Genomic DNA, 72,089 nt, shown 5'->3' with positions numbered 1-72,089 from the left:
TAAACAATCATATTAATTTTATAATGTTAACCTGATATATTATACGCGCGATATAATGTACGCGTGTGTATGTAACATTAGCGCGGCAGTTTCCGTTTTCATTATAACGGATGTTTCATATACCTTCATTTCGACCGAGGGAATATTCTAAAGCGGATATCGTTCTGATAGTCGTTCCCCTCCGGTTAGTTACGCCATTGACTGCTCCCTTTTTGCAGCCGGTCATGAGAAAAAAAATTCGAAATAAATTCCTAAAGACCATTTCTTTGCCCGAGAGTGGAAATAATGGTATGCCGTGGCGTCGTCGTAAATAAGTCACGGTCGAGGTCGTTGTTTAATGTATGAAGCGGCTCCTTGTCGTCGTGTACCCCAGAATGCCTTTTAAGAGCGAGTCCGCGCGTGCCCCAATAAATATTCTACTCCGAAAAGCCGATTTTCTTTTTCTCATTACCAGCCTGGGTATGTCCCACGATGTGCAGCGGGAGAACGGTTGCCCCGGTATAGTTTATCACAGCAACGGATATGTGGAGACCACCGTTATGCATCCCGGCGACATGTACATCACGAAAAAATGGTCCGAGTGCTCTCGGCACTACCTGCGCTCGTACATCGAGTAAGCTTAATGCTTGTTGCTTTTTCGCTGGCGGCTTTATTAAAGTTCATCGACAACAAAGCTGCTTTCCTCATCTCCTCCGCGTGTATTATGTAGGAATGAAAAAGTATAAAATGTCACATCTATGACTATAAATTTCAAATTAAATTAACAGAGCCTCAGTTATTGTCTTCCTAAAGTAGAGCTTGGTAACACGATGATGATATGAAAAGATGAAAAAACGTAAATTGAGAAAATTATACATACATATATTTCATAGAAATTATTCTTTAATCTTCAGACTTAATTACCAAGTCTACTTTTAAAACATTAAAATGTTTTAAAAAGGGAATTAATAAATGGAATTTTGATTCTTTAAGGAAATAAAGACTGAAATCGCTTTAGCAGATGAGGAATTGTCAACTTGACATTGATGTATAACGTACGAATTCAAATGATAAGCATTTAGAATAGTCATTGATTTCAGGCAAGGTTTGGCATTCTGCTTAGAAGATGAGCCGCAAGATCATCATTTTCCCGCCGCGGAAATGTTGCCAGGTGTAATGTATAATGGTGACGATCAATGCCGTTTACAATATCGATCAGACGCTCGACAATGTGATATGGGAATCGTAAGTCAAGTAGACGAAGAACGTAACCTCGTTAAAAAGTAACATCACGTCTCACTGTTGAGGATAAAAATGTTAAGCGTAATTAAATCGTTAATGAATTCGATAACGCTTATGTTATCGTATCAATGATTTGCGGATGCACGTCGCCCGTAAAGAGGCACCATCTGCTGTTCGCATCTACAAGTCTTTGCCTTTGCGGCCTACCTTATCCGTTTAGGAAAATATGCGCGCCGATTGCACACGGCGTTAGATAAGAGACCGGAGGAATCGCGATATCGCGCCGAGATATCGCGATCGGCACGCATTTAATTAAAGCGAAACGATCTCGTTCTCGTTTTCAGACTTGCGAAACCCTCAGGTGCGCTATTCCGGGTAGAGGTTGCGTGTCTAGCAGGAAACCACCTGCGGAGGGCACCTTGTGCGGTGAGAAAAGGGTAAAAATTATCACTTACGAATAAAAAGAGGATATAAAGTAAGGCACAAATAACACTCCGGTATCGCGAGAATTGTGATAAAACGAAAAAGTAATAATTCATCAGGCTTATAAGGGCCTATTTCATGATAAAAATTGCCTTTTCAATTTTTTCTTTCTTTTCTTTACTTAAATCCTATTTATTAATTTAATTCTTTTATCAATACATAGTTTTTTCAATAGATTGCTTGTCAGAGGATTCATTTTAGAATATGATTAATGAACAAGTTCTTGTGTTTACTTCCAAGAGATTTAAAAGCATATCAAAGCACAGATTCAGAAAAAGAAGAATTATATATTAATAAGTTCAGATTCCTCGAAAATTTTATACCGAAAAATTATAATCGAAAAAGTTTATATCTCATGAAAAATATAAAATGAGAATAAACAAACTAAAAAAAGTCTATCTGAATCTATTATCGATCATAAATAATTAAATTGTGCAGCCTTTTAGAATTAAAACTAGTCTTAGTCTTTAGTTAAGTTTTATTTGCCCTTAAAACAATACAAAGGCAATGTTGAAAGTTACAAATTTTCACTAACAATAAGATATTCGCTTAAAATACATTCAAAGTGTATTAAGTTATAAGATTGCGTATAAATGCGTACTGTAAACTTTTTCATTATAATGTTTTGCAAAAAATAAGTAAACTTTATGCAGCTGTGTTCTGCATGTAGTTTTCCTGTGTAATGAATAGAAAAATATTATATAACATTAATATACATCTCGAAAAATTTGTTTGAAACTCTAAATGGCAATTAAATGGCAGAATATAGATATAATTAGTGCGTAAATTATTTATATAAAAATCGACAACACATTTGTTGAAAGAATATACGAAACAAAATATACGTGGAGAACTTGGCATTTTATTTTTCATAAAAATTTACGCATCGCCAACTAAAACTCGTTTTAAGTCACGTCACGGATATTTCGGAAATCAAAACAAGGCAAGTCGAGTGAAATATTTTTTGCGACTGGCTAAAGATTTTGCGCGACTACGTGATACCATAAAAGGGATTTTATCGAAGCCGCCGCGAATAAAATATAGATGCGCGTGAAATCATGATGATGAGGCGATAAACGGTGTCCAAATAACAGACATCAACAAGATATTAAATTGGATGACAATATTAATAGTCGGGCGTGTCGAAGCGTCAAACCTTGCAGACAGGAGTCATTAGCGCCGGTCGACTGTCGTTTCGAGATGTCGGTGAGGTCGAGCATTACTATTGAGAAATAAAGCTTGTCATAAATTTGGTCTGCGAGTAATCTCTAATTACTTCGCGTAAACCTTTCGAATAAAATCAAATGATCGACACGCACGCATCGTAAATCGACTCAGCACGCAAAACAAGCGATATAACTCTTATTTCCATTACAGATCTTACAATTATGCAAAATAAATAGATTAATCGCGCAAAGATATTTAATTTCGGAAATGAATATTTTAAATAAATATATAAATTTAAACATATGGTAAACATATCGATTAAATAAACTATTAATTTAAATGATAAAATATGTTTGACGAGACAAGACATACATGTAACTCTTTAAAGTATAATCTAGAAAAAAAGATACTTGATATTTTATTTAAAAGAGACACTTGATATATTTCATTTAAATGATTCTACGTAAAAAACAAATTTCCATCCGATGAAATTTAGTGAAAATTGGACGAAGCGTAGGAGATTGCAAAGTTTAAAAAAATTGAAATCGAAGTGATAACATTGGCTACAAAAATAAATTGATCTACCTACATACGTAAAATTTCAGTTTGTTTGTACGTCTCTTTCACAACAGCCGATGCAATCATCGTGGAATGAAATAGACAAATAGATGCACAAATGTAGTTCGTGAAGCGAAGAACAATTATCTTGTCGTCGGTCAACGGTAGATTCGATGCGTTAGCATGTTATCGTGATATCAAGCTCATACTTTAATGCGAACGTTTTAAAGGGAAAAGCGAGGTAGTTAAATTCAAGTAGTTATTTCAATGAAACGAGAAATTATTCTCGAGAATTCGTGTAGAGCAATAAAAGAGAGAGAAAGAGAAAGAAAAAAATTAAAATACGTTGCATGAAGAATATGAATTTCAGCATTTCCCTAAACATATACATATTAACATATAAACGTTGAATTATTTACATTCGCATATCAATATTACCATTTCAAGCAGGCAGAATTGCGTATATTATTTACAAATTGTCATTATTCACATCGAATAATTCAGTAACTCAAGAACCAAAAATACGTACAATAATTATTATTTTTAAATTGCAAAATTGTTATATTACGATACGGAAACATGAAAATATTTATTATACCCGATAGATTTAAACAATTTTAAGTATACTTAAAACATGCAAAAATTGTAAAAGGACTCAATTATTACTCGGAGAATAATATTAGTGATTCTAATGGAACGAGACGGAGGTCTCGAAGAATATCTCTCGCACGGCATAATAAATTTTCACGTCGTGCTTTTAAAAGACGTACATTATTTAGTTCGTGCATAATACACTCCTCCGTGCCCGTTCTCCATGACGTAAGTTACTTCTAGTGCCGCGGCTAATGACTGTTATAGTGGTGTTACCGAATGAAATGTCTGATGGTGGGAGAACGGCCTGAAGTAAGAGACGGCGGTTGGGGTGCCTGGTCCTCCTGGAGCAAGTGTTCTCGTACCTGCGGCTCCGGTGTGGCATACGCCGTAAGAAAATGCAACCACCCGTCCCCATCCAAAGGCGGCTCTTATTGCGTCGGCGACAGGAAACGTCACAAAATCTGCGCCACGAACGTTAGTCTCGAGAGTGCGCGCAAATAGCTTTTCAGCAAACATATAAATTATTCCGTCGTATGTGATAATCATATCTTTCACGTGATTTTCACTGAAATGAAAAATGTTAGCCTTAATAAAGAACTTGAAAGCGTGATGAATGATAATGTTCACGTTAAAATAAAGAAAAGTATCGCACTATTATTCTTTAATAAAAAAAGCTGAATAAAAAGCTTCAAATAAAGCTGTCAAAAAGAGAGCATTTTTAATGCTTAAAGCGATATTAATATTGAATAATTCTTTGTAGCCCTGTGAAATCGGCGCGCCATCGTTTCGTGACGTGCAATGCGCCGAATTCAACGATTGGATATTTCCGGAGGATGGGAAAGTTCATCAATGGATAGCATATAATCTACCAGAAAGTAAGATCATAAGTAATTTTTTTTCAACTTTCTGTCAACTTTACAAATTATCTTTTATATTTAGACTTGAAGATGTCTGAAAATCCGTGTGCTCTTTATTGCATGAGCGAAATCAACTTGGTGACCTCGCTGAGACCGAAAGTTATAGACGGTACCACGTGCTACAGAGGCATTCGAGACATTTGTATTGGGGGTGTGTGCAGGGAGATACCCTGTGATCTACATATGGAATCAACCGCCGTCGAAGACGTTTGCGGAGTTTGTCGAGGCGACAGCACATCGTGCACGTTAAAGCAAGGAACGTTATCGTTTATGGCTCAATCACGTAAGACAAGTCGTAATACTAGAACTGATAATATTACTATATGTTTTGTCAGAATAAATAATACTCAATTATACAAGCATAAAATATGCGTTACTAAACAACAAATATACACGAAGATTTGATTTCGTTTAGTTTTACATATTAAAATTTTTCTCTCTGCAAGAAGCTTCTTTAAAAAAGTTTCGCCTTTCGAATCTCAAAGAGATTTTTTTTCTGAATTATTGAAACATTTGTATAATATTTAAAAAATTTCAATGATGTTGAATTTTATATCAATACTTTTCAACGGAGATTTCCGCGCGAATATTTTTCCTCTATTGCATTTTTTAAAAATAATTTTTTTAATAATTTTCTTAGTAACTTTCTTTCCCTTTTTCTCTCTCCTTTCGTGCTCGCCCGTTTTCTTTTTTTATTTCATTTGGAATTTCGCGACTTGACAAAAATACCGATAAACTTCACGTCATCGGCACAGCACGGCAAATAGAGAAGTACGGGGAATGGAAACTCTTTCGTGAATTAAAATTCCCAGAGAAGCATAAGGCGCGCGTTCAGTCTTCTCTCCCAGAGGAATTCTGAGCGGCGCTTTGAGTACCGCGACAGCCAAATAAATCTTTCCGTACTGCATGGCAAAGCGACACTGCACCGAAATTGGAATCTTGACGAATAATACTGCGAAGTAGCTTTTCGCAATAATCTCTCGAGTGCGAACTTTCGCGTTAAGGACTCAAGAAGATAACGGACATACCAACCGGCGCTAGAAATATCCGCGTCGAGGAGGCGGAACCGACAAAGTCTAAGATCCTGGTGCGCACTAAAAGCACGAAAACCGTGTTAATTGACGGGTAACTAATTTTTTTTCTACATTTTACTAATATTTATTTCTGTAATATTTTGAGAAAAATGATGCTAGTTATCTTCATATAAGATTTCAAACGTTTCGAACATGTAGTTTGATGTTATTTTTCAATTTGTTTTCCGATCACAAGAATAACTACTCAATTAATTTATTCAATTAACGCCACGACGTAATTATTTCAGTAATCGCCTAGGAATGTTCGATGTACCAGGCTCTAAGGCGTGGCTAGGAATGATAAGACCAAGGCAAGAAGCTTTAAACATACCAGGACCCGTCACCGAGGACTTGGTTATATTGGTATACATAATGAATGTATTCCGTTAATTAGTCATTTTTCTCAGCAAATTGATAACATATCTCAGACAGAGTGTTTGAACATGAATATAACCTATCAGCAAGAACGAGCAAAGAGAAATGCAGCTTCTAAGAACATTTATAATCATTATATAGCTATAGCAATCAACTGTTAATTTTCTTTATGCGAATTTCGATTCTTTTCTAATATAATTTTTTTACTTATTTTTTCTCAATGCAACAAATAATAAAATTTACAATATTTTAAGAAATGACTAAGGATAAATTTTATTTCCGAAAACGTGATGTATTTCTCTTCAAGGAGTAACAACTAAATTATTTTAAAAACTACATTAAAAAGAAATATAGTTTTTATCCTTTTCAATATCTTCTTAACAGCCATTAAATATTTGACAGGTTTTTCCAAAGGAGAATGTCACGTTGAAATACTCCTTAGGTTTGAAACAACAAACTCCTCGCAAAGCCGAGTTCTCTTGGGATTTCATCGACTGGGAAAAATGTTCGGCAGGTTGCGGCCCGGGGGAGCAGGTATCAAAACCCCGTTGCGTAGAAAAAATCGGTGGACTAGTAGATAATAAATTTTGCAGAAACATCACTAAACCAGATGCAAAAGTTAGATCATGCAACCAAGCTCCCTGCATACCGCGGTGAGTCTATATCTTTACGACTTTCTTCACGTTTAAAATAATTAATAAACATATATATTTAATTAATTAACATATATATTTAATTATCATATATTTATTATATATTTATTAATAATTATCATATATTTAATTATTTAAAAAACATTATCTACAATTCTTTTAACTTCTTCATACGTAGTAAAGAAGCGAAATGTCAGTTACGTGTCGAAAGAGTTACACGTATGCTTCTTATGTAGATAGTAATAACGTTTACATACATGCATCGCCCTTATATCATCATCATATTTCATTGATCATATCATGTCCACACGTTGGACAGAATAGTCACTTTAATCTAGAGAAACTAACGAATGGACATGACACTATGCGATAATTGCTCCGCCGTCTCGGACTAATTAAGATCTTGCTCTTATCGTCACGATCCAGGTGGATCATTGGCGACTGGCAAGGTTGCACGCCATGCACGCCAGGCTGCGAGAGAAGGCGCGCTGTCAAATGTATGCGACCCGTCGGCCGTGGCGAGCAGGATGCCGACGTGATCGAGGACAGCTATTGCCAAGGACCAAAGCCGAGGGAGTCGGAATCTTGCGAAGCCAGCCGACGAAGACGAGAAGACAGAAGTGCCGCCAACGGCAAATATGAGCTCTCTTCCGCTCGCTCGAGCACGCTAACGCGACAAAACGGCTTCATTAAAGCCGCTCGAGAACCTGCTAAGACACCTTTAAGCGGCGTCATAGAAGACCGACATTTGAATGATTTGTCTGTGTCGATAAGACGGACTGGGAAGCCGACCAATCTCTCTTGTTTGATCGGCACCGGATATGTTAATGCACTTGCGAGTAAGACGACGAATTTAATTCCACTAGACCATTCGACTCGAAATTCGACTAAGACGTATCAAGATCGCTCTCAAATTGATAAAAGATCAAAGAATATATTGAACCGTAAGAAGGAACAAATTAATGTAAGTAAGATCAAGAAGAACGAGGTAGTGATCGATAAAGAGGACATACAGAACCTGACGCTCACTATTATTTTGGAACGCGATGAGAAGAATGTTATCACGAATTTTCCAAAGAATTTTAAACCTTATCCGCCGGAAAATAGCACGGAGTTTACTTTGGTTGGTATGGATGCCCTCAGATACATACAAGGAATTCAGGAAGAAGCTCATGCGTTTTTCTGAATCTCTATCTTTTGCGTAAAGGACATATGCGATAAACTGAATCAATGATCGAAGAAAAAAATTCGTATTTTCCGAAGTAAAAGAGAGAAGAATATATTTATTGCGAGACGTTCATGTGTGAATGTCATTTACTCTTCGCTTCTTCAAAATGGCGTCTTCGGTAAAAGCAGACAGAAAACGTGCGTTTAGCAAAGATGAATTTGTGTCGATTCAAACGATGGTTATGTGATCCATCAAAGAGACTTTTACGAGTCATTGAATAAAATCACGGCATCAGCGTGTTGCTTTTCAGAGCGAGACATGCGCACGCGGAGATTGCCGATACTCGAAGCGATAAAAACAATCGTTACGTTATACGACCGAATTATGCTTATGGCGTGTGCTTTTATATAGGCCTATCGGATTTTAACGATCACAATCTCAGCCTACGCTGAATGACGATTGTAAAGAGTCGCAAGATGAATCGTTCGATTAAATCGGCGACGTTGTTTAAGTCCGGCTAACACGACCATAATTGACGGTAAAGCGGCAATAGAACTGCTAGAATCTAAAGATAATCTCTCAATATGCGGCGATATACGCGACGAAGATGACGGGCGATATAAATTATATACCTGAACGACGCCAGGAGGAAACCTTCCCGCGACCCACTAACCAGTCTCGCCATTGAGCATTGATCTTTCAGATTCATCGTTTATGTTATTTATGACGGAAACGATACTTCGTAATGCTTCGAGATTGCAAACATTCTTCCCTCTTAATAGCCCGTATTCTGGTGATATCATGAGAAAATGTCTGGTGTACGACATTTTCTTGTACTAATAAAGATTAAGTGGCGAAAAAAACGCGCAAATCATTTATTTTTTTGTACTTGTTCCACACACATCTCGTAATATAAATATCTGTCTGTCCGTCTGATCGATTATCTGATCATATATCGTTTATTGTTAATAATATCTTGTGTTCGTCACGCTTTTCATATTATATTTTTTTATTTGATTTGACGGCCTTCGTACAATCATGCTAATCAATCATATTGCGATGACGTGAATCAGCAAAGAGTAAGTTTTGTAATAAAGTATACTCGGATGTTCAAAGTCCTAATGTAATCTGCTTAATACATACGTATTTATATATTTCTGAAACTTATACATATATGATAATTATATACGAAAGTAACACGAGTTTAGTACGTGAATGTTTCATTTTTTATTCTATTTAACGTTTCTTTTCCAACGCGGTATCTACTGATTGATTAAGATCTTCAGTCTTTGTAGTAGAAGTGGTACGAGGATTTATTGTCAGATTATGATGAACTAACTGTTCGATAAGTTTGACCGCCTGTGAACCTTTGTAAACCTTCTGCTGACTCGTGTCAATACCAACGCCGACGAGATCGCCGGCTTCCTGGAACGCCTTGTCAGACAGATTAGACTGAAGGGACTCGTCCATGTAAGGCGCCTGTAGCAATATAACCTTCTCGATAGGTATCGAATCAACGATGATGGATCCTGGCTTCGGCGTGGTGAATTTCTCCTCCGTCTCGCAGGTGCGCTTACGCTTGTCCTCGTTCGTCATCGCCCAGTCGTAAAGAAGCTGTCGAAAGTTCCGAGCGGCGCCCGTCTCTTCGAGCTTGTCATCATCATGCAACTTGTCACTCTTTTCCAAGTAATGGGCCAGACCGACATCGACGAATCTGTCAATCATTCTACGTTGATCATCCGGTGACAAGTTTACTTTTTCCTCCATATTTATGAGCTCATGTTCATCAGATTGTCGAGTTTTCTTGGGACACATCGTTCTGCAGGGTCTTGTACCTGGTGTATATTTTCAAAACCCAATCTCCGGAAATTTTGAATTTCTATCGCGAATCATATCTATACGTTTCAAATATATCTCGAACGTGAAAAATCACATTTGTATACCTATGCACTCTTCTTTCTGCCTCGGCACGCGACCTTTGCACGCGTCTAAATTTGCCTGCACATCGTCCTCTCCAGGTCGAGCACCAGGTCTTACACATTGAACCTTGCGACGTCTCATACCCTTCTTCCCATCACAGGCGTTACATTTACTCCATTGACTCACTCGCCATCTATATAATCGATCAGCGATAAATAAGAATTTATTTGCTTTATATCAGATTTGTCAAGCGAATAATAATGTGTGCAAATCGCTAAATTGATTGTTTATGCGATACTGAGTTAACATTTTATTTATTGGCACACACATGCGGGCATAGATGTGCGATACTACATCATCGCATTAAAAAAAAAGAATTAAAGCGAGGCTTAAAACGAAAGTCAATGATATCGAGTAATTTTTATTGCAATGTACTCGCTATTTGAGACGTTGAGCAAAGAAAATATTATATACACACATACATACGTATTATTTTTATATATGTATTACTTTTTTTAATATAATTTCAAACATAAAGTCTCTCTTTGCTTTAGGTATAACTTGAATCTATTTATATTTTACAGATCACTATATTAATCAACTGTTGCGCATCATATTGGTGAGTATTGAATCAATTTATATATACAGGATGTTTCGTGAGGAAATCGATAAACTTTAGAATGTATTCTACAGTTCATTCTAAGCGAAAGAATTCATATACACTATAGTTCATATAAATTATTAATTCGATTAAAAGATTAAAATATAAAGAATTTAATTTTTGTTAGTAACGCTGATCCTCTGTCAAGGTCTGTGTATAATCCCTGTGCATAATCTCCTGACTTATCATCTCTAGATTTCCTTTTGTGGAATTATTTGAACACTCATGTAAACAATGACGGTAAACCAGAGATTCGTCAACAGTTAGTTAACAGAGTAACAGATGAGACCACAGATAGTATTAAGCTTAACCAAATTAATTAATGACAATTTATGGTACAACAGTAGCATGTTTTAAAACAAAAAGTGGACATTTTAATTAATATGATTAAGAAAATATAATTTATATAATACAAATATAAATGTCTAATATTTTTTATCTGTTATAATATTTATAAAATTGTCTATATCAAATTATTAATGAGTCTTCGATGTCCTCATAGATATATACGAGACTTCAAACAACCTCACAAAAAAATGTTTAGAAATGATAAGTCAGAAAAAAAGAACAGACAGGGGATTAGCATTACTGACAAAAATAAAATTCTTTATATCTCGATAACTGAACCGAATCTACTATATTAATTTTTTTGTTTGGAATGAACTTTAGAATTCTGGAAATTTGTCAGTCTTTGAATAAACTTTAGAATTTTGGAAATTTGTCAATTTCTCGCTGAACATTCTGTATATACTTATATGTATGTATCCTATATGTAAAATTTAAAAAAATTTATTTTCTTATATAAATATATTTGAAGTATATTTTATTATCTTATTAACTTAAATGCTGCTTCGCTTAGCGAATTATTTTGTCAAGTTAAATGTCGAATTGTTTTATCAAGTTAAATGATAAAGTGCAGTTTGATCGATACTTTGACGTTAAATTTAATGTCTGGAACTTGTGACTTACTTTGCGGGACAAGGAGTTTGATTGCAAATGCGACTTTTTGCTTCCGGACGCAGTATACCATCACAGAAGTTGGGCGTTACTCGTCCGCCTTGCTCTTCGATGCAGGATGGTTCAGATATCTATGCAAATCAATAACATATACGTCACATAAAAGCAGTCGCATTTGCGGCCGCATCAAGCGCGTGCATTTAATGTTGTCACATTAATTACCATCGTACCACCGTCGCATTTAGCACTGCATTCTGACCACTCGACGAAATCCCACATATATTTAGGTTTGTACGACACATTCATCGATCTCACATAATATTTATAATCTATACCGGGATTGTCTTGAGGATTGAAGAACGCATACTAAAAGATTTGCAGCCATTGGATAAATAAAAATGTATAAACATTTACTATTTTTTAACAATTATGTGATATATATAATAAAAATTGTTATTAAATAATTATTGTGATCACGAAAATATATTTTCTGATCTATATATTATTTGAACAATAACTATATGTTTCATCATTTCACGTATCGAGAAAGAAAAAAAATAAAATAAGATATTTATAAAATTTTTGGCAGTCGATAAATATTTTGGGATATATAAATTTATAATAGAAACACGATATACTAACAGCATTAAATATATTAGTATTTGATTTTGACACGATTAGACATACAAAACCGATAATTATAACATATATGATATTGAGATATTTGTTAAAAAATAAACTTATCATACTTGTATCTCAATATCTTCGGATATTGGACCTTTCATTTCTACTACTTCTTTGTCCGGCTCCGGATGCGTGTAAATAATCATCGTTCCAGCACATTCGTAATCTCCGCTTTTAAACTCGCGGCTACATGAACGACGGCGTCATAAAAATATGTAATATATATAAAAAATATACATATATAAAATGCAGTAAACATACGTTTAGCATCATTGCAAAATGTATCTGTGTATCAATTTCCCAGACATTTATCTCTGTGTATATATATATGTGTATGTGTACTATAAACTCTATAAATTAAGAAGTGAATAGAAAAAAAGAAAAGAAGAAACAACTCTCTCGCACGAAAAGTTTGCAAAAGCTCACTTGTCTCCATTGATGCAATATGTTTTATCCTTTTCGAGTTTCACGGCCAGTATATTCACGCTAGGTTTTCTCTCGGAAACTTGTATACTGCGAGCTCCCTTCGGTATTGTTACGATCTTAGTATACGCTGCAAAGAGAGACATACGATGTATCGTAAAAAAGAAAGTGAAACAATTTCGAACGGAAAGTGTCCCGCGCAATCTAAAAATTTACCGCTTTGTGACACTGTTTCAATGAATTCGCCCTCGACCTGACTGCACGTCGTTCCATCACCTTTACATACACCGCATTTATCCTCAATCGCGTCCGAGTCTATCATCCAATCGCATCCGACTTTCTGCAATGCGAAAAATTTATTACAAATATTTAACACGCCAAGAAAATGTCATATCATGCTGTTTGATAAGAATTAAAATAATCTATTCTCTCTAAAGAGATATTTATAAAAAATATTATTTTATATAAAAAATAATATTTGATTTATACATTTTATTCGTAATATTATTTCTTTTTGATATCAAGGATTTGATTATTTGAGTCTACTGTGATATATTGTAGGTAGTTCTAGCGAATTTATATTGTTAATTAAAATGATAGATTACAGTAGCCATGAACAAAACAATTATAAGCGCATGTGTAATAAATATCAAGAGGTTTATCACTAAATTTAATTGCTGGAATGGAATGCTGGAACAACGCAAAGATTATCATAGAAGTATTTAACATGCTATTAGTTATCGTGAGTACATTGTTAGTTTGATTGATGCATACATATTTATGCTTTGTATTGCAAACATTCGGAAATAATTCCTGTTACGCAAGAATTTCAAATTTATGGGGATATTTTTATAAAATCGGAAGATTTAAAGACATAGAAAAAAATCATGAATATTTATGAAATTATTTTAAGAGCTTAAAAAACAGTTTTAATTCAAAATATTTATATATATATATATATATATATATATATATATAAATATAAAATATTTATATATTTATAAATATTTATATAAAATTGCAAAAAACATAGAAAAAAGAATTGAGAGACTTTGACATTTTTAGCTGAAGAATTGTATCGGATCAGCTCGACAATTTCAGCGCTTTCGCGCTGAAGATTTCTCGGCCGAATGACTCCGAAAAGTTACGATTTCACACCCTGCACGTTCCGGAGATGCACATATAATTGGTCCCAGCTTTGCAGGGTGTCGAATCGTTTGCCGTTGGCGAGATCTTCACGAATGTGTTCTTCTCATTGATGCAGTAGAGCGCGCAGGGTTCTAATTTCGCGTCCATGTACGGTTTCCATTGATGGAGCCCGTCCGTCAGTATCTCTTCGTTGTCGTGTTCCGAGCACTGCACCGCGCGGTACGGCGGTTTCGTCGGGTCGCAGGGCTGTGTAATTTAGTGCACAGAAACGTTACGGCGAATATGTGACGGAATTCCATGTGGAACAGCATACGGGAAAATTGCGACAGCACGAGGGAATCGTCGCGCGTGTACAAAAAGAATTAAAACATTTTGGCAAGCTTCGTTGCGGAGAAGCTCGCGGTAATGATAGTCTTTCTTTCCTTTTCTCTCTCTCTCTCTCTCTCTCTCTCTCTTTTTCTCTCAAACTGAATTTACGACAGCGCGTTGCATTGTTCGCGTCACCTTTCGTATATATCTCACTGTTAGGAAACATAAAAATCCCATACGCGCGTGACGACGCGATGCTGTCAGCCACCTCACCGCAATAATCAAAATAAAACAGAGACACAGAGACGTAGCATCGCGAGCGTAGCGTGGAATTTGTAATTCGATCAGTAAAATGTCGGGCAGGAATAATCACGCGGACAACGTAGATTATCGCGGTGAAGCGAAACGCCCGAGTATTGAAGCTCGCGTGCGGGATAATGGCTCACGAGGAGCAACGAAAGAGAGATGCAATTTACCGTGGTATTGCAAGTGAAAAGCCTCTTTCTCTCGCCGATGCAGTATCTACCGCCGTTGGCCGGTACCGGCCGGTCGCATTCCCTCTCGGAATATTTCAGGCCACCGCCGCAAGTTCTGCTGCAAGGACCCACGGGACCCCAATCGCCCCATCCGCCGTGAACCGCGGCCGGTCGAGTGCCCATGTCCACGCATTTCTTATGTATGCACCACTGGATTTCGTGGATCGCACGCGCGCGCGCCAACACACATGTAACACCAAACTCTTTATATTACCTTTGTCCCGCGGGTTAGAAGAATGCGCAATATGTCTCGCGGGCTACTCTCAGTCTCGCGCGAATACAATTTCCAGCGCGGTGGGTCGCGCGAAGTTTCCTGACACTTCAATTTATTTCCCCGACGCGATTAAATCTACGTCCGCCGCTTTCGCGAGCGCGCCGAAGGCGACGAAATCTACATCCGCGAGGAGCGACGCAGGCGCGAGAGAAAGGTGCGCCGTTTAATAAATCTCCCGCTGTAGGGAGAGGGACAGAGAAACGTCCTTTTATTTCGCTACGTTTCCGACGGCGTTCCGGGACGCGAATCGCGCCCTCGCAAATGGCTTTCGACGCGATCGCCATTTACGCTCGCGTTCGTTTAATAATTGATGTCACCTCGCAGCGAGACGTATTATTTATGTCGCCGGCAATATCTGCGGATGCATAAACAACGACGCTAAGCGACTGCTAAATAATCCGCGCTGGGAATATATTTCGCCGGGGAAACAGGTTCTACGTAAGCTGCGCGCACCTTGTTCTCACCGCATTTCGTACCATCAGCCTTTGGCGTCCCTAAGGAGTAGCAGCTCGTGTTGGTCAAGCACCACAAAGTCTCGCAGCCGCTCGTCTGAAATATATATATGGTAGCAAAGAGGTCTGGTTAATGAGATTAGTCTGGAAGGAGTAGAATGAGACGGAGCAGCCCGACCGCAATCTTTGATAGTATTATATTGTCGACAAACGTTACAATACCGGAATCTAACTAATGTTAATAGAGATAAATGCGTACAAACACAACATTGACTAATTTACTCTCAAACAATTAATCGACGTGATCAACTGCGAAAAGTAATTAAATTTAATTATTGTAGCATTTAATTAAATTAAATAAAAGTAATTAAATTATCCAAGTAAATGATAAATGACCAATGAAAGTCACTTTATTTCCGACAAGCAAGTGATAAATGAAACGCAAAATGTAAATAACTGATATGACGGCAAAATTATCAATTTTAATGAGAAGAAACTTGAATCTCGCTGAATAGTAATTTGCAAGAGTAATTTGCACTTGCGTTAATTGGATCAAAAATGCTAAAATACAAAAGTCGTGTAAAATCTATTAAAATTTTACATGAGATTGCGGGCACACTTTCGAACCAGGAAATAGCATGTTACATTGGAAGGTAGCGTCGTACATCGCACCCGGTAACATGTTCGGATATTTTAATTTTTCCGGAGGATTTCTTGGATTGTCGGTTAAACATTCGCCTAACCCGCTCCTTATTCATAGAAAATGTTATAAAATTATTATATTAGCAATTATATTTAAAATTAAGTAAGATTAAATATCGTATTAGTATACATATGTAATGACCGTTTTCATAATAATTAAATCTTAACATTTTTGATAAGCATCTTATCATTGATATTAATAAAGAACAGAGAATGGAATTTCATTTTTAAAAATTGAAATTATATATAATTTTACTTTAATTGGATAATAATGTTATAAGATAGTTAATAAAAACTAGGGAAATATGTGCAAAATTTGAAAGAAAGAAATAATATTTTAATTAATCAATATCACATATATTCATAATGAAAAAATATTTTTAGAAAATTATGTTAGGCAACATAATGATAGTGATACTATCATATATGATAATACGATAATTGCACAAAATTGTATATTATTGTATAATTAAAAATTTAATATTACTTATATACAAATTCGATTTACTCGAGAAAAGCTGTTATAAATTTCCTGCTGCAATTCGACCATCTAATGGTATATAAGAAAACAATAGGGGACATAATAAAGTAGCTATCATCTGTGTCCATTGATGGGCATCCACTAGTCTCGGGTTCATCATGGGAACAACCCATTCTATAAATTTAAATAAACTTTATAAATTTCTATAAACTCTAGACATTTTCAAGTTAAAATATAAAGACAAGTTTTCATGTTAAAATATAAAACGTTTAAACATTACACATACATAAATACACATTGCTAAGTAATTATATATATAATTATATATATACAATTACTTAAATATTAATTCTAATTTTTTCAAAATCAATTGAATTAAAATTATTCATATGCATACATGCACACACATACATTATATATATATATATATATATATATATATATATATACATATATATATATATTTTTTTTTCTCGGATTATATTACATAGTGGAACTAAATATCGCACATTATCTAATATACCCATAATTATGATTGAAATGTATGACAGATACAGTACACGTGACCAACTTCGTGAGCGACTACGACGCCAAGTAGAAGTCCACTGTCTTCATTGATACAAGCAGCTTTTGCTGAATCGCAGGCCGCAGCGACATGAGCGAGACCCATCAAATCGCAATTGGTTTCCTCCGAGCAAATGTCGTATCTGAGAATACACTCGAATTTGTAATGCTATGCATGTACGATGGTTAAATCGATGTCTAGAAAAATTACCTCGTAACCAATACTGCAATATCATAATGATTAGGATGCGTATCATCCTTCGGATTCATTTTTTCCGCCCATTTCGCGAAACTTTCCAATGTTTTCTCGGCATTTGGACTAATAAGCAAATCTATCTACGAGCACACAGCATCAAGTTTCGATAAATCGGATATCAATATCACACATGAACAAATATCTTTCCATTCGATTAAAAGGAATTACATGCACACAATTTTTTTACATTAAAGAAATTGGATAGATTACTAAATTTAATTTCGCGAATCAATATTAACTCAGGTTTTACAAATAAATAAAATGATAATATTTATATTTATATTTACATTATCGATAATATTTACTATGCTGCAATATTATATTTTTCTCTCTCTCTTTTTTTCTCTTTTCTTTTCTTATATTAAATACATCTTTTAATTATTATCTTATATTGTCGCACGTTACCTCCTCCTTCTCCTTCTCCAAATATATCATGCGTACTAAAACGACGTCTATTTGATTCCCAACGGAACTGTCATGATAAAAATCGGATACCATATTCATGATTGTCAAGAGATATTGTTCATAATCAGTGTTATTATGAAAATCAAGAAATCTCCGATCGGCGATTAATCCAATTTCTATATAACGATGTATGCTGTGCGTTCCTGCGGATATTGTGGTCTCGCGTTTCGCACCGAGAGAATTATTTTCCATTAGCTGCATCTGCCTTTTAGCCAACTGTTCCGCCCACGCCGACTCCCAGTTGTCTATTAAAGCGGGAATGAGCTTTCACAAACTACACGCTATTATTTGTCACTTGTTCGTAACTGTGCGAAATCCTCTCGCGTTACGGCTACATAATAAATGTCTATGCGACATGGTCTCGGAACTATATCATCTCAAGTTGAATAAAATATTAAAGTAATAAATGGGATATGCTTAACAAAATGTCTAGCTCCGTTCAAAAAAATTTTAAAGACAATAAAAGGTAAGAATAAGAATAGAAATGACATCTGTAGAAATACTACCGCTAGTTCCACAATGTCTTTTGGATACAGCATCGGTTTGTATTTTTCTCTCGTGTGGTGCATCCCGTTTGTAAGCTATGTGAATGTGCTGACCGTCCGCGTCAGGTTCTGCCTGATACACTGGCTCGATGAAGTACCGTCCATGATTAGTTTGCACGTAACCAGTCTGCGCGCGAGAGATATGTCAGAGGTACATTATTGATAATAATAGCGATAGAAAATAAAATATCAACATTATTTACAACACAACATATTAGTTGATAGATATAAAGTTGCTATATTGCAAGATTCTAAATGCTAAAGATATAAAGATTAGCATGTTCACTATTTATTAGCGTATAAAATTATATATAAGTATCTAATATATTGTAAAAGCTATTTCCTTCTCACCATACGTTGCACATTAAAATTTACAAGTAATTAAAATAATAGAAGGTTCTATATATACCAAATAAATTTTCGACATTTCGATGCAGATCAAAAGTTATATCAGATCATCAGTTATATCAGATTAGAATTTTAAATTTAACATATAAATATCTTCAATATGATATATATGCTACATTATAATATATCGAAGATGTCATATAGAAATGAATAATGCCGATGATGTGTCAAGAGGTATTATCGACATGATGAATATTATAGTGGAAAAAATCACATAAAATGCGACATTTCATCTGTTCTGTTTATATAATAAATATTTATAGAAAATTCTCTATTTAATAAATCTACGAATGAGAATGTTTACATCAATCGCGTGATTTCATGTAACCGGCGAAATTATAGATGACAATCGCGCTTTCGACATGCAACTTTGTGTTTAATGGCAACAATTAGACATTCGACCTGTTTTTATCTCATTTGCAGTTTATTTATACTCATTTACTTTATACTTTGAAAATAACAAGTCATGACGGATAACTACCTTTGTTAAGAATATTGTAATATGTTTATCGCTTTAAATATATGTTAAATTTGTAAATATTAAATTTACCTACAAATTATAAATAAATTTACTTAATAATTTTGATTCGATTTTTTTATGTGATTATGTGTGTTTTATTGATTTCGTAATTCATGAAAAATATACCTTATGATAAAGAATCAATAGTACGTGCTCATAGCTGTCACGTGAGTCTTACAAATTTGTTCGTTCTATTTTTACTACTATCCGGGAAAAGCTACGTCACGTAGTCAAACCAGCGATGCAATCTGGGTGAAGTGCAGCGCGCCACAACACAACACTGCATTTCTATTGCACCGATTGAGTGTCGGCGTACTATGCGGCGCACTTACAAGACTGACAGTCTTTTATTACACACTTAGAATCAAATATCATTGATATACATAATGCAATCATACATGGAAAAATTGTGTTACATTATAATCATTTATCGTACATATCGATCAATTTATATCTCTATTAATCTCAAACGAAACATACTCATAAAGTTTGAAAGAATTTGCAAAATTTTTACAATGATAAATACAGAAAAGTGTGCATCATATGCTTCAATTTTAAAATTTAAACTCGCCAAAATAATACCGCGTCCATCTCCATATAAACGTCTGACGATCTATATGTTTAAAGATATGGCGTGTTACCAAAATAGTTTCTAGTCGTCTATTGAGAGGTTTTGTTATAAATTGAAATTACATCACGAACTTTCGAACTCGCGAACTAAGACTTTCGCAGACATAATAAAATATTAGAAAATGTTGTAACTCTAAAAATTTCACAATTATACATATACGTTGAATTTTGACGGGATTTAGAAATTTTTCTGTACAACCCTTCTGCAATATCTATTCGACTACAATCGAATTCTCCTCTCGCTTCGTTAACATTAATCTCCCGAAGGAATCCGTGGAATGCATTATGTGTACATGCTTGCAGTCACTTCGAAATTCTGTTCTATCTCCAGTAGCACTCATCAAAATTAATCATAATCCGTGCAGACCATGCGCATAAAGATTAAAACCCGATTCATAACATTATCAAATATCACATCAACATTTCTTACTTTGATTTAACTTTTCCCATAAAAACCAAATGATCAATCTTAATCAATAAATCAATATTAATTATTTTATATATTTAAAGTATATAAATGATTATTCAATATATATATATATGCTTAATCATTAATGATACTATAAATGATTAAAAAATATGCACTGCATTATTTACATTTACATGATGGTACAAAAATGTGTTAATTGCTATATATATATATATATATATATATATATATATATATATATATATATATATATAATGAATACCTACAGAAACCAATTAATTAAAGCGCAGCTGTAAATCCTCGAATAAATCAAAGTTCCCTTTATGGAAGGACGTCTGTACTACGTATTCTACCATGTCAACGCGACGAAGCACGAACGTGCTCGAAATTCTTCTCTCGGTTCGTTAACACCGGGATTCTCGAAGGGGAGTTACACGCGAAGCGCGTATATACTATATGTATACTAACCACGCCGTCGCACAGAGACAGGGCCGCCCTGGAATTGTCGTGGCCTCGAATAGTGCCGCGATAGTGACACTGCCGATCAGACGCCCTCCTGAATCTCAAGCCTTCATCGAGATTAGTGCCGATTCCGGCTCCCCGTGTCTCCACCACCATGTCGGGCGAGATGAATTCATGGTACGGGCTGAGTTCCACATGATGATCGATCCCGTTAAAGGGTAGCACCAGGTGCAATTTATCGATCATCCCGAGGGATCGCTTGTCCCGCCCGCTGATCTCTCGGCGGTTATAGAAATTCGGCAGGGAATACGTGCTGAAGCTACCATCGTCAGATACTCGTCTTGGTATCAGAAGCTCTGGTCCGTGAATGTCTCGAGTATATCTTAATAATTCATTCGGAAAAAATATAGTCACGGACAACGATAAGGATATCGCGAATAGCATATATTTATGAAATGTTCAATTCTCTACAATTACATATAAATATTTCTTCCTATTTTAAAAAATTGTTAAAAATTTATTTTTCGTCATAATTGTCATTTTAGATCCGATAGTATCAGTCTCAGATTTTATTGGCGGCGAAATTGTTGGCAATTGCGAAATGTCAATACACTTACCTACCATGATACACATTTCCAGGCGCGTTGGCGTATTTTTCGAGTATACCGCCATCGGCAATCACGGTGAAAAGCGTTAGAAATGCCAAGAGTATGATCATTATGACTGGCTTGCACTAAATCAACCTCAATACGTGCCTGAAGTTGCCGGATATTGTGAACAGCGTAAGAACGAAATTATTTCGAATATAAACATATATCCAATTAAACTGCATATATAAGTATAATATACCGGAACTGAAAACAATTTATTTACGTATTGATTTAACTGGCGGCATCAATAACATAAAAACAACTGTAATATATAATGCAACTGTAAATATATATATTGTAAATAAAATATTCACAATATTCTGATAGAATATTGTTTCGTAATTTATTATTATAATAAGGCAATTTGAGACAATAAGAAAGAGAGAGAAAATTTGTATATGTATATTGCATGCTAAATAAAGTATTAATTTATGATGAAAATAAATAGTTATTTAATTAGAATCTATGTAGAGAAAAAGTATAATACCCTATCATAATGTAATTGCATTACAAATTTATATCACAAATCAAACTTATTGAATAATAAGTAAAATATTAAAAAATATGATAAAATATTAAAAAATTATAATAATTTTAATTAAGTATAATATAAATCTCATTATAATATAAATCTCATTATTAAATTTACAAATGTTTCTATGATTTATTATCAACTTTACATATTTTTATGATGTAAGCACAGAATTTATAGAAAAATAAATGAGGTTAATAAAAAAATTAAATTTTTCATAGCTTGCAAATACTACTTCTTATTTTCTGCTCAGGCAGAAATGATTTCTTATTTTTCAATGAAATTTTCGATATTACATGCTCGTTATGTCACCCATCCAGGTCTTATTCGACAAACTCACTCGTACATGACCGCGTTATCGGAAAACGGAACATAAAGCAACAGACGAATTGAAACCTGAAAATTCGCGCGAACGGTTCCGTACGGCGTTTAGATTTCACAGAAGGATGAGTCGCATTTAAAGTTAGGACGTTATATTATGTGCGGATGTTATTATTCGCATTATTGACAACGATGTTCACTCAATTTTACGCTTAGCAATAACAGCGTTTTGCATACACTTGTTGCATCTAACTCAATTCCAATGATAAGAAAAAAATAAAGCATTATTGATATTAAAAAACGATTAATTTAAAAAACATCAAAATAAAAAGTACAGATAAAATGATTGATCAATGATGTAAAAATATTGGAGAAAGTAAATAAATAAATTTCAATATGATATACATATATTATTTTAGTTACATTTTTAATATCAATATTTTTCACAAGTTTGAAATTAAATTTGTTTAACCATATGTTCAGTTTATTACTATGAACAAATATTATTTCAACAGAATTATTTTCAATAATAAAAATACATTTAAAACATTATTATAAAGATAAGTTTTCTGTTTACTTCTCAACCCGCCCATCCGATCTAACGATTAAATGTATGCAAGTCTGCATATGCCCAATTGGAATAAATATGAACTGAATCGTCCTCCGAGAAATGGGTTACAGTTTAATCTTATAGTTTACTTTTCGATTTGTCAAACGCTTGAGCAAAAATAATCGATGCTTTGTTGTATTAGATATATTCACGTGAAACATAAAAATTTTTATAGAACAATGATGTATGTTTCGATTGAACGTACTATCTTAAAACTTGAGGATAGTAAATTAAGTGATTTCTACAGCCACCGCTCTTCTATCTAAGTGCTAAGAATTGGTAAGAATATAGGCAACAATATTGCATAGATAATCGATAACTTTGCATATAAAACATACATTTCTGAACCAAAGAGAGAGTAAGTTCGATGAATAAATTAAACAACGCGGAATCGACCAGTTAAAATCAGCGGCGCTATCGATCAATGATCGCAACAGCTTTGCAGTGAAGACAATGAATAAATTACGGGATGATATCCTACAATCAGCAGCATCTATTAATGTAGACACTAAAACCCATCGGATCAATCAGTCCGTTATATATAGCGGCCATTCGCAAAAAAAAACACGTTATAGCATTTTTATTTTTGAATCCCAAAATATAAACAAGATAAGTACTCGTTAAGATTAATATCTATAAAAAAATTTATTTTTTACATTAGCAAATTATCTCATGCAATATATAAAATTATATTGTATAAAAAATTATATATATACGTATTGAATTATAATTGATATCAGATTTTTTATGTTCATTTATAATTGTGTGTTATACTTCTTCTTTTTTCCATCTTTTATTTTTCACAATTATCGATTATCGCATGGATATCTTACTGTCATTGCATAAATCTTAATAAGAGCCATGTATAAGCTTCGGAATATAAATATATAGTATTTCTTACTCTTTCTTTTACTTCTTCTCTGTCATTTCGCTATATCAAGCAGATCTTACAGATATATTCGTTCACAGATAAAAGGTGCGGATGGAAAGTTGCGGGTGGTCTTTTCACGCTCATCATTCTGGCTGTCGATGACAACCGGTCGTTGGCCGGTCGGATAATTAAAGACCTACCTGCGAGCGCCGGAAGGGGGAAAGGGGACGTGCTAAATTACCGGGGCACGGTGTCTAGGGATGATGCCATGCGAAGGCACCCTGAGGCGATGCGACGGGCCTCGTCGATGCGACGTCATAGCTGGTGGCAATGAAACGGAAAACACGCATCGGCGTATCGAGAGTCACGGCCGGTTATTCGTTTTATAAGCGCGTATCACATATTGGCGACGTTAAACGACCGACGCCAAACGCGAGACGTAAGCGATGAGAGAGAAGGACAGAAGAAACTTGTCTCACCGTTATTTACGGTGGATCACTCGTGGATTTTGCATAAACAGAGCGAGAAAGAGAGAGATTAGGGTGTCCCGACGACGAGAATTCCTTCCCTAGAATCCCGCCTAATTCCTGTTTATATGACATCGGGGCGCGGTCGAGCGCGACATGAAAAGGGAGTTGGAGAGAATCTAATTTTCTTAGGGCGATTTATAAGTGACACTCGCGTAACAAGTAACCCGTATCTATTATTTATTCAATTGTCTAATTTTTGATCGAGATTAATTATTGCATTAATTTCGAAAATTATCGCTGACATTTTTTCGATGCATCTTTCGCTCACGCGTTTTATGAAATTGCATTAATTCACATTAATATAATCACATAAATGTTCATATAGCGCTTTATATGTCGCTAAATATCGAAAAGTATTCCATGCGATATACATGAATAAAAACTCGATGCATTCGAGTACGCTTTCCCTACAACAGACTTAATCAAACGTATATCGATCGATGGAGAATTAATTCAATTTTATGGCTGATTCGTTTGTCATATTCGAAGAAATGGAGTCTCTAGCATACGGAGCAAAGTTTTATCAGCATAGACAAAAACAGAAGGTTCACCGCGAATATAGAGTAGGTAGTCTGCATGTCTGTATTCTCGAAGCTCACAAGCGATTGCGAGACGCCGTCATTTCACCAGAGATAGTACCTAAAATGCGAGCAACAAATCAACACCGCCGAGCACGCCTCTCTTCCCCTAACCCGAGATCATAACCTCATGAATAATACGATGAAGTCGCGATACCATCGAATCATCGGGTATAAGCGCCGTAGAAGTCGCAGGCGCGACGACGCGACGATGCTAATTAATCTAGCTCGGTAGTGGCTTTGCGGGACCAGCAAAGGATTTATTGCTTATCCGCGAAGTTGAATCAGCGAATTGAATTGCTTTGTTTGTGAACTGTCAATTGATTTCGACATGATGATCGCGTATTCATTATTAAAACGACGTTGCCGCCAAAGTTATGTTCGTAGCACTACGCTGATAAAGTCGTTGTAGTTCTATCGAAATCACTCAATGTATTGTTGAAAATCTATTACACAATTATACGATGGTGACAACGAGCACAAGTCATCACAAGTTTGCATCTCGTCATCATTGTTAAGACCCCGAGAATTAATTGTCCTCGAAAGATATATGACTTTCTTGATAATAAGCAAGTAGCTGGTAGCTATTCGCACGTCCTACGAGCTCGCGCTCACGTGGGCCGGCCATTTGTAGATTTTATAATTTATATGATTTTCGAGAGCAATCCACTGATCAAGCATTGCACCAATAATGCATATCCATAAATATATGATAATTATATCAAGCATATATAAAAGAACTGTTAAGTATTTTCTATCATAGCGCTACATTAAACAACTTTAAAGAAGATAAGAATTTTTAAGATCGATTTTCATAATATCTTATACATATCCTTCTCATTTTCTTTTTTTTATATAAGATACATACACGAGGAATTGCTTAAAATATCTTTTTCATTCAAACATATAACATGATTGCTTAAAATATCTTCATTCAAACATATAATATATTCATGATACGTATAAGATATAATTAATTCATATTATAATGCATATTATTGAATCAATTTCTCCATATTGTAATGTATATTAAATAAACATATTTTCTTCGATAGTTTCTGCTCAATCAATTATCAATCTGTATCGTATTCATTGAATGCTCGTAAAGAAACTATCTTTGAAGCAAAGGCACGGTTTGTTGCGCATCTTGGTGTTCTTTAACGGGAGATTGCTCTTTGGCAATGCTTTCGTATATAATCCCGACATCACCGCCAACATCATCGGTATCTCTTCCATGCTATACACGTGCGATCCCACCTCGCTTCCCATTTCGGCGTTACACGTCAGAGCTCCTTTGCGCGTGGGATGCCGATGGGCTCGATTTCAGTCGAGCGAACTCAATGAGGAGAGATACAATCCACTGGAGAGTGCCGGAGTATCTCGGGACCGCTTGCGAAATCGGAACGAATACCTCCGCGAGAACGAGACGAGAACGAGACGGGAGTACGAAGGGGGACGGTGGATCGAAAGGATTAAGAATGAACGTAACGATAAATTTATCACTGTCTGAGGAAGAAAGGAATAGCCGACGTTGCATACATATTAGAGTATCGGATCGGGAATGGAAACGCCTGTCACGTAAGATAGACGCGATTTTGCGATATCATGCTTCGTGTCTTTTCTTCATGCTCTACCCCAATCTCGATCCGCCGATTAAATGTACAGGATGTAAGAACAAAATTGAATACGAAGCGAAATAATTTCGTAAAAGGTAGACAGTAACATGAAAAAGAGATGACACAACAAAAAAGTAGGTATCTTTTTACAGATGATTTAAAATATTTTTTTATAGACATCAATTATCCATATTACATACTTTTTATCTTCCTATTTCATTAATTCCCGTGTTAGATCGATTTTTACTGGAAAAAAAAAATTAATCCGGGCATTTTTCTTCCGAAAACTGCAAAGTTGGATTTGTGAGCCGATGGTGAAATTAATTTCACTGAGATCTCTATCTTTCACAACCGCGTGCTCCGGCTGCTGCACTTTTTTCTTTATCGTCGGCGTCTGGAAAAAGTATTACCGGCAGTATCGGCTTAATGGTTCCGTCGAGAGGATAAAACGGTATATCGTGCAATTAATCCGAAAGGATCGGCGGAGCGTGTCATAAGCGCTCGTAAACCCAGGAAGCATTTTCTCGCGTGTCTTCTGACGTAAGAACGAAGCACTAATAAAAAGATATGAAAGGAAATTGCGCTGTAAGGCCACTAGTCAAAATGATTGATCTTGACAAACGCCGAAATCGAAGCGTAACGCAAGTTTCTCTATTCGAGTAACCTGAAAAGACACTCATGAATGATGCAGAATATAAGCCATTCAATAAATTCCATTATAATTCCATTTCTCCTCGTTCGCTGAAGAGATCAGCATATTTTCATCCATTTCGTGCAGTCCATTCCGGACTAGTCCGGAGAGTTATGGATTCGAGAACAAGAACGTACCACTTCATAGGCTCTCGTAAAATCAGGAAGAATCCTCTCGGAGGCGCGCGCGAGAAGAGTCGCGAAATGGAGAAGGAGCTCGCTAGAACGAGCGAGAGAAGTAGAGGGAGATGGCAAGGCGGACGGAAGGCGACCGAAGGAGAGAGGCGTACAGAAAACGGGTCCACGGCTGGGTGGAGGAACTAGTCTCACCTAGTAGATCGCCCTGTCGCGGTGTGTGCTTTCGCGGGCGGCCGACAGACGCGAACGAGAGTAGGAGGAGGGAACGTGAGTTCCCTTCTACGCAACGCGAGAGAGAGAAGGCGGAAAAAAAGAGAGGCGAGAGAGCACGCACACGTACGCACGAGGATACACACGGTCACGAATGCGTGTTCACGTATATACGCATGATCGTTGCACATATGTGTGAGCACCAGGAGGAAACGCACGTACGTGCAGAAGAAGTCGAGAAAGAGAAAAAGAGAGAGAGAGAGAACAACTGGGGGAGAGACAGAGATGAAGTGAGAAAGAGAGAAGCGAGGGAGGCAGAGAGACGGACCGTGTGTATGTACCACCAGAAGAGTGTACCAGGCTACTAGTGTTGTGACGGCGATCGTGCCCACGACTTCTCCGGCGGGCCGGCATTCGCGTTCTATTCGTCTATCTTCCTCTTCGTCGTGACCTCCCCGATCTTCGGCGTCACGTCGAGCTCCCTTCTTACCCTCTGAAGGCCTCCTGGTGTCTTCTTCCTCGTTGAGAACAATTCCTCCTACTCTACTCTCAATATCTTTCCTTCTCTTTATCGTAGAGACTCCTTTCTGTCTCCTTTCTTTCCTTTCCCTCCTTCAGCCTCAGTACGATTTTGCGACACGCGCCTTTACTTCCGGCCGAAAAGTGAAGGCTCGGAAGCGAGCCAGTGCACTTTGCCGCGGCTGAAGGTATACCAGAGGTGTCGTCGTAAAGTGCGCGCGTGATCAAGCTTGGTGTCCACGCGCGTACGAGTGCAGGTGCTCCGGAAACACACGCCACGTGCTGCAGAAATGTCATCGCCGATGGGTATGTGACTTGCATCGTGATATGACGAGATTTCCATCATTTTTTACAAGCGGCAAATGTCAACAGCACGACGCGAAAGATATTTCGCAAATGACGTATTACATGGATCTTACGACTTTGGCTAACGAGCCGAGTTACAACGTAGCCACGTGTTCGCGCTGCATCCGCCTCGCGTGTGGAATTCCTAAGTTTATCTCCGCGATTTGTGTCATATCCAGAACGCGTACTAGATTGTCGATGCAGAAAAGCGAGTCGCCGATAAAGGTGCTAGATCACGTCACACTGCCGCCTTCGAGGTTTCAAATTAAAATGGTCGTATATGTGTGTGTGTGCGCTGTTTTTTTATAGTCGCTGCGTATTTTTGTTAACTTAATTTTATTGATTGATTTATAAAAAAGAAATGAATATATATTTTTTTACTTTCAAAATATACTTGATTAATGATATCTCTTCTTTCATCAAATGCAAATTAATGATATTGTCATCTCAAATGAATGAGTAAAATTCGTCTCGTAAAAGTCATGACAATAAATGACAAAAATGATTTATTTTCTTTTTCTCTTCTACATTAAAAGATAATACGATAACAATAAACCACACACGCATTACAGATGGTTTAAGCAAATCCATTCAAAGAGTAACAAATTCCTAAATTTATTTTTTTACGTGATTGCATAATTTGTTATGCAGAAAAATGTCAGTGTCATCAATGGCTTTGTTTATCTTGCGCCAGATGAAAGAATAAGAATTGTGTATCACCGTAAACAGCAAATCTTTTTTTGATAGATAAAGAGTTATTTCTTCCGGTTGCGAATTTCATTGTGATGCACGAAAAAATAACGCTTTCCATAAATCTCGAAGAAATTACGTAAATGACATTCATCTTAAATCACATTTACACGTCTACTCGTAATAAACGGCTGCAAATTTTCCGACGGAAATTTCGCGTAACGTGAATTACATTCTTCTGACAACGAGTCTTTTATTAGACGTTTCAAGTAAATTGCTAATTTATTTACAACATGTACAAGCATTTTCAATTTACGCGAAATGTGTAGAATACACTGATGTTATTGTGCACGCGTTTCAACCGTCCTAATCTTTGTAATTCGTAAAATTTTATCAGCTCTAATATCTCAAAGTCCTCCTGATCGTATTTCATAAAATAATAGATATTAATAAAATTGTGTATAAAATCACCGGAAATTAATCGCATATATCGATTCTTCGCTCGATTATCGTTGAAAAAATCGACGTTCAAACGATTCCATATATTGTTTCGTATTATGAACAATATATGGAAATCGTTCACTTTACGTCCTTCGACCAACTTCCATTTTTCATCGAATTAATAATTTTCCACGAATGACAAAGATGTTTAGATTCTCGTATCGGTAGCAGTTACCCGCGAGCCGCCCGACTTGTTTTTCTGCGCTACAGAAAGCATCGCCCGAGGAAATGTATCGGGCGTTCCGGATCATCTGCGATTTTACATTGACATGTACGCTTAATGGAGCGAATATCGTATATTCATCGAACGCGACACGCCCGCGCGCCGGATAATCATGCAATCTTAATTGGTCATAACTACAAATCATATAGCAGTGTTCTCAACAGTAAACAGCAGGAAAATAAGATTAAATTTGGCGATTGCCAAAAATTAGTAATTTTTTCACATGTAATAAAATTTCCGAAAAATCATCACTATTCTTAAATAAATTCCCGAGATTTTAAAGTCGTAGATGCAGCCGCTCAAGATCAAATTTACCTCCCATATGTGTAATTCGCAATCATTCAGCTTTGGCGCGGGAGAGCGCATTAATTAATCAAAATAGGTCAGCATTATTTGCTGAATGAAAACCCGCTATTTGCACATCGTATACCTTTCTTATAATGCCGGATGCAGAAAAATGGTCTTACTCTTACGTCATTATGTTGTTACACGTATCACGATAATGATAACCCGACAACGGCGGTACGTCAGCGCGTTCAAGGAGTTGCATATCAAATCGAAAGTCAACAAATTATGCTGCAGTTAATGAGAGACTTGTTTCGACTTCGAAGAAAGCCACGTAATTATTAAATCGTTAAGGAGGGCCGTACACAGACAGATACATCGCTTCTCGCGATCTCGCATGTGAGGATAATTTTCTGATGTTCAAATTATCGTTAACACCGAGTTCGATAGTTGGTCGCATCAATGATAATAGCAACAATCGTTTGTATTTCTGGGTGATCAGAATAAAACTTTGCATTTTTAACAGCGTTAAACAATATAAACAATGCATTGACAAATTATTTTAAAAGAAAGTTTAGCATATTTAATCGCAATTATCTTCTAAAAATTATTACTTAATCATTAAATTTTACTTATAAATTATTTGCAATGAAACAAATTTCAACAAATTCAATATTTTTATACTTAAAATGAATGTTGTATATAGTTTTTCATAAATTAATATTAATCGTATTTTATAAATATTATCTAATATATAAAAATTAGGTATGTTCGAGGATTACAAAGGAAACTTTAATAATAATATTACTTTGCTTAATCTAACAAAGCTTATAGGAGATCTAACAAAAAGCTTTTTATATATGCTTTTATTCTATAAACTTCTGATAATTAAAATATTTAAACACATTTTTATCATTGCTATACAAACGAATAAAAGAAATGAACCATATTCTTTATGTAAATAAATGTAAGTAATTCATAACGTTGAAAAACGTTGAAAAAGTAACGCGAATAAATGTAATAATTCTATTTTATTTAATTACTTAAACTATACAAGACGCGCGCGCAAGTATTATAAAAATTTCTAGCACATTTCGCGTTTAAATAAACTAATATAAAGTTATTGCACTATAAATTTTTCCTATTTTCTCCATTTTCACCTTGGTCATTGCAGTTATACTCTTAATTAAGAATTACATGCGTATTAATTTTAGTTTAATATTTATACTGTTATAATTATATTGTTTATCATTCAAGTACATTTCTCATTTGTGATTTATATGAAAATAATTTTATTTTATAAACTTCTGTTTAAATTAATATAAAAATTTCTCATTAAAATATTTCAAAACTTACTTCTAAAGTCAACAAAATAAAAATTTTTAATGAATCATATTTTTTATTATTCTATTTAAAAGATTCCGACGTAAAAATTTCGTAGTAAAATCCTCTGTACATAATATAAATTACTAAATTATTATAAAAAAGGAGTTAGTTATTATTAGTTAGTTATTATTAATTAATTATTATTAGTTAGTATTATTTCATTAAAAGAGTCTTTAATATTTTAATAGATCTCTCTTTCTTATTTTTGCAATTTCTAAGAAAGAGAGAAAGAGAGGGAGAGTGTGTGTGTGTGTGTGTAATCTTATTTTCTTAAAAATATGCTGACATCATCACCACTCGCATAATAATAATACCAATGAATAAACATGATGAATTTTAAGAGAAAAGAATATAAAATATAATTTTTTTATATTATTTCAATCTATCATTTAGCGAATAATGAATATATCCTAGTATTCGGCATTTTACTTTTATGTTTACATAAAAAAATCAACATAAATATTTATTTATAAATATCGACAATACATTCTCTCTCTCTTTTTTTTCTTTCTCTTTCTCTTTCCTTCTCTTTTTCTTTCTCTCTGCTAATAATCTTGCGATCAATACTTTATTAGAACTTATAATGACATATAAATCTAATAAAAGAGTGAATCTCTCTCTCGTTCGTTTACACTCGCGTGAAATCACTAGACCGCAGAATTATATGCATATAATATTACATGTATGCATATGCACATAAATATTATATGTATTTTTATTTTGCAAATACAAGTAAAATATCGCAATGCAAAGCATACACAGACACACACACACACACACACACACACACACACACACACACACACACACGCAACATATATATGGCTGCTTAATTTATCAGAGATGCACGATAAAAATTATAAAAAAATACATTACAAACTTGATCATTTGAAACATGTAGATGTAGTTTTTTTATGTTTGATATTTACAAAAGAGAAAGAACGAATAAAAAATATTTTTTCTCAAATAATCAAATGGATTATATGACAATTTTATTATTATTTACCGCAGTAGTAACAATTTACTTATTTTTTCGTTTTTCCTTTTCGCGAATTTCGATATTTCCACGCATATATATCAATAATGACCGGAAATGGATTTCCTGTGATTGTTATTTTACTTTTTTGATTGTAAATTTTCCTCTTTTTTTCTACGAGGTAATAAATATTTATTCAAGACACAGCGCAAAATCGCCCACCTTCGAATATCAATTAGAGACATATATTCCGAGTTGGGCGCAGAATGTATGCTTATTCGCCATAGATTCTCACCATTCTCTGTGGCATTCGTGCCATTAATTTAACATTGGTGTCCTCATCTTATGTGATATTTTACAGGCGTGACAACTCAATCGAAACGACACGAGATACTTTAAAACATACACCGCACTTGTTAATATTCCACAGTTGTACTATAAGTGTTTACGTCTGTTACTAACACGGCATACAATCATCAAGTACATGCTTATAATTTATGCGCCGCAACATTCGCACTTGCTTTGAAAATAAGGGCAAATTCCCAACAGCTTTAATTAATTTTAAATATCGCGTGATGCTAAATTTTAAAATATAGGTTAACATTATAACATTGTTTATAATGTCTTGTTTTTGATTCTCATCATAATATTGTGCTTTTATTTCTAGGACAACTTTATTTCTGTTACAATGTTGTTGCGTGTACTAATTTAAAATAACATGAAACTTTATATAAATTTTACTTTTCATAGCAAAAAATATTATGATAAAAAACATAAATATCAAAATTAATTATATTCATGAATCTTTTTATGAATTCTTTGTTAAAATAAATTTGATCTGACTTTTATAATTTTCTTTTCAACGACTAGATTGTTAAAACACGTGTCCTTATCTCATTCAATGGATCAGAAAAAAAATGCATCGACAAATATTCACATTGATATATGTCCATTCCCGTGCTCGTACATGCGAAGTCTATTTGCGTTCGAATTGACAGATATTCCCGCGAGACTAATTACCAATTCCGCATCGCATTAATGAACTTGCTTTGGCTTTCCCCCACCCAATATATTATCTTAGCTGCAAATCTTTCACAGAACATCTAGTTTGATTTTAATGTGGAAGTGTCTTTTGAAAGGAACACAAATTACTCGTGTGGATTAAATAATTTATGTGACGCAGTATCACCACATTCATGCATTTTATCAAATATATTATAAAATCCGAATTTTACAGTTGATATTAATTAACCAGTTATTAAAAATCTATACTACAAATTATGAGTTGTCCTTGTCGCTGAAGTTATACCTGCATGAATGCAAATCTTGACGTTCTCCTCATGTAGTCAAGATTATGATAACTATTTTTAACGGCTTAGCATTAAATAAAATTTTTAATAAGCATCCATCAACATCCTCATCATTTAGATTGGATTTTTTCGATGAAACTTAATTCTATTGTCTGCGAGAAATATAAAAAATATAATATCTCAAATCGAACTCTGGCTTTAACACGGATAAAAGAATTCAGTGGTTTGTTGGGTTCGATCGCTGGCATGGTTGAACGAATTCCAATTATCGTAACTATGAAGCGTCACCACAAAACGACCCTGAAGCTTAGTAGCTAACGTACCCAAGAAAATCGAAAAACATTATTATATACGAGAATAAGTCTCACGTATAAAAAAATATGAGGCAAAATTGATTCTTATTCTTTCTTTCGTAAAATTTTTTGTTTAGAACAGGAGATAAAAAATAAAGAAATATCTTACTTGTTTTATTCTAGTAGAAAGAATGTGCAATAAAATTCTCATTTCACCCCTCGTTCGACCTATAAGATTTTTCTGCCGGATTACGATTAAAGAGAGTTTAATTAAGTACTTTTTTATGAATTATCTTCCTATGATTTGCGCGCGCACGTAGCCGGAACATCCGTTAAACTCAACAAAGCTTTAATTTGTAATTTAAATCGCGGAAGTAACCCATTTGCTATGTAATGAGAAAATTTAATGAGAAATTCATACTGCGGTCATATGTGCGTGTTTCAGAATAAAGGAGAACATCGGCAGACATCAAGAAGATCGCGTTTCATTTTAACAAGAAATACGTCCAATTCAGCGCCAATCATGCGGTATCTATTATCCATGCTCCAAGTTTTAATCATCGTGGTGCAACAGAATCCCGAAGCCCGACAACGTGTACCTAATGTCAGAGGTGAGTTTTATATTAGTTATATATCTTTATTGTCATATTAATACTTTGTCATATTATGTGATTTAGCGGTAATATTGTAGCCTTGTTTAATGATTTTGATTTAACAGTATAGAAAAATAATACCGAGCTTGATATTTATTATCTGATATCGAGACTTTTCAATCTTAAAAAGAAATTCAATTTTTCGAAACCGAAAGAGATGACGATTCCGTCAAACAAATTCGATTCACGTGCAGGCTCACGTCCACTTTCTCGAGTTTCTCGAGAAAGACTCGCATGAAAAGAGCCCGCGGCGGGTTCTCGAGCAGAAGCCTTACCTTTGCGGGACGCGATCCTATTAAGAGTAAGAGCGAGTCGTACAATATAAGCGCGATGCTGGATTTTGCAAGCGACAAAGCAAAGAAGGAAGAAATGGAATAGCAGAAAGAATCGGACGCGCAATTCCTTCGAGTGACCAGCAGGATGTGCCGTAAAATGCTAATTCGCGACTTATTTATACGTCGGGACATCTTAATGGCTGTTAAAGGCTCATGCTGATTTTTAATTATGTCAATAAATATACTTCGAGCGTGTGTTGTGCAGTAGTAGCTTAGGCCGTTATGCGGCTCCATAAATTGATCATCATTCAGTAATGCTCGCGATACGACATGAATATTGTACCCGGTTTTGACGTCGCTACGCGATTTCGCTGATCTTATCGGAAAATATCGGCCAAACGCAAAGCTATCGGCTGGCATACAGCCAATCGACATAACTTTTAGCGCTGCTTCTGACGTGTTGTACCGTGCAAGAAATGCTGATTCCGCGAAGCTGCAACGTCGATGTTCGCAAAGTCTGCTAGTCTTAAGGCAATTCAACACTGTTAAATGTATATCAATATAGCTGATAAATTCAGATTTCGAATGCAGTTTACATTAATAAAAATACACTTACCAATATATTTATTCACGATAAAAGCGCAATTGCTATAAAATAAATTTTTTCATATCCAAATGAAAGATCGAATATATTAAAACACCAAGGACTGCAACTCGAAATTTATGGTCTTTGTCATAGTGTGGAATATCTTAAGCGCCATTTACGCGATCCACTTACGTCGAATCGTTTGTCAACCGTGTATCCAGAAGCACGACATGTCGGAGTGATGGATGCGTTCTTTCTTTCCTGGGTTCCTGTCGTTTTGAACGTACGTTCGGCTGATAGACGAAATACCCTGTGAGCTACTTCGTTAACATTGAACGCTTTCTCGGAGACAAAAGTCCTCCGACATAGTGACGCAAGAAGATGAATGTTTCGAGCAAAAAAATACACAAAAAAGATAGACGAAGTTGTTAAATACAAAAACGTCAGCGAGTTTCGAAAGACAATACCAAGAGAACAGAAATAGTCTCAGCTCAATGTCATACCGAGAAGTTGGCGTTGCAATGAAAATTTCAGGTCCTTTTCAATGTAAATCGCTGTCGTCGGTAGCTTCCCCTAATGAGGCCGGTCATTGGTAAATATTTATACGTTTGGGTGAGGAAAACAATGGGAGATGTCGAATTACATGACTAAGAAAGGAAAAGAGAAAGAGAGGGAAAGAAACGTGCCAGACGTGCCGTTTCGAAATTACCTTCTCGTTAGGGGGTAGTTATTATGATCAGGGAAAATTACACGCCACGCGCGCGGAGGACTTGTTTACTGAACACCATGGCCTGAAACTCTGGGCCGAGTAACTGACAAGGGTAATTTGTCCGGCTCGCAATAACCACCGGCGTCTCTCTTTGGTGATTGCGGAATTATTAACTCACCGGCGGTAACATAATGACGAGACATTAGTACGGTTTGCGCCTCATCGCGTCCATTACCTTTCTCTTTCTTTTTTCTTCTCTTTATCTCTTCTCAATTTGGGAATTAACCGTCACATCGGCATAAAAGGGAGAAATTATTATTCCATTTGTGATCGTTTTCAATGAAGTGAAAAGTCCTAGAATCGACAAGGGATAAATTTGTCGAGTCGAGATAAACTATCGGCCATATGTTGCTGCAATAAAGCGGGAAAGCGTTTCATTGTGAGCCGTACGGACGTAATCAACTTGAGAGCGCTCTTTCAAAGTATCCTGAATGCGTTTACCAATCCTATAAAGATCACTCTCGAAAATGACGTATGCCTTCGCCGCTTTTGTCTTTGTTTATACACGTCACGTTGTGGCCGCCGTATGCAATCAATTTTTCGATTGAAAACATTCGACCCTGCCTCTATCTCCGACTAGTATAGACTATTGTTTGAAATTGGTTTCCTCGGGATTGAATATGGAATCATAAAATCGTTTAGACACAGGCCGATTGGAATACATATAATTGTTCAGAGTAACCCAATTTAAATGTCAGCTACGCTCGTTACACAAATTCTAACACTTTTTATATCGAACAAACACGATACATGAATTTTCGTCGGATAAAAAAACAATGCAAAATAGCCTAGCGCAATATTCTGATAAAGCAAATTGGAAAATGACGTAAATAAATATATGCTCGAAAATTCGAAAATAAAATTCCGACTGTGTTTCGGTACGTAAATAAAACGCTCAGGACCAAGCAAAATATTATAATTCCGAAATATTCGACCATTAAGAAAATCACGTATGCTCTTTTTTTTATCTTCCGGTGGGAATCATGGACCTGCGATGGCGCCAAACGTTCGCAAAATCGACCATGAGGAGGAGAAGAACGTCTGAGTAAAACCAACACGACGAGGCGCCCATTCATAGCCTGAACACGTTGAAAAATCGTCCGCTCGTTCGCCGCATAAATGCGCACGGCTCGGCCGAACGGCGTGGGCGTCACGTATATATCTGTGGCGGTATATTATAGTAACGCGTACAAATTTGCAAATGCAGTGACGACGCATCCGAACGCACCTGTACAAAGATACACGGATGTATGCGTAGGCAAACGCTGTCAATGGATCGCGTTACAATCTTGTCACTCTCGTGTTAAATTTCTTTTCCTCTTCGTTTTCTCTTCAACGGGTTTTGATCTCGGGCAAGACGATGATGCAACGTATGGGAGTGCGAAATGAAAAATAACTCACGTACGCACCTGAAAACGTGCAAAATTCAAAAACAGGCTGCAATAGTCACGTCACGTAGACACATCGCGTAGGAGATCATTGTCACCTCGGTGACAATGATCTCCGATTTTCGGAAACATCATCGCGATTTGTCTTTAGTTTTAATATTGCTGAGTTGTTCGATTTGGCTATCTGGGTGTCTTTAATAGCTGATCGTAGATTTGCATAATTTGCGTCGAAAAAGTATATGATAATACTGATGATATAAATTTCAAATAAAAAACCTAAAAGGCAAATGGAAACATGAAAATATGAAAATATCGTATCTTTTATCACACGCTTATGATAATGATGTTTTTGGATCAAATAAAAACTTTATGTGCGTTGAAACCACTTGCAAAACTAGTAGTCCCCTTTATGTTAAAGTGAATAATATAAATAAAAATAAAAGAATTGCTCTTCATTAACATCAAAGAAAAATTTAAGTCGACGCAAGTCAAGTTTTTCTGTTGTAATTTCACGGCCAGTTCTTTCTATTCTTATTAACACATGTGATGTTTATTTTAAATAAAACGTACGAAAAAGGTCAGCTGCATCGAATCTCTCGCTATAATAACCCACGCATATCTTTTTTATCTCCGTTTAACGTTCGCAATATAATTCATAAGAGAATCGTGCATGTATACCGACACAAGAGAAAGATTCAATGGGCGATACGTAATACAAACATTGCTTCGTAACCGGCCATTATGACAGGTACAGCGACGACCCTGCTTGCGACTTAACGCGATATTGTGCCCAGATGCGTTAGGTGCATCTATCTCTTTGCGAAATAATAAATTGCGAACATAACCAGCCATTTACTTTAGTACACTTATTCCCTGTGGCCGCATGCTACATGGACATGCCGCCTTATCTTGGTAATCATTTCTGCGGAACAAGAACTACGGAGATATTTCTCTCAAGAACCGTCACGATTCTGATACAGTGCCGGTGCATCGCAAGAATCCAGATATTTCCTGTGACTTACTGTATATTTTTATTGTTCTGTATCTAAATCCACGAGTCACGAGCAACAGCGCGACAACAAAGATCTTTATTGGAGAAATAAAACTTTATATACCGGTTTTAGGAGACGGTAAGGAGCGATTTACGATTTATTTCGAATACGATGCGAAGGTAATTCGCAATATTTAATAATTTTATAAATAGAAACGAAAATGCGCCTTAAAGAGAGAAACAGAGAGAAACATTGAGAGAAACTCTTATTCGATCAACACTTCGTTTCCGGCGAAATTTCATTCACGTCACGTTCGAGGACTCTCTAAAGTCTCAAATTAAATCAGCTATACGTAAAATTGCAAGCGCGACTGTTAATTCATCTCTTAGTGTATCCGCGGAGGACGAAATACTCTACAGTTTGCACCGGTGCCGAGCAGAATTGCGTATCATACGGTCTCTATTCCCCGTGGAACGCAGGAGAACATCGTCGTCGTCTAGTAAACTCGAATGTGCCATCGACACGTGAGAAATTTTCCCGCGTCGTCCGACTTGACATCGCTGTCACTTATCGAACGTGTAAACTACCTGCCACTGTGTTTTCCGGCCAGGACAGTGCAATAACGGACTTCAACGGATTTCCCTAGGGCTTCCACGTTACGATATCTCTCACGGTAGAAACGATGAACTCCCCTCGCGGAGACTCCCGAAGACGACGCGTCGCATGCTTTGATCAACTTTATATATTACATCGGTTGCAGCGGTGCGAGCAAATGCACAGCGAATGCATTGTATTTACGAATAAGCAACTCGCCTTTCGAGAGCCGAAATCGTGGCGTCTCATCGACAGACGAATATCCACAGAACGTGTGAGTATCCGTGGGTGAGTTCAGGCCAGGTATCTCTCGAAAAAGATCACTCCTGCAACATGCTCCACAGCGACCGCGTGGGTTTTATTCGTTATTACTGATCGGTCACGACCCACGCTTTCGACAGCATCTTCGTCCTGTCTGCCCCCGCAGGTTCGAATCAGTCATTTTTTTCTCGTAAAAAGTATATGTCATTTCCGCTAATTGTAAGTGGCGAAATAATAGTAGCTGCCTGTGGCGGCGTTTACGAGAGAAGATCGTTTCGCGACCTTGTAGCTGGCTCCGCGCGTAAATCACGAGAAAATATCGTTCGGAAAATCGAACGGGAATGAAGAAGTACCGATCGGTAAGGTGCTACTTTTCCTCCTCTTCTGAAAGCCAGTTTGCTTTTACGGCGAAGCTTCGAATTATATCGATAATCGAAACTGCGCTTCGTGAATTACGCGTCGTTGCGAAAGGATTGGATCCGTTCCAAATGCGACACCGCCACTCTGACAATGAGATATTCGTATTTTTCTCATTTATAAATATATATTTATCGTATTTTAACGTAGACTGTCTAAAATCATTGCTTCAAGTTTGATCCGATTGGAGATAATTTTTATAATTATTAGCCTAACGACCACTGGGTCAATGTCCTCATTCGCTTAAAACGTAGAAAGTGTCGAACACACAGCTACAACGAAAGATTGCGCATCGAGAGTATCGCTTAGTCTGTATCCGCCCACGCACGAGCATCGATCCAGCGGGGACGGCGGCATTGAAGAATAATCCTGTCGGCCGATACACTAATACAGGCCACTCGCCGATCTCCGCGCGAGACCACCGATCCGCAAAAATTAAATTCAATTAATTATGAACCGGCGTTATCGCGGATTTCTCCAAGACCGATCAGCATATCTGCTCGAGCGAATCGCGACCGAATCGCGCGATGAAACACGCACTGCGACGCGAGCAAATTTGCGCGAGCGAGTGCAATGCGGCTAAATTAACGAGGGCACGGACAATAATTAAGTTGTACCACTGGTGATTAATCGTCGTCTCCGGTCGACCTAACTACATTTCATCCCGAGCTAGGCCGTACGACGAATATTGCCGTGCGATGTATGTAATGTGTTTCACGTATATACGCTCGAGCGTGTTTCATTACGCGGCAATCGGGAAAATTAAATACTGAATCGTCACGAACGTAAGGAGATGAGGAAAATCGTCGTACGAACGACGCGGCCATTTGGAATGATTATACCATAAATTGAATATCGCGTCTAACGATCTCCCTTACAATAGCAACAGCAACTTTTATTATACTTTGAGAGAATTAGTATCGAGCGCGTATTTATTACGCTAGTATCCGGCACGTAGCACAAACTTTGCTATTACTCGTTATTTGTTTCGACATTATTTGTTAAGGTTGTTTCCAGCCGGATATCGATTGGAATGTATAATTTCCACAATAATTGCAATTATAATTAATTGGTATAATATTAGATATTCCTATTATTAATTGCAATAATATTAGAATGTGTATTTAGAGTATAAACGTTATCTTCAAACGCTACTTGTTATGATTTTACAACACACATAGAGAGGATTGTATTAATCAAACAAATTTCAACCGCTTAAAATATCTTAATTTGAAAATTATATCCAGATGATTCATCGCGTTTCCATGAAAATTAAGCGAGGCAATGTCCAAACGATTTGTCAACCGGTTCACGCAAATTCTTTAATGATCCCTATTGATCTCATTTGATCGCGAGGATAAACCACAAGTGCCGCATTAACCGCATCCGCGGGAACCTTGGGCGCGGCTTGTTTAATCAAAGCTATCTTGTTCGCCGTAAAAGCGAGACCAGCTGTTGTGGCTCGATAGTATGGCAAGCGCGACGAGTTTCGAGGCGTACAGTGCTACGTTTGTATAAAATCGAACAGCGATGTACTCTACACCTCGGATTTTCGAGAATACACTGTTGTTCAAGAACCATCTTGATTGACTGCGCGTGAAACGTTAACTCTTCAAGTAAGTTTCGTCGAAGTGAGATGCGTTGCATGTTAATTTTGCGAATCTGATGAATGAGTTTAATTACGTGGTAATTCCGATTTCCGCGAAGCACTGTTGCAGTAACTGACAGAAATTTATTTCTTAAATCTAAAATCCTCTTTGTTTATGCTCCTCTTAACATTTTACACTGGGGCCCTACGATATCGTATAAAATCATTATTTTTTGATAATCCTGAAAGAGGAAAGCGTTGAATCTCTGCTATATAATAAGTTGAATTAATTATTAAAATAATTAAGCATTCTCCTTTTAATTCCAACAATCGAGAAAAAAATTTACATTACGGCAGAGATTATAAAAAATTTTAAAAATACTCGTACAAATTTAGAAACTAAAATAAAAAATAGCAAGCTATATATACATACATTTCACAAACGAAATCTTCAACCGGCGACATCGACATTTCGCAATTTATTTTTTCTTTCGGGCAAGACGGTTCGTCCTCAGAATACAAGTAAATTTACTCAGCATCACTTACGCCGAATTTTAAATAAATGTCGTGAGTCGAAAGCAATGTCAAGTTTCGACATCGTAAAATCAACGATTAGATCGACTAGGCCAAGAGTTGGCGACGATGATTCAAGCAGACGAATACAAGAAATTCGTAGTAAAGATACCACATCTGTCTCGCTGTAACTCGGTTATATTTCCGCGTATCGTAACGATTTTAATGAATTCGATAAGTAGGTATATGCTAATGGGGACAGACGCACGAGAGGGCGGCAGAGGAGAGAAGGCCCATTCTTGCGGGACTGCCGATGGCCTGCGAGATGGGCCCGGGAGTGAGTCATCTCGAAAGAACTGGTTTCTACCGTAATACCCAGGTATCGCCGATAAAGAATCATTCCGACGCCTAATAACTTTGGCTGCTGCGCCTCCGTGATTCGACCATAACAATCCGTGAAACCATGAAACTGGAATCGCGGTCATATCCGCACCCTTTCCAAGTAGGAAAGCGAAGGCACAATAATAAACTTTCGTTATATTGCAGGTACAAAAATCTTCTGACATAGGTAGAATTTGAAAATTAGTTTCTTTCCTAACGTATATACTTATATAAATTCTATACACAGACATAATCTTCCCATCTAAATATGAATCTAAATATAAATATACATCTGAGTCTGCATGAGTCTATATTTGTACGTATTTAACGTATGTTAATCTATATTTATGTACGTATACTTGATCCTTTATTTTTTTTCTCAAATTTTGAATTATACAAGAACGGATTACAAGAACGGAACGCGCATGCGTCGATCATACTTCCTTATTGATCGCAGCCACGAGGAGAACAGCAGAAGAGAAATGTTTTATCGATTAGATCGTAGCAACGTCAATCTTTGCGTGAACGTGAAGTAAGCCGACGATACTGACGAAGTACAGGACACCGGTTCGGATCAACGGTAGGCGGACAAGCAGTGCAACGATAAATTATGTTATATCGGACATACGAAATGCCCTGCGTATCGGCCGTGCCATCGGCTCCTGAATTATCGCGTCGATCTGTAATACGGGATTTCCATACGCGCGGATTCCCATAAATTCTACAAGAGGGTCGATCTTTCGGCTACCTCTAAATCTGTCAGAATTCTTATGCGCAGCAAAACGGTTTCTTCCCGAGAATCGAGACACCGCACATAAATATAATATACACTGGTTAATCATTTCGATGTTTATAGTATTAAATCAAATAATTACTATCCACAGAATCCTTAACGAAAAGTATATTCTTATTACTCTTTTCTGTACAAGACGCGACCGCCGGAAAGGCAGGTAAGAGTGGCCGATTAATAACTCGCTGCATAAGTCGCGTATAATTACGTTAACCCGGGACAGCGTGCATCATCAATTATATGCAATTTAAAGTCGTAGTAGTGGCAACATAGTGTGCTGCATACATATATCCGGTAAAGGAACGGCCGCGATCGTGCGTGCACCGAGACGTTTACAGTAGGTACAGCCTGTATGGGAGGTCCGAGTATCTCCATCCGATATCCCCACCTGCAGTTAACCCCGACCAGCTTGAGAAACGTACCCATTGGTTGCCCCACCATTTTTCAGACTTTAATGATAATGGGATAATGATGATTACACTGTTCAACTACCTGTACTAGACGGCACCTCTCTTTCTCTCCCTCCCCCGTCTCTTTCGTCTTGTCCATTTACCTATTTAACCGCCTCCTAGCAATCGCCGTCAAGAAAGCGCGGAAAGCGGATAGATTGATCTCTGTGTCTTGTCAAGGCGACTTAAAGCCTCGCAATTCATTTCGAATTAGCCTGAGAATGGCTTCGAGAGACGCAACAGGATAAAATTTAATATCCATAATTATAGAATGCGACTAACAGAGAGTTATGCATTTTAATAAAATGACCAGCATTAGTTTTTCAAAACAAGATATTAATAGCGCACACTGTTTTTTCGCAATGGTTTATACGCAATATCATAGTAAAGTGCATGCAACGCGTAAATGTTTTTGTTCACTTTAATGACTCTGTATCACGAGGCGATATGTCGTAGTCACGGCATAAATATATATCGCATCAGATACTTAAATAAATGTCGACATATCATAGATATTTTAGACGCTGCCAATAATAAACCGCGTTAGATAAACGATGCTTCGTTGTGACGTATATCAGGCAGATGCCATTATATCGGAAGGTCCGGCTAACGAAGCTGATTACTGTTTAATATTAATATAGAGGTGAAATTAACCGATAAATGATATAAATCATCAAGCTAGAGATCCACCCACTGCGTTCTCGTTCATGCGTTTCGAGTGCGTAAAACATCGTATGACGTTTTATGGCTTTAGAGCGCGACGGCGAGAAAACCATTAACCGCAGAAACTATTAGGCACAGATTGCCGAGAGCGGTATACGCCAATGACATACACCTACGTTTCAGTCGTAATCTCACGAGGTTTTGCAGAATTACGTAAGACATATGGAAACGTTAAAGTTGTCCCTTTTTCGCCCGCGGTACTTTGCTCTTTAATAAGTCATACCTAATGCTCTTTAATAACTCATATCTAATGTCGTTAAGAATACACGCTTCATTAGATTTTAATTTATTCAATAACTACGCAACAACTGCTGCTTGTGCACGAATACGCGGGGTGATTCTGATTACTATTCATGATCATCCCTTGTGACTTTTACGCATGAAAAAATAATTTTTCTTAATTAATTATAAATTTTTCTAATTCAAAATTTTTTTATTTTATTTAAATATATTATTTTTTTACTTTTAAAAATCCTGATGAGTTGAATCTAAATAAATTCCAGACTTCTAGTAGAAAAATGTTGAAAATACAAAACTAGGCGTCTTCCGCAGACGATGCCCGTCGTTGGCATGCAGACGGGACCGTAACAACGCTGTCAAGCGATTCTTATATGAAGACACATTGCCGCAGTTGAATCGCGTCTGCGTCCTCATCAGCGTGCTTTTCTTTTTATTCACCATGAACAGAGGTTAACTACAATTATTCCATTAAGCGTTAGATCATCAACAATAATAGTCAAGAATAGAAACGATCAATCGATAAGATGCGGCCAGTGGTGCACTATCGTGATTTGTCGTGTCGTTTGCTCAAAACACAATTGGACCATGAAAGTAAACTTTATGAGAATTGGAGATGAAAAATTAAAGATTTGTTGCAAGATGCAATTAGTATAAACAGATATCATTGGCTGACGGCAGTCGATCTTTATCACTTATAATTGTAAAGTAACGATCTCTCATTCTTGACACGAGAGGCTTAAAATCATTCGTTCTAAAACATTAGCGATGATCTTATCTTCTCGACTCGAAGATTTGTTATTCAAAATGATTTTGCGGAATGAGAGATTAGACCGAGGAAGAAACCTGATCGGTCGATCTATTAGGTCATCTATCTCATCGATGATAGCGGTGGTTAACGAGGGCGTTAATCGAACGTAGTAACTGACGCTCAAGCACATGCTAAATCTATTGTAAATTATTGCACCAGGTTTATGGTGCAATAACTGTAAGGCCTATGTTGCGCTACTGTTGTCACAAGAAGAGAATTAATCGCTTTTCGTTTTTCGATAAACATTTAATGTAGTTAGGCTGCTAAAGTTTCATTATCTCGAAAGAATATTCAATTTTTATGAGTTTGTTTTTTATAATATAATAAACATTACATTTTATTGCCAAACAAAATTAACAGTAAACACTTGATAAATACAGCATCATTCGATAATAAATCGACTAAAGTTTTGCTGCGAAAATAATATTAAATAAAATTTTTGTAAGGCTATAAAAACAAATGCACTTTTTATATTTCTTTATGCACTATAATATAAAAATTTAATTGTTTACCATAATTCGATTATTAAAAATATTATTAAAAAAATCACAATCGGGCTATTATATTTTTTATAATATTAATTTTTCTCACACATACAATAGACTATGTATTTCTTTGTTTTCAGGCTTATATACTTTACAGCAACACTTACACGATCACGAGATTGTAATACCACGGAAGGTGAATCACCGAGGCGACTTAATCTCACATAATGTTACACATCATCATCATGAGGACGGACCAATCGTTCATTATCAAGTGACAGTGGCTGGTAACGAGTACCACCTCGAACTGACAGCTACTGATAACTTCATTGGCCGTGCGATGGTTGTGGAAAGGAGGAAGCGGGATTTGCACGTCCGTAGCCCGGCGAAAAGTCACGGCAGCAAATGTCATTATCGAGGATTTATTAAGGGCCATCGGAATTCCCGTGTCGCCCTGTCTGCCTGCGACGGTTTGGTGAGTTACACTTTCGATTTTTTCAAGTGACTGTGTTTGCATCAACTATATTCGCATCACATTCGCAATTGCTAATCGAGAATCTAAAATTTAAATTGTCCCGATCTTAATTTAATTATGTGAATGTAATTCAATTTTGTAATTCAGTATAAAAACAAGAAGAAGGAAAGTTATAACAAATCGCATAAAGTTAAATTTTAATTTTTAATTTTACTTCCGGCAAAGAGAGAAGCTAATTATGTCTAGATAAATTACGCGAAAATCATTTGCAAGTTCCGTGATGCAACGTGATGCAATGTGTCGAATCACGTTAGAAACTTAAACGGAACGAGCGAAGTTTGAAATGATATAACGTGGCAAGTGCGATTGAATCGTCAACTGCAATTTGCAGACGGAAGGCAACTTTCCTGTTGCGCTACCGGCGATCTAATGCATTCTCCGTGACTCGGAACCGCACGAAGAGTATAACGAGAGATAAAATCTGCACTGTCGACGACTGTCGAGCATTAACCGTCCATATGTAGGAACGAGAATCGAGCGCGAGGGTCCTGTTGGTTAAATTATGAACTGTCGGATATGCACGCGGTGCAATCAGCATTGTATGTATATCTGCTTGGTTATGCTTGCGTCGGCGACCAGACACAAACTTTCGGATACAACTCAGTTCAACGAAATCTCTTTGTCCATGAAATAGAAAGAGAAAGACCCACACACGTTTGCGGGACTAAATGAATGACAACCAATATATCAAGCAAATAATCAGCGTTATCTTACTTGCAAGCGATTGCAAGCGATTGCACTCATGGTGCCCTTAAACCAACAACATACGAAACATGTTTTAGCTCGTTAGGTCTTTTCTCTACGGTGATTTGAAATCAATCATATTATACGCGCTTGTCTGCCATGCCATATGACAGCAAATCTGTAGCGAGTCGCAGCGAGTTGCTGCGACTCGCAAGACAGCAAGAAAATAAAATACATCTCGTGTCCTGCGGCCTTTAACTTACCGATGAAAGCAACAAGAGTGTATCGTTTTTTTTCCCTGCGCTTAAAAATCAGTTTATCGTGCAGATTAATTAATGGATCCGGTCGACAACTCACGGCCAACAGCTCGAAATCAGGTCGAATACTCTGATTGTATAGCATACGAGCCAATTTTTCAGGGGTGATTTATTGCGTATCTGAAATGCACTTCTTTTACGAATATCGCGACGAAGCAAACCGAAACTGTCAATGATAATTCAATCGGATAAGAGCAGTTCACTCGCGACAAATTTTTTTTCAAAAATTGTTCGCCGGCAGAGCTATTTGTTACTAGAAACCGATGAATTAAAATGCATTTACTTGTATAAAAAAGAAAAATAAAACCTACGCCAAGTACATTAAAAAGTATCCATACTTATGTATGCAACAAAAGTTAAAATACAAAAATTTAAGAAGTTTGTATTAAATCTACTACTTATTTTATATTTTGCGTTTTTTATCATAAAAGAAGAATTTGTCACTCGATCGATGCATAACAGCGGAGTTTACTACGTAGACTAGATTTATCCAACCTTAATACGATGTTATAATACCTTTGCACGGCATTCTTGAAATTAATATTAAGCTGAACCATTCACGGAGCATAAAAATAAACGCGCAATACTTTTTGTACGACATTTCCGAACTCGGATGCACGACATTTTGCACAGCATTCCTGAAGCAAATAATTATTCACGGTATGATAAAAATAAACACACAACGGCATTCTCGAATCAATTAAGGCGTTGAAGTGCGGATATCGATCAGAAACGTTAAAAATCGTTTGGATTCTTAAGGATAAATCTTCCAGGTATTGAACCCTCTACTAACATTAAAATACATTCACTTAGCGAAATAGTTTCATCAGGCGAAAATCCGATGCAATAAATATAAATATACTTCAGAAAAACGATTACCGATCATCATCAATACATTTCATTACAAATTACTTCCTTTATTAAAACAAACATTTTTTAATTAAATTACAATATATATATATATATATATATATATATATATACATATATGAATTTTAAAATTAATTAATTGTATAAGCTAATAATTATTCGTGAAACTGTCACATTTCAAAGAAGGACGAATCGTTTGAGCCTGTCGGCTCGAACTTATTATTTTTTCACTGCGAATGTTATAGCACGAATACCTACATAAAATGCTAAGATGCGAACCTAAGTTAAAATTTTGTCTCTGTTTTTAATTTCATTTTTCTATATTTATTGATTTTGAAGAATTTTAATGAATTTCATTTATATAAGAATTATATTTTATTTATATTGAGTTACTATACATATTGAGTTACTATTTATATTGAGTTACTATATATTTCAAAGAGGCAGTAAATAATTCCATTTAGAGGTTTAAAAGAGGAGCTTTTAGTCAAATACATTAAATCATAGATTAAATAATATTTCAAAATAGAATAATCTGCTTAAATTATCAAAGTAGATATTGGATCGAATATTGAGATCAAAAATAGAAGAAAACTATCGACTCGGGCAATGTAATATTCAGAATACATTAAATAGAATGTAATAATTCATCATTTTATAGCTCATAAAATTTATTTTCTTTGAAGTTTATCCTTGGCGATATGACGCTTTTTAAATAAGATATACGCTCTTCATATGCGGTGCATGTTTCTAAAACACTTGAGATGTACGGAAGTGGTGTGTCGGCTATAACGAAGATTATACTGTTGTGAAAGTTGAAAATTTTCCGGAAACTGGGCGCACATTTTCTCGTCGAGCTGCCGCCGCAACCCTTTTATCATCATCTTGAACTGAAATTTATGTGTATTAGTCTACGCGCCATAATTGTGCAGACTCCCGCGCCAACCGCGTGAGCCACAAGAAGAGGAAACATTCGCGCAAAGTTTCCCTCGCGAGAACATAAAATCATGGTAACGGCATATAAACGGGCGGATGGAGGAATGCGAAGATGAGAAAGAGAATCCATCGGAACATAGTACATGGAGAAACAGAGAATGTATAGGAGCTTGTGAGCAAGCATCAGAGCAATTTGCTCGCAGCTTCCAGATAATGATTTAATTTGCCACGACTTGGCAGATTTATGACGGCGCACCTAGTCGTTGTCCGCGTACGCATTATAAATTGCACACGCGCTTAAGATTGCTCCAACATCGATACTAATTTTAAATGTCCCATCGGCCCGGCAGCGCGAACCCTAACAGAGTTCGTCTTATGGACGCCCGGTTCTCACGCAATACCGTGTAATTGCTCAATTTTCTGCAGGAACCTGGCGGAACTGCATATCTCGGCCGCAGTAATCGATCCCACCGTGGATATTATAAAGACACGAAATTTCGTGAAATCGTGGCGCTTCGCAATAACGCCACAAGGTAGATCTGCATCGTTCAAGTCAAGGTACTTGTATGCCGCAGGCAATATGGTAAATTTACTTTCCTACGCTAAAAATACTGAAAGTAGACACTGAAAAAATTAACTTGATTTTTTCTCCATTTAAAACAGAGAGAGAAAGAGAGAGAGAGAGAGAGAGAGAGAGAGAGAGAGAGAGAGAGAGAAATTTTATGATAAAGTTAGAATATACAATATAGCCATTACGACGAAAATATGATGAATGCCAACAAAAATTAGCCTAAATTTTTGAGCAATAATAAATGTTTATATTGTCATCGATAATAAAACAGCTGATTTCGATACATACAGTTGCTTGATACATGCAACTCTGTTTACCAAGGTCTTACATAGTGTACTTATCTCTCACAGATGATACTCGTTTTTATTGGCCATAAAATCTGCATCACAGAGGCACGCGAGTATGCTCCCGTATGAGAGAAGGTGATTTCGACGCGTAACCGCTATAAAACTCGAGTTTACTCGTGCCACTTACGCTCGGTTTACGCGAGACTTAAAGTCCTATTTAGCAGCGGATCATATAAGCCGCGTTGACTTTAAACGATTAAATATCCTTTAACTTTTAAAATTGAGATTAAATCATTGACTTTAGAACCAATTCTTCAGCGATTAACAAACAACTTTAACTTTCCACCTTAAGTTCTTAAGTCATCTTATGGCTAGATAAAATTATCTTTGCAGAAATAAAGAATTAATGTAAAATATTACATTATTAAAAAAATTGAATCATTTTTTACATATATGTCATCAACCTAAATTATATTTTAATGCTATTATTAATACTTGAAATTTATTATGAGTTAAAATTATAAGCGCAAACATACTGATGAGAACACGATTAATTTAAAATTCTTAAAAGAGAGATGCACACACACACACACAAAATTCATGTTAAATGTAAAATCATACTTCATGTATTTATAATATCGAACTATTTAATTCTCAAATTTTTAAATTATTATGTTGTAAATGATGATGTGCTATTTGCAAAGCAAATTTTTGTTTCGCTGCTGCTAATTATAGGACGTATAATACCTACTCGCCGATGCAACACTGCGAGCAATTTTCGTAATTGGTGATGATCTGCTCGGATCATGTATATCATCTGCTTTACGGATCTAGGAGTATTTGCACGTGGCATAAACGAAACAATCGTCTCAACTCTCGTGGTGTTGTATTACTACGTTTGCACGCGTGTGCGTATGTACATATGTATGCACTCGAGAGGCCAAATGTAATTGGCGCCGATACGTAATGTTCAGTAATTTCAGGTTTGTCTGATAATGGCCTTATCCCTTGGGTTAATCTCCCGATATAATCTCCACTTTGGTTGCGTAACGCTGAGTTAGAATTGAATCTAACACTGGTCATCCCTTCGTTGCTTTAAGTATTGATTGCATATTGAAGTTTGATCAGAAGATCTCCAATCATATTTTATTCTTTTTATTTCGAAAGATTAAATGATCTTTTATTTCATTTTTGCTAATTAGTAAATTAAATTTATCGCTTTATTTATATACATATCTGATATGATATCTCTCTTAATTAAATTTAAAATTGTCTAAAAAAATAATTAAATTGCTCTTTCTTTTAGATTAAGCTTTATTATTTTAGCATTATATATATATATTAACACATACAAGAAAGAGAAAGAGAGGGAGAGAGAGAGAGAGAAAGAGAGACAGAGAGAGAGCAAAATTGAAATTTTATTTAAATTTGCGTTAAGTTCAAAATTTATAGTCTGATACCCTTGTTATCTGCAGAGCAATCGCTCTCGTGGTATCTCGTATACTACGTTTCCCTTCCTATCGAAACGAGTGAAACGTGTATCGTAATTAATTTTACCCTGCCCTAAGTCAGTCTTTTATCACAATCGCGAATATCGCCATCGTCTCGTGAACTACAGCTTAAATTGTTTTTCACACGGAAATTTTATCGAGTACAATCGATCTTTCTTTTCAACGATGAACAAGGATTCTGGTCTAAACGGGATAAACGGGGTGGATTTTACCCTCGTAACGTTTCAAAAAATGGATTCTTTAACTCGCTTATCTGCAAGTGCACGAACGCTTTATCGGCGCGAGAACGTGAGGTAGTATCATTGGACGTATCAAAACCGGGATGTGTCTATTAAATTCCTAAGAATGATCGCGAGAGCCGATAAGCTCGAGTCACGATGACTGCAAAAATGCACCATCTAGACATGCATCTTATATCGTATGACTCTTCTTGAACAAGCAACATTTATCTAGATACGTATATCATTAGCATTATTCCACCTGAACGAAGGAAACGATCACTTTTTGCGCAATTAGTTTCATCATAAATCAATATATCGTAAACGAATCTAACAATGGCATCGCATTTTATATTTCGATTAATCGTGCGCAAGATTTACAATTGCTACTGTCATTGGATCTCAACAAGTATGTATATCTTTCGCAATATTTTTTTTTAGATATTGATTAAACGCTAACTATAACTTGGAATTATGTTCTATATAACATTATTACGCATTATTTTATAATATTCTTTAAAAAATATTCAAAAAATGTATTATAAAATATTCTTAATAAATAATTTAAATTTTATTTTCAATCATAATAATATTTGCGGAAAAAATTTAATTTAAAAAATTTGATTTCTTTTTTAATTTTTGTTTTGGCATTTGTCCATTTTTAATTTTAATGTTTATTTTTGTAACACTAAATTTAGATAAGAAAAATCTCAAAATTTTTATTTTTAAATAATTTTCCAATTATGCTGTAGTTAAAATTTCCATAAACCAAAGACGAATTTTAAAATTCTTCAGAAATATACTTTTAATATAAATATTTTGCGACATATGTATATGATCACACGAATCTCATGATTGATCGACTATATCGACTAATGTTATACATTTAGAAATATTTTCTGTTAATGAACAAATATCTTTCGTTTATACAAAATAAATCGGGACATGTATAACTGCAATTTTATTCCATCAATAAGATCATTGACAAAAAAATTAAAAATTGTATATATATTTAAATTTAAATAATATGAACATCGAAAGTAATATTTGTAGAAAATAAATATGAAAGTAACATTTAAGAAAGTAATATTTTTAATTCGCATATGTTAATCAATAATTAATTAAAAGTCATTTAAAAATTCAAATCATTCAAAAAATGTCGATCATCTTCGAGGACAATGTGTGTGATGCGCTATACTATACGTATATTGATTAAATTGTTATTTTTAAGTTATATGTTATTCATATAAAAATAAAATTAATTAATAAAAATTAAATTAAATAATATTTAGAAAATCTGTTATATATTTATTATAATACATCAAAATATTTATTATAATACATCTTTGCAATAAAAAGGTAATCAACAATATTTCATGAGGATCGCGTCAAATTTGGTCTATCTAAATTTTTCGTATTTCTTTCTTTCGGAAAATGCACAAATATTTTAGAAGGAGATTTTTTTATTATACCCATTTTTATCTTAGAACGTAAAACAATATTTATAAATCTCTTTTCGTTTTTTTAATTGCAAATTTTTAAAAATCTTATTTTGAACTTGTTTTTATATTGTTACGTAATATTTCTATCATAAACGTTAGCATATATTTTTATAATGTTTTTTGAACTTATTTCATTTGGAATAATAAAAAAATGACTACATTTCACTTTTCCGCACTTTCTATTCCCGCCAATTCCCAAGTTGTAACTGTATAAAAAAAAAGAATCGTTGAAAATAATTGTTATTGCGAAGCACAGCGACACAGCCTGTGGCAAGAAATATCGGCTCCTGCCGCGCATTACTCACGATCCGCTGAGACCGAGTTCGAAACAACTCCTTGAAGACTGTCCCGATGAATTATTCCGCGGTTACCCAGAAGCGTCCCAATGGACGAGGAATTGAAATACAAGCGGTATCGCGAAAACATTACAAATTCAGTCTTTAGCGACGCTGTTTTCCGCACGAATTTATCAACTAACGCAGCATGTCATATAATTGAATCGACGAAGAAGCTATACATTAATTTTTGAGAGCTTATTTTATAAGAGAATTATTGCAGAAAGAAATATTTCAGCCAATTTCCCTTACATACAAATAGTATTCTATCGCCTCCATAGAGATATCCTACACAATAATGGATCGCCACCCGTTGCCGCATTTGGCAAGACGGTCACTATATCAGCAACAGTAACAGCTATCGTGTCAATAATTCGTGCGGTGGTAATATATCGCCGTCATATATCTTCTTTACAACCGACATGGACGCAACATGTGCACCATGAATATAAACGGTCAATGTGATCCCCCTCATTATCGGTATCGGTCTTTAATTTATCAGTTTGCTGCACTCTGAAAATATTATATGTACGTATCGATTTATCGGATAAATTTGGTAGGATCGAATCGTCTCATCAAACCAAAACAATTTTCTGCCCGTTCGTCATTCTAACGGACGGCTATTAATGTCGGCAATTTATATATATATATATATATATATATATATATATATATATGTATGTATGTATGTATGTATCGTTTCATCGGAACCGATAGTAATCAGCACGTTCATTTGATTTATCATAAATCCCATCTAAACTAAAGGCGTTGATGCTCTATACGAAAAAATAAAATATCATCGGCGCGAGCTACTTCACGACACGTAGAAGTGGAACCCGAGACACAAAAGGGGACGATATAAATCAATAGGTCAATTAATTCCGCTTTCGCAACAAAGAGCGATTTGTCACCGCGAACCAAGCAAAAAATGAGAATGATCGTTATTGCGGCGCCAATGACAGGCGGCTGGGAGAGATATCGACTTTAGCGCGGCATTATTCACTATATGTACAATATATGTGACGAGAGGCCCGCCATGCCGAGCGAATATACCACGGCCGCTGGCCGTTTTCTCACACACGAGTATATCCCGTGGAATGGAAAATTGAAATACGATTGGAGCCTCGGTAAAAGAAAAAAAAAGAATCATGGCCGCGAGTCCAACATAATACGCAATACCATAAACGCGGCAAATATTTACGACTATTGCTTCTGCTATCTGCTCCGGTAGCGAAAGTTTAGAAGGCGTCAATATAGTTGGTACCACGCAAGATCATGTGCAGGCAATTCGAATCAATGTGCTCGACAGTAGGGGAACAGGTTCCAGACTCTATGCGCGACGCGTACAAGCACGTATACACGGTTAACATATAATTACTGGTAATAGGTAATCAACGGTGAGTTGCCCCTCTCCATCCAATTAATGCATATCTATTCCTCTGGATCTAAGCAGGACGATGGGTGGTCCTTATTGCTTTCGACAATTAGGACTTAATGGAGTACCTTTACTTTTGTGCCTTTAGACAGCGGGAAAAATGATAAAGTAATTAAGATCGTGGACATTTTATCAAAAGAATATATATTCCGCAATGTCTGTAGATAATATCTCGTAGACTTAAGAAACCCCGTGTAAGGAGCCGGTAAGAAGCTTGATCTCGTGATAAATGGTGCAACCACTTTGTGAACGCTTCTCGAATATATGAAAGCTAAACGAACTTTCGGTATAATTCAACTTCGTTCCCTCGGCCTATCGATCGCAACATTTTTTAAGTATTATATAAGATAAAATAGAGAAGAGTTAATACATATCAAATCACGCAAAACATTCGATCATTTTCTACGATCAATGCTTTAATCAGAGTGCATTAAGACGAAGTTACTCGACTTCGTGAATCGATTGAGTGTATTTTATGCCATTAACACACACACACACACACACACACACACACACACACACACACACACACACATATATATATAAGCTTGCCCAACTCCCTCTACAACCAGATTTCGCCAAAATGCACATACATTATTAATTGTTGAGGATTATGGGTGGTGCAGTCGCCGCGCGCGGGCGCTTTTTTTTAGTCAACATCTTCAATCTGTCCCCCATGAAAAACCAGAATCAGTACACAAGCACACATACGCGCACACACACACATATATATGCGGTAACCATCATTATGCACCACCTACGCGGGAAGTCCGGGACGACTATTCTAATGAAGGTATAAATCATGTTTCTCCGCAGGAAGCATTTATCGTCATCGGAATCATAGTCTTTCTCTCCAACCGAATTCTTTTTCTTGCCTCTCGAGCCGGACATCCGGTTTCATCTTCGATCTACCAAAGAACATGACACTTAGTCTCTCGACTCAGTCATCTGGAAAATCCACGTTACCATGTTTCTCGTGATAAAATGTCGGATTGGCATCAAACGTACAACGAAGACATTATTGCGCATTACTTAGTACACCCTGCACGTTCATAATCTGGGATAATGCTTTAAAGCCGACAGAATCACATATCTCGAAAAGCTTAATCCCGTCAAATTGAGCGATACAAAACGCTACGTATCGCAATAATCACGAGATCACGATGCGTTATCCCCGCATCTACGCTCGCCTCCCTCATAAAACAGCAATTGATGTGTATGGCTATTAATACGGTTAAACTGTTACACAGTGTATCGTATATCCTGTTTAAAATATTCTCGTGGAAAAATCATCACCCTCGTCATCGTGGAATTTTCACGGTGTAAAATACAAGCGAGATGGAAAACACCATACGGAGAAAGAAGACAAAATTCCGTCTTCATAAAGAAAATATTTTTCTTGAGTCCGTTGATCTTGTGATTTTTATCTTGGAAGAGATTCCAGACATATTGACGGAACATAAAGTGTCGTCTCTCGAGATGAAAGAAATTGCTGAGAACAGGAATTGAAGGAATCATCTAAAAGAGAATAATCATGTGTGGCTCTGTCAGGTATAATCTCGTTGGCTTCGTATTCTCGATTCAACCTTGCTCGTCTCTCCCGCGGCATTATGGTGTTGTGACAGCAGAACACACCCATGATAGCTTATGCGTCTTTCGCATTCAACCATCGATTGAACGAAGATAACTCGCTGGATAAAAAGTCTGATGTCATTGGCGATCTCTCGTACGTGATTGCCGTGTGCATAACTCGTTACATGGTCGTAATGCGGCAATTGACATTTACAATAATTTATCGGCGCGTTATTAAATTCCCTGTTGCGGCAGGAGGGCATAATCCCGGTACTAACAAGGTGCATATTAAGCAAGCGCCGCGTATAACCGCGTCGTTTACGTGGAATCGTTTGAATTTCTGAAATCGATGCCAGAGCCCGTATAAAGTGCACTTTCCGGAATTAATTGCTATTTACGAAATAAACTCAAATGCCCGAGATGTCCATTGCAACCGAATAAATTAAATGGCGTGTAATTGAATTGAAATTTCTGTCATAATATTCGGACTCAATCTACATGCATCAGACACGCAACGTTGCGTTTAAAAGGAATGTTCCAATTCGCTGGCATGGAATATCGTAATCAAGTATTAGCAAATTTTGCATTCACTAACAATGAAAATTTTTATATCTCGAATGCAAATGTAAATGCCAATTATCGGTGCTATAATTGAAATGTATCATAAAACGAATAAACTTAGCGAAGCGAGATGTATTTCCATAAATCGATGAAACAAAATTTTTGCTATTACGATATTTGCGTAATACAATACTCAAAGGAAATTTGTAAACAATTAAATTTTACTATTTAAATGATATCTTTCTATTTAAATGATATTTAATATCTGCTATTTAAATAATATTTTACTATTTAAATGATATGGTTGTGAAAGATACTTTAATAATAAATATTAGAAACGAAAATATAGATTTGTAAAAAAGACATTCGCGCTTTATAATTGATTATATAAATTTATTATATTAATTTGTTTTTATTTAATATACGAAATACGATATTTTACTCTATTCTATGCAACTTATCAGAGATAAAAATTGAATTATCAGAGATAAAAATTGAATTATTAAATTTGGTGCGCATTCAAGGTACAAAATTATTATCAACATCACGAATTATAATTAACCGTCGCTAATTCAGGCATCGAGATCAAGCATTTTCACGGATTTCGATAATTAATTTCCCTCGGCGATCACTACGATTAACGGTAGTGCGATAATCAACGGACCTCCGTAATAGCGGCAGATCGTATCGGCTTTGCCAACCAGGCAATTCTAATCGTCTTTTACGGCTGTCAGCAGCGGTCGAGTCGTGCGACAAGCGCGGTAGATTATTCACGTGTGCGCAACAATCGCCAACGGGGGAGCCAATGCGTGCTTAGACATAGGTGCAAATATGCATCGTAAAAGCGGGGCCGTAGGCTTCGTCGATCGCTAAACATGAGTGTCGGCGTGTCTCGATGTTGCGACCGCCCATCGGTATTCCCCGTTGGTCGCTCAATAATAATTTATGCATACACAACGGCAGCGTATGTCCAGTTTGTGGGGTAAGATCGCCTTGACGATGATCGGTAAACCAAGTAACGTAACAAACGACGCCACGAGATATGTATGACGGGGTACATACGTGACTATGATCACGATCGATGATGGTCCCGCGTGCGATTTTATACCGATCGAATTCGCTTTGTTGGACTCTTTCAAGACACCGCGCAATTATGGCCGCGTTAACGCGTGGACGGAACTTTTCGCGCGCAGTAGATTTTTCTTCATATGCGCGGCACGACCACCATGCACGACCACCTCCTACCCGCGGATCGGCATTTGTGCAATCGTCACGATCGATTGCGTCGACGATGGAGTGCGGGTGTGCGTCGCACGATTAGCAGCGAACTGGCTCGCGGTAATTTATGTCAATCGTTTGCAACGAGTTGCGCGCCAATTAATGATTTAATCCGCTCTCGCGATCCGGTCGTATCGGAAAGTACATATATATATATATGTGTGTGTGTGTGTGTGTGTGTGAAGCGGCTTTATAATATTTAATGTAATTATAACGATGCATAATTGATCGGCGCACTTTACAAATCGGAAGCTACTTTTGACAAGTCTGACATGCTTCGTTAATTCCATTCTGAAAAAGAAATGGCGAATTTATAGCGTTGTTTCTCTCGATTCTGCGTGTCCGCGGCAATTAGGAAAGGCGCAATAGATACGAACGCGAGACAGTTCTATTGCAGCACACTGTTGCAATAGAAATTCCTCCTCCGCCGAGGACGCGACTGTAACATAAACTGTCGTAAATTATCGGTCGATATGCGGAATTAATCGAATCCCGCAAATATACGATACACGTCGCATATATTCTCCGTTGGCCCATACAATACGGTTCAATTAAAAGAAATGTTTGAACAGCTTCCTGCTAAATGTCATGTTACTATAAAGATATATTTATTTGTCGCGATTAGAATCGTATTCAACTAGGATAGTGAATTCTCAGATACTAATACCAAAGAATGTGCAATAGATCGTAACACACAATCGATAATATTCTTATGTATATCCTGAAACATCCAATTTGCGAAAGTATAAAAGCTAATCAATTTAGTTATATATTAAAGATAATTATTCGAAAATATTTAAACATTATTACTTTATTATTTTTTCGCATATTAATTTTTAGACAAGATTGAAATTCTTAGTTTTACTTATTTATTATAGATGAATTATGAGATATATTTTCGATTTGAATTTGAATTTTTGCAGAGAAGACCGTTTTAACAATTACATAAAATATTCCGAGTGCAAAATCCGATAGCGGATAGAAGTTGTAGTTATTAAATTAAATTTGCCGATTGTCAGATATTGACAAATCGGAGGTCTTCTCAACTAAAGAATAAAATATTGCATGGGTGCAACTAACATATGCGCCATAACTTTCAATTATTTTATTTCAGCTAAGAGCACGCGGTTCAACCTACGTTCCATGTTATATTTATCAATATTCGAACGTGCACTCTGTATTTTCAATAGATAAATCCCGGAAAAAGAATCATTCGCAATTGTTAATCTTTTGTAAAATAAATTTTTTTATAAAATAAAATTTTATAAATTTCTCTTCAAGTACATCCGGAATAATGAACAATTGCAATTATATCATTTAACCTAATAATAATAAAAATATATTTATAATGTTCATTCGTTTTTTAAAATTTCTTTGAATAGCAAAGAAGTTAACAAAATCGACAACAAAATGTCCTATCCATCGTCATCGTCAAAGACATCGCGATAACAAATCACTCCTTATATAGCCGATCAAAGTTTGTGAGCATATAAAAGAAGAAGAAGAAGAGAGAGAGAGAAAGATGCAAAATAAAACGAAGATGACGCGACAAAGGGAAAGAAGATGAAGGAATAGCGGAGGAGGCAAGAACGCCGTGAGGCCCCATGCCGAGCCGAGTCACGACCGGATCTTTTTCGCTTTGAGATCCTTTGACGACGAGGCTTCGCTTCTTCTTCTTCTTCTTCTTCTTCTCTTCCTCTTCGCCTTTGTGAGACTGGCGCCGTGATTTTTCACGGTCTGCGTCGAGGGCTAATCGAAATAGCGAGCGCCACCTCGGTCCGGCTATATTTAACCCTTTTACCGCCTCTCTCGCTCCGCTTCACTGATCGTTTTATTTCGCCGAGATACGGGAATATCTGCCTCGTGACACCAATGATGATGATATGGCACAAACAATCCAGATCAAGTATTAATATATACGTTAATATATACGAAATTTGATTCGATTAATACAGATAAAATTTCTAATAATCAAAATAGTAAAAATATAAAAATGTAAAAATGGTTCAAATGATACAAATTAAATAAGAAGCAAAAGAAGGCTAAGCACTAAAAATACAGGTAATGGTGCATGATAATAATAATATATTATGATAGAAACTTTGTAAAATTATTCCATTTACATACAATAAGAGGCGCAAAAATATATGTTTAAAGTGTGCTGTCGACGTTTCGACCCTGTTCTGGATCCTTTTCAAAATCATCCTTTTCAAACAAATAAAATTTTAAATAATATTATTTGACTTTATGAAAAGGACCCAGAGTAGGGGGTCGAAACGTCGTTGACAGTACATTTTAAATATTTTTGCGCTTATTGTATATAAGATAAATAATTTTATAAAATTTCTATCATGATATATTATTAACAAAACGCATTATTACCTGTATTTTTCATTCTTAGTCTTCTTTTGCTTCTTATTTGATTTCTAATAATATTTATGATGCTATTATATATTATATCTTCAACATTACTGTATTATGGAATTAAGAAATTTATTTTTATAATATATTACAGGTATAAAAAAATTTTGTTTAATATTCAGTACTAACTTACAAGGTACAAAAAAGCGAAATAAGCGAACTAATATATGTATATAAAGAGAGAGACAAAGAGAAGAAAAAGTTCGTTTTATGTATATCTTTTGTAATTATATGAAAACTTTGCATTATTTTAAAAGTTAGCCGGAATCTCGCTCCAACTTTTAAATCTTCCTTAATTTCGAAACCGTCTTCTCCTTTTTTCTTTTTTTACCGATCACGCGAACCTTCGAAATACTTGTTCCATGACGCTTAGCGCGCCGTCGGAGGTCCGAGCTCTAACACCTTTAGAACAAGAAATAGAATAATGCCAACCGATGTTGATCATGCTACAGATTAGCACGCCCGCAGCTACGCTATGGCATTAATCACCCGTGGCCACTGACAAGTCTCGCCGTTTCCTGTCAGATAGCGATTGATGGCTAAAATAATGAGCGGCAAGTTCCAATAAGTTTTACATTAACGTCTCTCTGTTCTCGCGATACCGAACGATATCGAAAGGTGTCCTTTCCACCGGAGCTGCGCTTACATTTCAGGGGAACTAAGCATAATATATACTTGGCAACGTACGCTGATATAAACCAACTCGGTAGAAACTCAATTTCCAAGTGCTTAAGAAGAGAAGCATACTTATATAATATTAATATCTAGCTTCTACCTTACGCTGAATACGCACTATCTTCAGTCCAGTAGCGCTTTGCTTTCATAACTTCGTTTATGATCTCGTATATCGTATTAATATTTTCGCATATCGTCGCCGTTGGGATGATATTCGCGCAAAATTGCGAAGAGATACGCCTCCGCAAGTCCTCTATTATTTCTCATGCCCGTCAATCTTGACTGTGCCCACACTAAAGCTCACGATTTCATTTTAATTACAAACGTAAATGTAATTACACGCTAAATTAATAATAATAATAATAATAATAATGTATATAAAATATGATATATAATATTTCTGAAATACACACGATACTTAAATTTTCACGATAATCAGTTTCATGTTGTAATAACGATGACTGATGCGCTATAAATTGTCCAAATATATTTATATAAATCATAAATAATAAAATTAATTTATATAAAGTTTATATAAATTTATTTATATAAAATTTATATAAAAATTTATATTAATTTATATACATTTATATAAAGTTTCGATACTAAGTGCGCGCTCGATTATGCAAAAATAATACTTAATGGCGAAATAACACGCGCGAAATTTAAAAATACCGAGACGCAGCTCGCTGAAGGGTTAACAAGTTTTTCAGGATGACATACGCGCCACTTTCGAGCTAAACGGCCCATTCGTATACGGCATCGCCGGGAGACGTCACGACGTGAATCTCGGCCGGTGTACACCGGTCTCTGTGTGTCTGAGTAACATGAGACCCGGTTTTGTGTTTCAGGCGGGTATGCTGCGCGGCGACCACGGCGAGTTCTGGCTGGAACCAGTCGCCGTGTCCCTGGAAGAAAAACGCGGCACGTCGTCGGCCGACGAAATGACGACCGACGATTTAGGCGCCGGTGCCCGCTCGTCGATCTGTAAAGACCCCACGGCCCCAGGGGGCCGGCCTCACCTCGTCTTTCGGCGCTCGGCCGAGCAGCAGCAACAGCAGATCGAGATCGGCGCCGGCGGTCGCAGCAGGCGACGGCGCAAAAAGAAGAGGAAACAGGAGAGAAACTGCGGCACCCGCGGTGAGAACAGACACCTTCTTCTTGTTCCTATTTCGACTTTCGCCCGCGCGTCCTACAACCGCACGCTCCCCCGCACGCATCGCCGTCCTACACCTCTCGCCCTCTCCTGTAATATGTATCGCATGTATTTATGTGTCTGCACGTATAATGTAATTGGACGCACCGTGGTACGGAACGTGGGCGTGTCATCGACGCCTTGTCTCTCCTTTATTTTTCGCCGACGATAATATCCGAGCAGGAAGAAAGATAGGGTGGGCGAGAGAAAGAGTATAGTCTTGCGCGCAGGAATATTGAAATGTATAATAGTAATAGAGAGGATTATAATGATCCTAAAACTAATTTCCAATCGAAACTAATCTCTCATTCGACTGCACAATAATATTAGTTTTATAGTAGCCTCGCAATTTGATAACTTGTAAGATTTTCTGCATATATGTGTAACATAATATGCAAAGCATCGATAATCGATTTGTTTATGATTTGCGAATAATATTGCGAAACGAGTTGATTAACCCGACCTAATTTGCTTGAACCGTACGAATTCCGAAATTACTGGCTCGTAATCTTTGGCACAATTTCAAGATACGATCTAGCCACCCGTTTTGACGTTCCCGCATTTCAGCGGATGAAACGTGCACGAGCGCGCCGATATAGAGAACTAAGATCGCTCGTTTGATACGTTCCTTTATATAGTGAAGCGCACGAGGGGATAATCCAATTCGATGCAAACCCATAATTAACTACAATGAGTATTCATTTCGGCAGGCTTGCCGATCTATCGAATGGACCAAATGAAATCTTAATTGCAGCTCTGCAATCTGCCAATTTGCATAAATCAGCCGTGTTAAAGCGCTCCACAGAGTAGAAGCTACTATCTATCTCGATCGATTGACAAGAATTGCGCGTATACTTTAGCACTTTTTGCAACGTTTAAAATCGTTGACTCCGCAGCAAATAAATTGACGGTAAAAGCACAGACTAAAAAGAAAGATTAGCAACTACATTTATCATGACAGCACGTGAAATATCCGACAGAACCGCGTCGATTGACAGAGACGCGGCTCGAATGGCAAACTCAACCAGGCCTCGTCCAAGTTCAAGGCCGCGGGCGAAGGAAACATCATCAAGCGAAACGGTGGCATCGTTCCAAGAGATCGATCAGTACACCGCGTCATGTCGAGGTTCTTGTCGTCGCCGACATGACGATGATGGCTTTTCACCAGGATGGCGATGTGGAAACTTATCTCCTGACAATCATGAACATGGTGTCCGCGCTCTATCTTGATCCCACTATCGGCAATTTCATCAACATCGTAGTGGTCAGAATTATTCTCGTTGAGGAGGAAGACGCAGAGGTACCTACGTTATCCTTCAAATGGCTTTTAATCGTTTTTAATTAACGCGATATACACATAATGATAGTATTAAGATGGAGCGATTACTCGAAATCAACTATTCTGTCCTAGCAAGGGTTAGATATCGCGATAAACGCGGATAGAACTCTATATAATTTCTGCAAATGGCAGCAGAAACTAAATCCCGGCGATGATTCGCATCCGAATCATCACGACGTGGCGATTCTAGTGACGAGAGAGGACATTTGTTCGCGTGCAAATACCCCTTGTAGCACTTTGGGAGTGGCTCACGTTGCTGGTATGTGCCAACCGGATCGTAGCTGCAGCGTCAACGAGGATAATGGGATCACATTGGCGCATACAATCACGCACGAATTGGGACATAAGTAAGCAAGAATGACTGTATTGATATGAGAAGAACATTCGATATTTCTTTATAAAATATAAAATATTAAATTGAACGTTTTAAAATTAATTATATGTTAATTTTAAACATCTATCGCATATTCTGTTTAGTTTTGGAATGTATCACGACACGGAAAAAATCGGCTGCAGTAAACGTGAAGGCGATACGTTACATGTAATGACGCCAACTTTTGAAGTGGACGCTGTTGGAGTAGCTTGGTCCAGATGCTCTAGAAGAGATATTACGAACTTTTTGGAGTAAATAAAATATATCTAAATAAAAAAATCTATTTAACTTCTTTGGGATTCTACAATTTTTATATTCTCTACGCAACAAAAACAAGGAAATATAATATATATATGAATATGCGGTTTTCAGTCAAGGAAAAGGCGATTGTTTAGAAGACGAACCTGCGGGTAATGATTATGCATATCCAGATTTACCGCCCGGTGCAATGTATAATGCCGAGCATCAATGCCGGTTGCAGTTCGGCGTAAGAGAAGCTTCTGTTTGTTCTCCATTGCAGGAGGTAAATAAAGATCATCGATAATAAATTGCCAATCTGAACTTAATCGGCTCGATATAACCACGATTTAAAGATTTATGACCGTTTATGATTCCAGATTTGCTCGAAACTATGGTGCATCGTAGACGGTTCTTGCACTACTATGCTGCATCCAGCAGCTCCGGGAACACATTGTGGGAAACACATGGTAAATTCAAATTTTCTCAATGATAAAATGTGTTTTTATAAAATATTTTTGCCATTATTTAAATCACTATTGAGATTTATTTAAGAAGACGAATATTATGAAAATATTAAAGTCTCTTTTAAAAACATTTTTCCGCTTTGTAGTGGTGTCAAAATCAAGAATGCGTGCCTATTGTCGATCGACCGCGGCAAATCGACGGCGGTTGGGGCGAATGGGGATCATGGAGTGAGTGTTCGAGAACTTGTGGTGCCGGTGTCTCGATAGTCGAGAGGAAATGCGATCATCCGGAGCCCGCACACGGCGGAAAGTTTTGTATAGGCGAAAGACGTCGTTATAAAATCTGCAACACGCAATCTTGCCCGGAAGGTACACCGAGTTTTCGCGCGGTTCAGTGCAGCAACTACGACGGTAAAGAATATAAAGGAAAGAATTATACCTGGCTGCCATATTTCGATCAAAGTAAATAAACTTTTAATTTATTTGATACACGCAATTTTTTTCCGCGGTCGCATATGTAATTCCGAAATCCAAATTCTAGATCTTTATGATTTTTCAAAATGTACGTTTATCAATATGCATCATGTGCGAATTTTCTCAATTAAATATCTATAAATTATCGATATTAAAATGCACACATTATATACGAACGATTATGTAGAAACGAGAAAGCAAAATTGTTTTAAAGTAAGTTGTGGTAAAGTAGAATGTAATTATTTAGATTATTCAACATGTATTATAAATTGTAAAACGAATTAGAAATATCTAAATCACGTAATGATTTAAATACGCGAAATATTTATAATGATTTATCACGCGAAGTTTGATTTACATCTCATTTAGCGGAGCCTTGCGAGCTTTATTGCACTGATACAGAGGAAAGCGTAATCGTCCCTTGGGGAGAGGCTGCTCTCGACGGTACGCCATGCAATGTTGGTACCAGGGACATGTGTATCGCTGGCATATGCAGAGTCAGTGTTCTTTAAAAAAAATTACTTTCAAAATAGGTTTAAATATTTCAGATATATTTTTAAATTTAGATTTCATTTAATGCTTAAAAAATTTTAAGCATTAAAAAATTAAGATTTTTTTTTTTAGAAAGTCGGTTGTGATTGGATGGTGGATTCCGATGCTACGGAAGATCGCTGCGGTATTTGTCATGGCGATGGTACTCAATGCGAAACCACCAGCGGTGTTTATGACAAAAATGATGGTCCCGGATACAAGGAAGTCATTGTTATTCCATCCGGTTCGCGAAATATTAAGATCGAGGAGATCGGTAACAGTAAGAATTACATTGGCATCGGCGTGCCGAATTCCGACAAGTATTTCCTCAATGGAAAACGGTGCGTATAACTTAGATTTCAAAATTCTAATCTGTGCATCAATGTAGGCAAATCGAGAAATTTAAATATAACTGAAATTGCAAAATGAGATTATAATCTTATATCGCGTCGCTTGCTTGCCTAAGTTGTACGTATATAAGCCTAAGTTGTACGTATATTCTTATCAGACAATGTAAAAAGTTATCACAGAGTGGTACTATTACATTTTGATGAGCGAAATTTTCGTAATATTAATATGAACGTAATCTTAAACTCTGATGAAATTCTGATTGGACAGGCAGATCACTTTAGCGGGCGAGTACGAAGTCGCCGGGACACCAGCTTTGTATGAACGTGATCGAGATAGAGAGAAGATTAGAATTCCAGGACCTATTAAAGAAGACATTGCAGTCTATGTAATATATTATCTCAATAAAGTACATTTGCGGCGCGCAATTTCCGCGATTGAAATTTTTCTATGTATATTACATGTCAAATTTGAAATTCGATGATTTAATAAAACGACTTCCGTTTGTTGGCTGTCATTAATATTTATCAAACGTTATTATTTTAGTTAATTTATAGAGGTCACTATCGCAATTTTGGACTACGTTATGAATACACCGTGCCAAAAAAGAAACCTGATCGAGCTCCAGAATACTCGTGGATATTTTCCGATTGGACTCTTTGTACGGTCACTTGCGGTGGTGGTACTCAAACTTCTCACGCAATCTGTCACGAAAGGAAAAACGGTATCGTTGAAGACTATTTCTGTGAGGGCATCGAGAAACCGGAACCAAAGTCGCGCGAATGCAATTCGAATCCATGTCCTGCGAGGTAAACTCTAACTTTGAATCCGATAAAACTATTGTAACAAAATTCGAAGAACTTCGAAGAGAGAGAACATTGTTATCTCATAATAAGAATTTTCGAAACGGTTGAATAAAACTTTATTCAATTTTCGATTGCCATCTTTTCTATATTCTTACTCTATGATGGAGAAATTCTTTCTATTGATTATCTTATAAAATCTTGTAAAATAACTATAATTCAAAACAACAATCTGGAGATTTTCTATGTAGGAAATTATATTTTATTATATAAAAAATGTGTTGCGTGTGTATAAAAAAATTTTGCAACATTTTAGGTGGTGGGTGGGCCCATGGCAAATGTGTCCTGTTACATGCGGCGAGAGCGCGCTGCGTAAAAGATCAGTAATGTGCGTGTTCTCCGGTGACGGTACCGATCGATCAGACTTGGCACTACCCGATCGCGATTGCGATAAAAACATACGACCCGAAGAAGTGGAACCGTGTTCAGATTTACCGCCATGCGGGCCCACCTCGGAGATACCGCTATTCGTGTACGCTGACAACAAGGATATGTCATTCTATAATATCAGTCTGAACGAGCAAGACGGTATTACGATAGTCGACAGCCTCACTACCGAGGAGCCAGAGATTCTCGAGTTCGACAACGTCGTCGACGAGAACCCGGACAATTCCATGTACAACACTAAGTCGAAGTGGACGGTATCGAAGTGGAGTCACTGTTCAAATGGCAAGAGAAGCAGGAAAGTCACATGCTCCGTTCCGGGCGATTGTAATCCGGATAACAAGCCAATCAGCGTCGAGGACTGTTATGGTGGAAAATGGATCACCGGTAAGCTACAGATCGATTGGTACGATATATACAAAGAGAGTGTGTATCTTCTCTTTTAATATGCACACGAACAAAATTTTTTCTAATTATAAAATAATTATATAATATTACAACAAATATTTTATTTATTTAAAATTTAATTTTACGAAATTTATATAACTCCGAAAGATAGATTTCTACAAATACATTTTAGATATTATAAAATATCTAAAATGTATTTGTAGAATTTTCATTAAAAACGTTATTATAATACACATGAGAATTAGTGACATTTCTAAATAATAATAATGAAAGATGACTATTTTAAATTTTATTTATCAGATGCAAATTTCTCAAGTTTGTTAAATATTTGTTAAAATCTTTATGTAAAGCTGTCTATTAATTGTAATTTTAGGAAATTGGGCAAGTTGCAACGCAAGTTGCCTCGTAAAGTCTGGAATTAAACATAGAGAAGTACAATGTCGTGATCGCGCGACAAACTTGCTATCCGACGATTGCAATCTCGACAGAAGACCGTTTGATACAAAGCGCTGTTATTATCGACGGCAATGCACAAATGAGAAAAATGGTAATTATATCTACATAGTTAAATTTTATTCTCAAAAGCCTTCCGCATTTTCTATAAAATTTTAGTTTTTTATATAGAAAATTATCGTATCTTCTAAAATTTATAATTTTAATACATTGTTAAAATTTTAATAAAAGACTTTCAAAGAGAGATATATATGTACATGTTTGCGACACATTTGCAACATTATTTTCAGGTGTATCCACAAGAAGTTTTATTGCCGTCCAATAGCATTAATAATATTAATAATATTAATAATTATACTGCTCATGTCAGATATTTAAAAATTAAATCCACATTTGTCGCACTAGAGTAATTGATGTTGAATAGAAGTTTGAGGCAATCTAACAGAATAGTAATAGAGTTGAGAGAATTAGAACACGTAGCCGCATGTAATTCTAAGTTATGCTGGTTAGGTTATAGAGCGTTTGGCTTGTCCAAAGTTACAGAATATGCTCTTATCCGAAGGCGTCGAGAAACTAGAATTTATACGAGAAAACCGCGGTTCTCGTAACGACTTGCTTTATGAGATCACGCTACGTCGCTTGATTTGCATGTGCATATGATGCACCCAACCCGCGCGCGCGCGTATAAATACTTATTATAAAGTCTTCTAATTCTCATAACAAGTATCATTAGCATATGCAATGAATTCTAGAGATTTGCGTACCAAATTTTAACCAATTGAATTTGTTTACTTATCGTTGGTTTTCTTTTTCAAAATGCATGCAAAAAAGTTTAAAACATTGTCTAATTTTTTTATAATGATGTTTAATGTATGTTTGACTTTAATTATTATGTACTTTTTCTTCATATTATAAATTATTATATTTATATCGCGGATGACTAATATATGTATATATATATATATATATATATATATATATATATATAATCTTTTTTTCAGATTGCAAGGATAGTATAGTTCCGTCGTGTGCAAACTTCAAACGTATGTGTGATACATCACCGATTGTGCGAGAAAAGTGTTGTGCCACGTGCATGAAACGACGACGACATATCCGCCACAATAGACGACACATATTTGCCAAATAACAAAACAGAGTTGAGAAATAGCAAGTGCAAAAGTATTTTAAAATTTTTAAAATGCACATATCTCTCCGTCTGATTTTATTCGTATTATTTAAATTAAGATAAAAATATAAATTAATTAAATTTTTTACGTTTAACGTATGGCAACAAAAATTAGAAAAAAACTTATAACAGAGAGTGATATTACGAGATTATATTTGTAACTTTATACTATTGCGTGTATGTATGTATATGTATATTTTGTATCAAGATGTAATCATACTTATGCCACGTAGATATGCCATTTACTTATCATCGTCTATCCGCCTTAGATAATTAAGATACTAATTGAAAAACGTTGCAAATGCTAAATATATATATATACTAGATGTGATATTTTTCAGGAAAAAAAATCTATTACAAAATAAGAAACTAATATTATTAAAAAATTGCTGCATATAATAATAAAAGTAGTTATTATGTAAAAAATGTTATTTAGTGAGTTTTAATCAATATATTATGTCTAATATTGTTAATTTATTTAAAAAATATTTTGTGAAATAAATAATTTTTTTAAAATGTACAAATTTTAACTGAATTTTAATGACTTGCAACGCTTTTCTATGGATTAATTATCATCACATAATGAAAAATAGTTATAGCTTCAATAATTTTAGAATCTTCACAAATACGTAACACAAGAAAAAGAAGTCTGGGATGTACAATTATTTTAAGAATGCGATTGCCACATCGTATCCGATGATTTGATATAAGTTTACTACTCAAATATTTAATTGATATAAAACCGTTTATACAGAACTTAAATAATATAATTTTTATATGCACTTGTTTATATCATGATAATATAAAATCCGTTTTTCTGTATACTGATTTAATCAATTTAATCAGCAGCAAGAATAAAATAAATTTTGTAATAACTATTAATTTATTAACACATTAGATATATACGATATATTTTTCTCTACGAAATTTTTATTACTATTTTTACTAATTTATATTTTGTATTTGTCTAAAAAAATAAAGTTTCTTTGTTCTTTATTTTCCTAAAAAAAGTATATTTAAAGGTATAAATATACTTATAGTCTTTGCAATTTAAATAAACTGTTGCAACTATTTGCAACAAACATTTCGAAAATAATAATATTTGGTATTCATCGCTGTACCGAATTTCTACAAATGTCGTCAAATTTCCACACTTTATTCAAATATCAGCCATTCGGTAAGTAAATGTCGGTAAGTAAATAATTAATGAAATAAGTTACATTATTAAAAATTTATCAGGACAAGCATTTTTTTCAAAAAAAATATACGTTGATTGCAACATATATATATATATATATATATATATATATATATATATATATGTCATATATTTATTTTTCACTCAATTTAGATAACGATCACACAAGTAACAAAAAACAAATGGATGTTACAGTCTACTTAGATTTCTACAGAGTTTAAGTGTTTAAATCTACGTACTCGTCACAATGTAATAACGTTTCGAGTTTGATTAACAATCGAGATGAAAAAGGAGTGAAGATTTATTTTTTGAAGCTATGTTTTTATCTTGGCAATTACGTAATGCTTGTGAAAAATATCTGTCTTTGTTTAAAGTTCAGCAAACATTAAGTAAGAATAATGGAATGACTCCGCGATTGTGGAACTTAGCTCAAGCACTTATGACTAAACATTGATGTAAGTGAAGTTTGCACCGTTCGTCTAACTTTTCGTGCAACCGTTATTTTCGCTATCTTTCGCGGTTTATTTTGAGATTTACAATCAATTAGACTATCTTCGCTTATTAACTAATAAAAGAGAAAAAGAGCTCACACAAAAGTGATCTGTTGAAACTCCTTTTTGCACGAGATTTTCCATATTTATTCTCAATTTGCACACACACGCGACACATTACTTGTTTCGAATCGCCATTTGCAATATGAAG

The 72,089-nt window shown here is 35.9% G+C and overlaps 3 protein-coding genes across 4 annotated transcripts; 2 read left to right on the top strand and 1 right to left on the bottom strand.

Moving 5' to 3' along the window:
* The first annotated feature begins 461 nt into the window (after positions 1-461).
* Positions 462-9,134, top strand: LOC105258423 (A disintegrin and metalloproteinase with thrombospondin motifs 6). Its single transcript, XM_025411964.1, has 10 exons — positions 462-613; positions 1,080-1,224; positions 1,566-1,658; positions 4,288-4,497; positions 4,784-4,898; positions 4,963-5,223; positions 5,945-6,065; positions 6,262-6,376; positions 6,791-7,041; positions 7,468-9,134. Exons 1-10 carry the CDS (start codon positions 462-464, stop codon positions 8,225-8,227), a joined length of 2,223 nt encoding a protein of 740 aa, XP_025267749.1. The 3' UTR covers positions 8,228-9,134.
* Positions 9,135-9,318: 184 nt separating this feature from the next.
* On the bottom strand, positions 9,319-21,854 carry LOC105257771 (A disintegrin and metalloproteinase with thrombospondin motifs 7). The gene is made up of 18 exons (XM_025411965.1): positions 21,655-21,854; positions 21,044-21,419; positions 18,549-18,714; positions 17,983-18,287; positions 17,533-17,657; positions 17,318-17,464; positions 16,785-16,931; positions 16,176-16,323; positions 15,576-15,671; positions 14,789-14,998; positions 14,013-14,249; positions 13,071-13,194; positions 12,858-12,984; positions 12,497-12,617; positions 11,970-12,113; positions 11,760-11,878; positions 10,153-10,322; positions 9,319-10,044 (listed from the first exon to the last, which is right to left on the bottom strand). Exons 1-18 carry the CDS (start codon positions 21,753-21,755, stop codon positions 9,446-9,448), a joined length of 3,462 nt encoding a protein of 1,153 aa, XP_025267750.1. The 5' UTR covers positions 21,756-21,854; the 3' UTR covers positions 9,319-9,445.
* Positions 21,855-27,773: 5,919 nt separating this feature from the next.
* On the top strand, positions 27,774-70,513 carry LOC105257779 (A disintegrin and metalloproteinase with thrombospondin motifs 7). 2 transcript variants are annotated; one of them, XM_025411963.1, is made up of 17 exons: positions 27,774-28,608; positions 34,757-34,922; positions 46,364-46,698; positions 62,783-63,071; positions 64,125-64,426; positions 64,538-64,812; positions 64,943-65,089; positions 65,211-65,361; positions 65,456-65,545; positions 65,689-66,004; positions 66,386-66,513; positions 66,641-66,888; positions 67,166-67,283; positions 67,442-67,704; positions 68,015-68,529; positions 68,924-69,097; positions 70,005-70,513. In XM_025411963.1, exons 2-17 carry the CDS (start codon positions 34,835-34,837, stop codon positions 70,148-70,150), a joined length of 3,585 nt encoding a protein of 1,194 aa, XP_025267748.1. In that variant the 5' UTR covers positions 27,774-28,608; positions 34,757-34,834; the 3' UTR covers positions 70,151-70,513. The 2 variants fall into 2 exon arrangements, with proteins under 2 accessions (XP_025267748.1, XP_011266942.2); XM_011268640.3 differs by having other exon boundaries at positions 64,107-64,426.
* The last annotated feature ends 1,576 nt before the right edge of the window (positions 70,514-72,089 follow it).

This window comes from Camponotus floridanus, unplaced genomic scaffold, assembly GCF_003227725.1.
Source record: "Camponotus floridanus strain SB8 unplaced genomic scaffold, Cflo_v7.5 scaffold46, whole genome shotgun sequence".
Classification (NCBI taxonomy): Eukaryota; Metazoa; Arthropoda; class Insecta; order Hymenoptera; family Formicidae; genus Camponotus; species Camponotus floridanus.
Note: the sequence above shows the minus strand (reverse complement) of the source record. Positions and strands in the feature narration are given on the sequence as shown.

Coding starts and splice junctions, on each gene's coding strand:
- LOC105258423 (XM_025411964.1), top strand. CDS start 462: ATGTCCCACGATGTGCAGCGGGAGAACGGTTGCCCCGGTATAGTTTAT. Junction 4,498..4,783: donor ACAAAATCTGCGCCACGAAC/GTTAGTCTCGAG, acceptor AATTCTTTGTAG/CCCTGTGAAATCGGCGCGCC. Junction 6,066..6,261: donor AAAACCGTGTTAATTGACGG/GTAACTAATTTT, acceptor TAATTATTTCAG/TAATCGCCTAGGAATGTTCG.
- LOC105257771 (XM_025411965.1), bottom strand. CDS start 21,755: ATGATCATACTCTTGGCATTTCTAACGCTTTTCACCGTGATTGCCGAT. Junction 16,324..16,784: donor TTTATAACAGCTTTTCTCGA/GTAAATCGAATT, acceptor TCTATGAATAAG/GAGCGGGTTAGGCGAATGTT. Junction 12,618..12,857: donor TATTGCATCAATGGAGACAA/GTGAGCTTTTGC, acceptor TCGTTCATGTAG/CCGCGAGTTTAAAAGCGGAG.
- LOC105257779 (XM_011268640.3), top strand. CDS start 34,835: ATGCGGTATCTATTATCCATGCTCCAAGTTTTAATCATCGTGGTGCAA. Junction 46,699..62,782: donor TGTCTGCCTGCGACGGTTTG/GTGAGTTACACT, acceptor TTTGTGTTTCAG/GCGGGTATGCTGCGCGGCGA. Junction 64,813..64,942: donor ACGCACGAATTGGGACATAA/GTAAGCAAGAAT, acceptor TATTCTGTTTAG/TTTTGGAATGTATCACGACA.